Below are 72089 nucleotides of genomic sequence, written 5' to 3'. Positions count from 1 at the left end.
GGTCATCTTATGACGGTGCCACATTGAAAGTAACTGAGCTCTTCAGTAAGGCCATTCTACTGGCAATATTTGTCTATGGAGATTGCTGTGTGCTGGATTTTATACAACTGTCAGCAACGGGTGTGGCTGAAATAGCCGTCATCAGAAAGTGCTTCAAGAGGCTAGTCAAAGACCACATCACCTCCTCCCTCCCTGATACACTCAACCCTCTCCAATTCACATACTGCCCCGACATCCACGGATGACACATTTGCCATTGCACTGCACACTGCCCTAACCTACCTGGTCAAAAGGAATGCATATGTGAGAATTCTGTTCAATGACAACAGGTCTGCCTTCAATATCATAGTGCCGTCTAAGCTCACCACAAATCTCTTGGCCCTGGGACTGAACTGCTCCAAGGGGGTGATGGTAGGCAACATCACCTCTTCCACACTGATCCTCAACAGAGGGGCCCCACAAGGGTGCAGCCTCAGGCCCCTCCTGTACTCCCTGTATACCTACGACTCTGCGGCCTCACGCAGTTCCAACTCCATCATCAGGTTTGCTGACGACACGACAGTAGTAAGCCTGATTACCAAAAACGACAAGACGACCTACAGAGAGGAGGTAGGCACTCTGATGGTGTGATGCCAAGTAAACAGCCACTCCCTCAACAACAGCAAAACAAAGGAGCACATTGCGGACTTCAGGAGGAACCAGGATGGGCATGGCCCATCTTCATCATTCTCAGGAGGCTGAATATATTTGTCCTGTCCCCAAGGGCTCTCACAGTGTTCTACAGGAGCACACTGTTGGGCATCACAGCCTCGTACAGCAACTCCACCACAAGGTTCTACAGGACGCACCACCGGGTGCACACTACCTGTCTTCCAGGACACCTACGACACCAGGTGTCGCAGGAAGGTCAAAAACATCATCAAGGACCTCAGCCACCCAATCCACGGCCTGTTCTCTGTGCTTTCATGACTCAGACGCTGGCAGTATAGGGGCCTCATGGCAAAAACTGACAGACTGGGGAATAGCTTCTACCCCCAGACCATCAGGCTGCTGAATAGCAACAACTTGGCAGCTACCTGCTCCCCTGTCTCCCTCCTGCCCCCGGACCTCCTATCCCTACCACCCTCTGCCCCCCCACTGATATGGTCATGTTGCTAGGGTGGTACTATGCAAAACACAGCAACATTACATTTTACACACCAGCCCCCCCCAAAATACCATCTGCGATACTGAAATAGTAATGCTACTCCATCATCATTTTGCAGGAAAGAAACTGGGGAAGGTTCCTGTCTCTCTCTTCTATCTGTTTATCTCTCTGCCTCTCTCGCGCTCCTGTTGATAACTAACCCCTGCTGATGCCTCCTCCTTACGTCACTGCTTCTTCATTCAGCAGAAAAAAATGTCATTTAACTCACAGAAACACTATCTTTCTGACTTAACCCTTCTGAAAGAGAATGAGGAAAGGTAGGTATGAAAACGTTAATGAAATATGCAAAACAAATGTTACTGAACAGGTGGAGTTGGATATTGATTTCATCAGCTTTTCTCTCAATTAAACTTATGGTTTTACTTCCCCTGGGAATAGCTCCCATCCCATAGATGAAGTTTTACATACTTAATCAGAATTTCATACCAATACTAGACTTAATGTTTGTGTGTGTGTGTGTCAGTCATATGTTACACAGCATGTTATGTGAAAACACATAGGCTACTGTGTATGAAACACATCCTATTGGAGACCCAAAATTGCATTTACACCCTGTCTGTTAACGTGTTATGTTCCTGTAGACAAAACTAGTAGGATCAGCACTTTCTGCCTCCCTACATAGTTTCTCTTCAACTCTGTCACATCAAGGCATTGTGTTTTAACCTGTTGAGTGTAGGGGGCAGTATTTCAATTTTTGGATGAAAAACGTACCCAAATTGAACTGCCTATTTCTCAAGCCCAGAATCTAGAATATGCATATAATTGTCGAATTGGGATAGAAAACACTCTTAAGTTTTAAAAACTGTCAAAATATTGTCTGTAAGTATAACATAACTGATATTGCACGCGAAAACCTGAAGAAAATTCAACCAGGAAGTGGCCTCTATTTTGGAAGCTCCATGTTCCATTGAATGCCTTCCCTCCATTTAACCATACGTTTGTCCCTGGTCACCATGCCGTGTTCACAAGCAGCATCTTTCTACTACAGTTAGCCGATAAGGCTGTGGTCAGTCCACTTTTTTTTTTATTCAGGCACATTTTGTGAGTCACCATTGGTATCACATCTATGCATTTTTTTATGAAATCGGTAACTGAGTCAGCGTTTTCATTTATGTTGTTCCCAAAGCAGACCCGGAACATATTCCAGTCAAAGTGATCAAAACAGTCTTGAAGCATGGATTCTGATTGGTAAGACCTGACCACTTGAATATCCCTCGAGTCTTTGTTAGTAAGCGGGAGAAGAAAAATGGAGTTGTGTATGATTTGTTAAAGGAGGATGAGAGAGGGTCTTATACCCGTGTCGGAAAGGCTTGTAGCAGTGGTCAAAAGTGTAATTTCCGCAGATTGGACAGTCATTCTGGAGCACGGCCCTAAATTACTTTTCTGAAAGTCCCCGCAACAATGAATGCTGCCTCCGGGTACGCGGTATCCAGTTTGTTCAGGGTCCAAGGAAGATCCATAAGAGCATTTTTGGTACCGGCTTCGGGTGGGATGTACACAGCTGTGGCGATAATCCCCGAGTACTCGCTCGGAAGGTAAAAAGGTGACATTTAATGGCCAAGTATTCCAAGTCGGGAAAGTTCCTTTACATTAACCCCATCTAGTTATTGTTCATAAAACAGACCCCACCACATTTGTTCTTGCCAGAGAGAGCCTGCTTCCTGTTCGCTCAATGAACTGTAAAACCTTCTGTAATCCATTTGGATGTCGGAGGAAAGCCAAGTTTCAGAAAAACAGAGTTTGTTGAAGAATCTGACATCCCCCTGCAAGGAGATCCTCGCTCTGAATTTGTCAAGTTTATTCACTCATGACTGAACATTGGCGAGTAGTATGCTCAGTAATGGAGGATAGTCACCCGGAGTCACAATCTTGCTAAGACCCCTGCATGTCTGCCTCTTCATCTGCATCTTAATTTCCTTCTCTCCGGTAGGTCTCACATGCTTCCCGGTGCCTTACCAAAGAGGCTAGACCAGGGGTGTCAAACTTATTACATGGAGGGCCTAGTGTCTGCAGGTTTTTGTTTTTTCCTTTCAATTAAAACCTAGACAACCAAGTGAGGGGAGTTCTTTACTAATTAGTGATCTTATTTAATTTATCAAGTATAAATGAGGAGCGAAAACCCAAAGAAACCACTCTGTGGAATAAGTTTGACACATTGGCTAGATCAATGTTACGCCGTCTCTGGCAATTTGGGAATTTCGGGTGGACTGCGAGTACACAGCAATTCATATTCCAGCCTCTCTGTACCAGCTTTGACGCCCCTGCACTGACCTCGCCCTCCGGATGACAGCGGGGTGAACAGGCAGTCGCTCGGGTGGTTATTGTATGTGATGATGTCACGTTCTGACCTTTATTTCCTTTGTTTTGTCGTTATTTAGTATGGTCAGGGCGTAAGTTGGGGTGGGCAGTCTATGTTTGTGTTTCTATGATTTTGGGATTTCTATGTTTCGGCCTAGTATGGTTCTCAATCAGAAGCAGGTGTTATTAGTTGTCTCTGATTGAGAATCATACTTAGGTAGCCTGGGTTTCATTGTTTGTTTGTGGGTGATTGTCTCTGTTAGTTGCTTGTGTCAGCACACTTCTCATTATAGCTTCACGGTCGTTATTAATTTATTGTTTTGTATAGTTTGTATTCAGTGTTCAGTGCTTTCTTTAATTAAAAAATCACCATGAACACATACCACGCTGCATTTTGGTCCACTCCTTACGACATGATGGGGCAGCAGGTAGCCTACAGGTTAGAGCGTTGTGCCAATAACCGAAAGGTTGCTGGATCTAATCCCCAAGCTGACAAGGTAAAAATCTGTCATTCTGTCCCTGAACAAGGCAGTTAATCCACTGTTTCCTGTTAGGCTGTCATTGTAAATAATAATTTGTTCTTAACTGACTTGTCTAGTTTAAAAAATGTAAATTATATTTTTGGCCTTCCTGTGGCATCGGGTGCTGTAGGTGTCCTGTTAAATGTTTTATTAATCAAATGTTTTGTGTTAAAATATCTCAAATATATCACATTACAACTGCATTGCAGACACACATTACAAACAGATACTTTTAGTAATGACAGAATGCATTTTAAACTTCAAGCAATGTAACACTTTCAAAAAAAATATTTATAGGAGTGGAAAAGGATTGCTAGTGCATTGATAAGCAGACCAAAGACGGCATTAACGATAAGTTAAACCATTATAAAAGGCACTTATAAAAGCCTATTTCACACTAGCATGCTGAATTTACAAGATACATTTCTTTCAAATATTTCAGCGTTGTCTCATTTAAGTGTTTGGCGGTGCACACAGTTATATTCCTGCTACAGTTAGCGTCAAGTGGAGGAGCAATATCTAAATCGTAGTACAGATGAAGCCAGAGCTGGAATGTGAAGCTGACTGAAGCTGGTTAGCTTTAGAAAACCCTGAGAAGATCTAGCTTGCTTCGTAGAATACCCCTCAGCAGGTGTCGAGAGAGAGAGAGAGAGAGAGAGAGACTTTCCCCTCTTTCTTTCCTGCATAATGATGGAGTACTATTTCAGGAACCTTAGGTGTTGTGTTTGGGGGGCTGGTGTGCCCCAACAACACGAGCACTGAGAATACAACATGAATATGATACAAGTCTAATTCAAAGTTTCAAATCAGAGCTTGTTTGTGATATGAGTCTTCTCATTTAACATTACATTTAAGTCATTTAGCAGACGCTCTTATCCAGAGCGACTTACAAATTGGTGCATTCACCTTATGACATCCAGTGGAACAGCCACTTTACAATAGTGCATCTAAATCTTTTAAGGGGGGGGGGGTGAGAAGGATTACTTTATCCTATCCTAGGTATTCCTTAAAGAGGTGGGGTTTCAGGTGTCTCCGGAAGGTGGTGATTGACTCCGCTGTCCTGGCGTCGTGAGGGAGTTTGTTCCACCATTGGGGGCCAGAGCAGCGAACAGTTTTGACTGGGCTGAGCGGGAACTGTACTTCCTCAGTGGTAGGGAGGCGAGCAGGCCAGAGGTGGATGAACGCAGTGCCCTTGTTTGGGTGTAGGGCCTGATCAGAGCCTGGAGGTACTGAGGTGCCGTTCCCCTCACAGCTCCGTAGGCAAGCACCATGGTCTTGTAGCGGATGCGAGCTTCAACTGGAAGCCAGTGGAGAGAGCGGAGGAGCGGGGTGACGTGAGAGAACTTGGGAAGGTTGAACACCAGACGGGCTGCGGCGTTCTGGATGAGTTGTAGGGTTTAATGGCACAGGCAGGGAGCCCAGCCAACAGCGAGTTGCAGTAATCCAGACGGGAGATGACAAGTGCCTGGATTAGGACCTGCGCCGCTTCCTGTGTGAGGCAGGGTCGTACTCTGCGGATGTTGTAGAGCATGAACCTACAGGAACGGGCCACCGCCTTGATGTTAGTTGAGAACGACAGGGTGTTGTCCAGGATCACGCCAAGGTTCTTAGCGCTCTGGGAGGAGGACACAATGGAGTTGTCAACCGTGATGGCGAGATCATGGAACGGGCAGTCCTTCCCCGGGAGGAAGAGCAGCTCCGTCTTGCCGAGGTTCAGCTTGAGGTGGTGATCCGTCATCCACACTGATATGTCTGCCAGACATGCAGAGATGCGATTCGCCACCTGGTCATCAGAAGGGGGAAAGGAGAAGATTAATTGTGTGTCGTCTGCATAGCAATGATAGGAGAGACCATGTGAGGTTATGACAGAGCCAAGTGACTTGGTGTATAGCGAGAATAGGAGAGGGCCTAGAACAGAGCCCTGGGGGACACCAGTGGTGAGAGCGCGTGGTGAGGAGACAGATTCTCGCCACGCCACCTGGTAGGAGCGACCTGTCAGGTAGGACGCAATCCAAGCGTGGGCCGCGCCGGAGATGCCCAACTCGGAGAGGGTGGAGAGGAGGATCTGATGGTTCACAGTATCGAAGGCAGCCGATAGGTCTAGAAGGATGAGAGCAGAGGAGAGAGAGTTAGCTTTAGCAGTGCGGAAGAGAGAAGAGAGAGCAGTAGGAGTAGCAGTGTTATCTGTGGTGATCCATGTTTCCGTCAGTGCCAAGAAGTCGAGGGACTGGAGGGAGGCATAGGCTGAGATGAACTCTGCCTTGTTGGCCGCAGATCGGCAGTTCCAGAGGCTACCGGAGACCTGGAACTCCACGTGGGTCGTGCACTCTGGGACCACAAATGATACAGTACTGCTGAAGTAGGCTAGCTGGCAGTGGCTGTGTTGTTGACTTTGTAGGCTAGCTGGCAGTGGCTGCGTTGTTGACACTACACTAATCAAGTCGTTCCGTTGAGTGTAATAGTTTCTACAGTGCTGCTATTCGGGGGCTAGCTGGCTAGCTAGCAGTGTTGATTACGTTACGTTGCGTTAAAAGAACGACAATAGCTGGCTAGCTAACCTAGAAAATCGCTCTAGACTACACAATTATCTTTGATACACAGACGGCTATGTTGCTAGCTATGTAGCTAGCTACGATCAAACAAATCAAACCGTTGTGCTGTAATGAAATGAAATGAAAATGTGATACTACCTGTGGAGCGAAGCGAAATGCGACCGGGTTGTTGAGTGCGGAAGTTCTATTCAGTAGACGTTGGCTAGCTGTTGGCTAGCTAGCAGTGTCTCCTACGTTAAGGACGACAAATAGCTGGCTAGCTAACCTCGGTAAATTAAGATAATCACTCTAAGACTACACGCTCTAAACTACACAATTATCTTGGATACGAAGACAGCAAAGACAACTATGTAGCTAGCTAACACTACACTAATCAAGTCGTTCAGTTGAGTGTAATAGTTTCTACAATGCTGCTATTCGGTAGACGGTGGACGTTTGCTAGCTGGCTAGCTGCTGGGCAGATAGCAGTGTATACTACGTTAGGACGACGAAATACGAAGTTGCAATAGAAGTGCTGACTGTTTCACTTTGTTGTCCTCTTTCTTTTCCTTTTTCTTCTGTCCTTCTTTTGTCCTTATTTTGTCTTCCTTTCTTCTGTTAACTAGATATTTTTTGTTGTTATTCTTTGTAAACTAGCTAGCTTCTTCTCAACTGCATTGCTGACACACACATTGCAAACACACACACTATAATAGCGAGGATCCACAGCTGCATAAGATTTGTTGAAGGAGAAAAGTCAAAGTCAAAACAAATGCCTTTTCTATCACTAGGTTACTGCCAGACTGCCAGTAAAGCAAGTGAAATAGCTTTGTGCCCGGGGACATTTTAACTCTGAAAGAATACGGAGGCAATATCCTCAGGAGGTTCTAAAACAGAGCTGGAGGGGAGGAAGGTCTTGTTGACAGGGTGTTATAGGGCTCTACTGTGATTCAGTGTGTTTCAGAGAATACCTCTTCTGCCTCGTTTCTCTCTCTTTCACAGCACATGCTGGCAAACCCTAGATCTCCCCAAATAAATACCATAATTGTAACTTGTTTTAGGAAACTAGGCATATGTCGCGCGTCACTACTTCACAAAAGCTCTATTTAAAAAAAAAAGTTAAATCAAAATGTGTTTTTTTGTCAGAAATGCCTTCTGGAACATGTGAACTTTCATATGCCTTAATAACAAATGTTTATGCCCTCTGTAAATAAAAATGTAATTGTAATTTTAGGAGCCTAGTTGGTTTAGCCACAGATGAAGTAGCAACCATCCCGCCAGCCATGATTGGCTGAGATAATGAGTGGGCTGGACATGCCAAGAGATGAGTTCAGATTGGTCTTCTATATGTAGCCGCTTCTGTCTATAACATGAGCTGGTCAGCAGCTTTTTTGAAAGCTATCATATAGTAGAACTGCATAAGTGTGGCTCTCCACTTTCTGGAGGTCCGAGTTTTGAAATCAGTGGAATTAGATAGATAGTGGAATTAGATATGATAGCTAAGGAGATGGAGAAAATTCTGCCATTTGATTGCAAATATGCAGATAGAATCAAAAAGAGAACAGACATAAGGGTGTTTAAAACACCTGTCTCCGGATTACATCTTCAAACTAAGGGCAACCATGGCATCCGTGACAGAGGGAGAAGCTTCCATCCATGTATACGGGTAATATAGTGTAGCTAGCTACATTTTCAAATATCACACGTTTCTACTTTTGTCAGAATGTCATTTTCATTTCAAGTTAAAGTGTACTGTCAGCTAGCTAGCTAATGTTACCTGGCTTGCTAGCTAGTTAACATTACGTCTATGATCTGTGTAGTAATATTATTCATATCTCAGAGCCATTTCCATTGCTAGTTAAAGCCTAATATTAGCTAGCTAAAATTGAACCTGGTTGGTTTGCTACCTGCAGATTCATGCAGGGTAGTACCGTTATGAGTTGGGATTATGGTTAATTGTTTTGCTAGCTAGCTAGCTACATGTCTAAACAAATGTCTCCATTATGCAAGTAACTATTTCAATAGAATGTTTATGATGTATGTCACTGTGACAACTGTCGATAGACTTAGCTGGTAAATTTAGCTATGGCTATCTACTCCGGCTTCAGAGCACTCTCGTTTGAGTGTGCCAGAGCGCAGAATAACTGACAAATTTACGAACACTCAACATCCATTGAATATGGCCGGTGTCAGTAAACGTTGTCAAAAACGCGTAATTAAATTGTTGCCAGCAGCACAGTTGCAGTCACCAATGCTCTGGATAACATAAAATCAGCCTAACCAGCTCTGCTAGGGTGAGTAAAATGGTCAGTGAGCTTTGCCCTCAGAGTGTCCAGTGTTCGCGCTGAAAGCTCCGAGAGCCAAGCTCTCTAAATTTACGAATGGACAACCTCACAACGCTCAATTTACAAATGCCCAGAGCATACTCTGGCACTCCAGATTAAATTTACATACACACCCATAGTATAAACCAGAGTTTAGTCTTGAAATCTTTGGTTGTTTAGTACATAGCCTCATATGTGAATCCTTAAAGAGTTGAGTGGGCCTAAAGCTTAAGAGGGTGTGAACGATGCTGTATGGGTGTAGACAAAGAATAGCTCTCCAGTAGATACCAAAAAATTCAAGGGCCATTTTCTCGAAAGTGAGGTCAGAAGTTTATCAACTTTCAAAGCATAATTACTTTCCCATTGTTCCTCAACTGTAGTGTATGATATACTATTTTCTAGCTCAGAGTCTCTATTTTATCCAATGTAAAAAACAAGTTTTCAAATTTTGCTACATAAGACCAGATCGAGCCGGTCGGTCACAATTGTGCTGTTCTCTTGTTTGTATCGATTTGGATAATTCTTTTTTTATGCACCATTCAAATACATTCAACCGAGAATACTGAATATGATGATGCTATTTCTTTGGAGGGACCTTGGGTTTGAATGAATCTGACATTTATGAAATATTTAATTACTTGAGTTGTGCTCAAGTTTTTGTATGCACAAATGTTTCGCAAGAACTGTCTACTTCAGTCTCAGCTGACCTTCCTCAAAGCTCCCACAATGAACTGCATTCCTTCCTATATGACAAACAGTCCATTGAAAACCACAGGGACAACTCTTCATCTCTCTTTACAAATCTTTTAATTCCTTAAATATCCTTTAAGGTATCACAGTCGGTACATTTCAGAACGTGATCATATGTGACCCGATTTCAAGAAACTAGGTATTTGTCACAAGTCACGGCTTCACAGGAGAGACATTTGAACGTAAAAAATATATTTTTATCAAAATGCATTTTTTGGATTGGTCTGCCATAAACAAGGCTTCTGTCTATTTGAGCTCGTCAATCTGGTTTCATAATCCTGCTGAATGCGGCATTTTTTAAATGCATTGTGTAGTGGAGCTGCATACGTGTTGCTCTCCACTTTCTGGAGGATCAAGTTTTGAAATCAGTGGAATTACAATATGACAGCTAAAGCGATGGAGAAAACACCTGTTTTGGGATTACATCTTCAAACTAAGGGCAACAATGGTATGGCATTCCTGACAGGGAGACGCATCCATCATGCATGATGATGTATACAGGTAAGATAGTTCAGCATTAGCTAGCTACATTTTCAGATATGACACATTTATATTATTGACAAAGTGATTTCATTTCAAGCTAAAGTATACTGTTAGCTGGCTGGCTCCCTAGCTGATGTTATTATTCATTTCACAGAGCTGTTTGCTTTTCTAGTTAGAGCCTAATGTTATCTAGCTAACATTGAACCTGGTTGGTTAGCTCCCAGAACTGTCGCATTGTTGGCACTGTTCATTGCTGTTTAACTAGCTAACGTTAGCTGGCTGGCTCGTTGGATAACATTACGTGACGTGTGTACAACACCCGTTGAATATGGCCAGTGTCAGTAAACGTCTGCAAAAAAGCATAATGAAATTGTTGCCAGCCGAGCTGGTTAGGCTGTTTTCATGTCATCAAGAGGTAAACAAATCATCGGTCAGAGCGTCAAGTGTGCACTCCGAGAGCGAAACGAGATGGGTGTGGCTAAAGCTTAAGAGGCTGTGAACGATGCTGAATGGGTGTACACAAAGAATATCCAATGTAAAAAAACACAATTTCAAATGTTGCTACATAAGACCGAATCCAGGTGGTGGGTCACATATAATAAATTGATGTATTTCTTTGAGAGAGAAATCAATCTCAACCAATCTTTGCTCGATCCACCAATGATTTACCTTTGTCCACCACTAGTGTGAATTAATTAGAAGTTACACTTGTTCATTAAATTAATTACACATTGGTTTAACTTTACAGTAATGTACTGTTAGTGTCACGATCGTTTTTAGCGCAGTGAATGTGAATGTTGAGTTCCACATAATTTATTAATAGTGAAACTTAGCAAAAACAATAAACAAACAATGAACTGTGACTACAGAGGTGCTACATACACTTACTCAAATTACAATATCCCACAAACACAGGTGGGAACAAACACTACTTAAATATGACCCCCAATTAGAGACAACGATTACCAGCTGCCTGCCTCCAATTGGGAATCATACAAATCACCAACATAGAAACATGAAAACTAGAACACCCACATATAAATAATAAACTAGACAAACCCGACAGTCACGCCCTGACCTACTCCACAATAGAAAATAAGGACTCTCTATGGTCAGGACGTGACAGTTAGCCTAAAGTTTATTTGGAATTTACAGTAACATGACACTGTACCTCTTATTACACTGAGGGCAGAGTGTCTGCAGGTTTTCGCTCCACCCTCGTAATTGATTAAATAAGGTTGCTAACTAGTAAGGAACCCCCCTTACCTGGTTGTCTCGGTCTTAATTGAAAGGAAAAAACAAAAACCTGCAGACACTCAGCCCTCCATGGAATGACTCTTTTCTCTGTATATATCAATGATGTCGCTCTTGCTGCGGGTGATTCCTTGATGCACATCTACACAGACGACACCATTCTGTAAACTCCTGGCCCTTCTTTGGACACTGTATTAACAAACCTTCAAACGAGCTTCAATGCCATACAACACTCCTTCCGTGGCCTCCAACTGCTCTTAAACGCTAGTAAAATTTAATGCATGCTTTTCAACCGATCGCTGCCCGCACCCACACGCCCGACTAGCATCACTACTCTGGACGGTTCTGAATGTGGACAACTACAAATACCTAGGTGTCTGGCTGGACTGTAAACTCTCCTTCCAGACTCATATTAAACATCTCCAATCCAAAATTAAATCTACAATCGGCTTCCTATTTCGCAACAAAACCTCCTTCACTCACGCCGCCAAACACATCCTCGTAAAACTGACTATCCTATCGATCCACGACTTCGGCAATGTCATTCACAAAATAGCCTCCAACACTCTACTCAGCAAACTAGATGCAGTCATCACAGTGCCATCCGTTTTGTCACCAAAGACCTATACACCACCCACCACTGTGACCTGTATGCTCTCGTCAGCTGGCCCTCGCTACATATTCGTTGTCAGACCCACTGGCTCCAGGTCATCTATAAGTCTTTGCTAGGTAAAGCTCCACCTTATCTCAGCTCACTGGTCACGATAACAACACCCGCCCGTAGCATGCGCTTTTTGGCCTCCTTTCCTTCCAGTTCTCTGCTGCCAATGACTGGAAAGAATTGTAAAAATCGCTGAAGTTGGAGACGTATATCTCCCTCACTAACTTTAAACATCAGCTATCTGAGCAGCTAACCGATCCCAGCAGGTGTACACAGCCCATCTGTAAATAGCCCATCCAATCTACCCACATCCCCATACTGTTTTTATTAACTTTTTGCTCTTTTGCACACCAGTATTTCTTTTTGCACATCATCTGCAAATCTATCTAACCAGTGTTCATTTTCTAAATTGTAATTACTTCGCTACTATGGCCTATTTATTGCCTTACCTCTTCACACCATTTGCACACACTGTATATAGACTTTTTGCTATTGTGATATTGACTGTACATTTGTTTATTTCATGTGTAACTGTGTGTTTGTATCGCACTGCTTTGCTTTATCTTGGCCAGGTCGCAGTTGTAAATGACAACTAGCTCTCAACTGGCCTACCTGGTTAAATAAAGGTGAATTTAAATTTACAAAAATAAAATAAAATAATGACGCTGGCACTGGAGGGTGGTGGCTGCAGTTTTACGGGCTCCTAACCAACTGCTATTTTGTTAGTTTTTTTTTGCATTTTCGCAAAGATTTTTCTTTAACGAGTCCAATGAGGATACACTACTTTGTCAAGAAAATGCCCATGGGAGGAGGGTGGGGTACCTTGTAAGAATTTCCTACGAGTAGGTAAACCAACTCTGCCCTCCGTATTATTGGCCAACGTGCAATCATTGAAAAACAAACTGGACGATCAAGACTCCTACCAACGGGACATTTAAAACTGTAACCTGTAACCTGTAATCTTATGTTTCACCGGAACGTGGCTAAACGACGACACAGATAATATAGAGCTGGCTGACTTCTCTGTGCATCGGCAGGATAGAGCAGCTATGTCTGTGTGTGTCTATTTGTCAATAACTGCTGGTGCGCAATGTCTATTAATCAAGTCTCGAGGTATTGCTCGCCTGAGGTTCATGATAAGCTGTAGACCACACCACCTACCAAGAGTTCTCATCTATATTATTCATAGCCATCAATTTACCACCACAAACCGATGCTGGCACTAAGATCGCACTCAACGAGCTGTATAAGACTAAAGAAAACAAGAAAATGCTCATCCAGATTTGGAGCTCCTAGTGGCCAGGAACTTTAATGCAGGCAAACTTAAACCCATTTTACGTAATTTCTAGCAGCATGTCACATGTGCAACCAGAGAAGGAAAAAAAACTCTAGAGCACCTTTACTCCATACACAGAGATGCATACAAAGCTAAAAAAAAAAACTAAAGCAGAAAGTACCAGCGACTCGCTCAATATGGAAGTCTCGCTCAATATGGAAGTGGTCAGATGATGTGAATGCTACGCTACAGGACTGTTTTGCTAGCGCAGACTGGAATATGTTCTGGGATTCATCCAATTGCATTGAGGAGTATACAACCTCAGTCACCAGCTTCATCAATAAGTGCATCGACGACGTGGTCCCCACTGTGAACGTACGTACATATTCCAACCAGAACCCATGGATTACAGGCAACATCCGCACCAAGCTAAAGGTTAGAGCTGCTGCTTTCAAGGAGTGGGACACTAAAACAGACGCTTATAAGAAATCCCGCTATTCCCTCAGACCATCAAACAGGCAAAGCGTCAAAACAGGACTAAGATTGAATCCTACTACACCGGGCTCTGACGCTCGTCCCAGCCGTGAGCTGCCCAGTGATACGAGCCTACCAGACGAGCTAAATGTCTTTTTATGCTCACTTCGAGGCAAGCAATACTGAAGCATGCATGAGAGCACCAGCTGTTCTGGACAACTGTGTGATCACACAATCCGTAGCCAATGTGAGCAAGACAGGTCAACATTTACAAAGCCGCGGGGCCAGACGGATTACCAGGACGTTTACTCAAAGCATGAGCGGACCAGCTGGCAAGTGTCTTCACTGACATTTTCAACCTATCCCTGACCGAGTCTGTAATACCTACATATTTCAAACAGACCACCATAGTCTCTTTGCCCAAGAAAGTGAAGGTAACCTGCCTAGATGATTACCGCCCCGTAGCACTCACGTCAGTAGCCATGAAGTGCATTGAAAGGCTAGTCATGGCTCACATTAACACCATAATGCTGGAAACCCTAGACCCACTCCAATTCGCATACCGCCCCAACAGATCCACAGATGACGCAATCTCAATCGGAACACCTATGTGAGAATGCTGATCTTTGAATACAACACCATAGTGCCCACATAGCTCATCACTAAGCTAAGCTAGGACTAAACACCTCTCTCTTCAACTGGATCCTGGACTTCTGAAGGGTCGCCCATAGGTCATTAAATGGCTACCCGGACAATTTACTTTGCCCTCCCTCCCCCTTGTTTTTACACTGCTGCTACTCGCTGTTTATTATCTATGCATATTCAACTTTACAAATTACTTCCACTTACCTCTACCCCCGCACATTGACTCGGTACCGTTAACCCCTGTATATAGCCTCGTTATTGTTATGTAATTTTTTTGTTACTTTTTTAATTTTTACTTTAGTTTATTTTGTAAATATTTTCTTAACTCTATTTCTTGAACTGCATTGTTGGTTAAGAGCTTGTAAGTAAGCATTTCATGATATGGTCTACACCGGTTGTATTCAGCGCATGTGACATAACATTTTATTTGATTTAAATGAGTTTGACACCTATGGTTTAGGCAATGATTTGCCTGCCATTTATACTGCTGAGAACTGAGGCCCTGGCCTCTACTCTCATGTCTTCTCCTCCCCTCCCTTCCTCTCCACCATCCTTTCCTATCCCCCTCTCCTTAGACCAACCACTCCTCTCCTCCATCCAGCCCTCTCCTCTCAGACAGACCCACCACTCCCCTCTCTTCATGTGAGAATGTGTGACACATTCTCTCACCCTCTCCAGTAATCGGTCTGGTAAATGGGTTGGGTCCCAGCCACTGTCATCAGCCCAGAGATTGATGCACGCTGGCTGTCTGCAGGGAGCTGATAGGAGGAGCCAGGCATCGGGCCCCAGGTCGTGACAAAACCACTCCTAGGCAGGAAGGATCCTGGATTGAAGCACAGTGTGTGTGGGTGGGGGCGTGCGTGCGTTTGTGTGGATAGGACCACAGACAGGGGCAGAATACAAAATGGTTGGCCTGGAGAATCTGATTTAACTCTCTCTCCCTCCCGATTGCTCCCTCCCTACCATTCAAAGGACTCCAATATCTTCGCCTCCCTTTGGAGTCCATTCCAGGCACTCTCTCGCCCTCCTATGCTGCTGGCCATTTCGCCAAGGACACAGGTTCAGAGTCCAGAATCTGTTGGCGTGAATATGGTAGAGCAGAGCAGACACACAAGGTACTCTACAGGAAGGGTCCATCACACAGGGTTATACAGAGTGGAGCCATAGTGGAGGAAAAAAATCAGAGGATGGACTCATTGTTGCCCAGCCTTTAAAATAATTCCATCCTCTGATTAAAAGTGCCTTATAGAGGCAGCATGCTGACCTAAAGCACCACAGGAGATAGCATTACTCTGACAATGATGCACCTTAGTGAGGGAGAACTTTGTCATTTGAAAGCTAATGTCATTTTGACACCGAAAACATTTTGTGAATATTAGTGGGGAGTGCAAATGAGCATTATATACATGTCTTTTCTAAAGAAATGAGTCAAGGAGGAGCTAAATGGAAATAAATTACCAAAGCACACTAGCACCTAGATGTTGGAAACATTTAATGGATAATAAATTCAGCTTCCATGCAGCTCGTAAATGAAAATAAGTGACTGACAAATGTAACAAATATTAGCACACATATGCAAAGAATATTATTTTTGATTGCTACTCTTTTCTTTATGAACTGGTTTTGAGTTTGCATGCAAAGGATATTCTCAAGTGTGTTCTTTCATAATTTTCTCTGAAATGTGCATGTTCTCTTTTCACGCAAAGATTATGGATATTATTACTTGCCAAGAGAGTAACATACTGAACCACTACATGTAGAGGTACAGCTATGTTAAACGACATCGAACATCTGAAACTGCAAATTCTATGTTGATATCACATGAAAATCAAAACCTAATCATGTCAGGCTTGTTAACACTTTATTAATATTTTCTCTCTTGAGGGTTGTCCACATGAACACAGAGGCTCCAGGAGACCTCCATTCATTAATTAGCATTTGACACTAACCAGGTGGTTCTTCTGCAAAGGGCCTTGGATCACATTAAAGGGCCTATGCTGGTGTAGAGAACACAACCCCAGAGGACACCCTGCTGGGCTGCCCACTGAGTACAGCTATAGACACTTTATTTAGAGCTATTCACAAAAAGATGTATTCACAAAGGCCTGAGGTGTTTTCAGAGAGTGAGAGAGAGCGGCAGATGGTTATAAAACCTTCATAATAGAACCGTATTGTGTAGGATATTATTCTCAGTTACAAACATATCGAGTCAGCTCTATATTGCATTTACACCACACTGACAAATACAACACTAGAACATGTCACAAATGTTGCTAGGCAGATTAAATCATAAGTGACATGTAAAAGGTAAACACATACAGGGAAGTAGGGGTGATGGAGGGAGTGCGAGAGATAGTAGAGAGAAAAAGAAAGAGCAGAGAGAGGACTTCAGGCAGGACCAGGCCATTATTCTGCATCCCTTAGTAATTTGTAGGGATTTCCCATCCCTCCATCCCTTTGTTCTCCAATCAATAGTCTCCTCTCAGAGAGGAGTGAGGCAACAGTGTTTATTCAACATTAATCATTTAACACTTTAGGCTGGTGGGAACTACAGCTTATTAAAACACTATCACTTCAAATACTCAGAAGCAACATGCAGGGAAATAAAGCATCTGACAGCAGCATTTAGGTTTTAGTACATTCCGGTCTAGAGACCTTCTAGCTAACAAAGGGATAGAAATGTGAGAAGGAGGAAGGGAGGGAAAGAGAGTGGGGAGGAGACTACTAATTATAGTTATTTCATCAGCTAGGTTATTGAGAGAGGAGAACACATTCTCTTTTATGGTAACAACCTGCCTATAACACAGAAGCAGACATTATCCTCTCTCTCGGCAGCTAGGGAAAGCAGCTCCTAAAATGATTTTGTTTTTAGTGAACATTATTGTTGTTTTAAAACCTGTTGCCAATCTAGGGGCAGTATTTTCATTTTTGGAAAAAAAACGTTCCCGTTTTAAATGGGATATTTTGTCAGGACAAGATGCTAGAATATGCATATAATTGACAGCTTAGGATAGAAAACACACCGTTTCTGAAACGGTAAAGATATTGTCTGTGAGTATAACAGAACTGATGTTGCAGGCAAAAACCTGAGAAAAATCCAATCAGGAAGTGCCCCATATTTTGAAAGCGCTGCGTTCCAATGAGTCCCTATTGAGCTGTGAATGTGCCATCAACCAGCTTACACTTTCTACGTATTCCCCAAGGTGTCTACAGCATTGTGATGTAGTTTTACGCATTTATGTTGAAGAATAGCCGTAGGCGGCTACATTGCGCAAGTGGTCACCTGATGCCCCCAGAGAAATTATTGCGTAAAATACAGAGGTAGCCATTACTCCAATCTGTCCTACTGAAAAACGAATTGTCCCGGTGGATATATTATCAAATAGATATTTGAAAAACACCTTGAGGATTGCTTATAAACAACTTTTGCCATGTTTCTGTCGATATTATGGAGCTAATTCTGAATATTTTTCACCGTTTTCGTGACTGCAATTTCCGTGCGATTTCTCAGCCAAACGTGAAGAACAAACGGAGCTATTTCGCCTACAAAAATATATATTTTTGGAAAAAAGGGACATTTGCTATCTAACTGGGAGTCTCGTGAGTGAAAACATCCGAAGCTCATCAAAGGTAAACGATTTCATTTGATTGCTGTTCTGATTTCCGTGACCAAGTTACCTGTTGCTAGCTGGACAAAATGCTATGCTAGGCTATCGATAAACTTACACAAATGCTTGTCTAGCTTTGGCTGTAAAGCATATTTTGAAAATCTGAGATGACAGGGTGATTAACAAAAGGCTAAGCTGTGTCTCAATATATTTCATTTGTGATTTTCATGAATAGGAGTATTTTCTAGGGATATTTATGTCCGTTGCATTATGCTAATTAGTGTCAGGCGATGATTACGTTCCCGCATGCGGGATGGGGAGTCAGTAGAGGTTTTTAATGCAGTTCATGTTTTCTCCACATTTGGAGGGACTAGGACATGTTTAAAAAGTTGTCTGCATCAATGCTCAAATTCAAAAAATTACAACGTTAACAGTAGCATGAGCATTCCATTTGATTTACCAGCATCACATACAAAAGCTGCAGAGGTGAAATGTTTTGCTGACAATAATAATAATAATAAATTGAACATGTATAGCGCTTTTCATTACAGAAAATAATCTCAAAACACATGAAAAGTAAAACAAACAAGAGATGGTGGAGATTGAATGTCACAAATGTCCAAATCACCTGTCTTTTCAATGTGATCTTTGTATACTGATAGCAGAAGTCGCATGTCAAGTGTAAACACTGCCAAAGACAGTCTGAAAAAACAGACCTGGCGCGCTACATCAGTGCACCACATCTGCTTCTCCCACGGTCAGTTACTCCATAGGAATTGGTCCTCCACTGCTGAAAATTTAGCACCTACAGTTGAAGTCGGAAGTTTACATACACCTTAGGCAAATACATTTAAACTGAGATTCAATCCTAGCAAAAATTCCCTGTCTTAGGATTGATAAAGGTCAGGCTTTATGATGGCCACTCCAATACCTTGACTTTGTTGTCCTTAAGCCATTTTGCCACAACTTTGGAAGTATGCTTGGGGTAATTGTCTATTTGGAAGACCCATTTGCAACCAAACTTTAACTTCCTGACTGATGTCTTGAGATGTTGCTTCAATATATGCACATAATTTTCCAGCCTCATGATGACCTCTATTTTGTGAAATGTACTCCTGCAGCAAAGCACCCCCACAACATGATGCCGACAACCCCCTTGCTTCATGGTTAGAATGGTGTTCTTCGGCTTACAAGACTCACCCTTTTTCCTCCAAACATAACGATGGTCATTATGGCCAAACAGTTCTATTTTTGTTTCATCAGACCAGTGGACATTTCTCCAAAAGTATGATCTTTGTCCCCATGTGCAGTTACAAACTGTAGTCTGGCTTTTTTTATGGCAGTTTTGGAGCAGTGGGTTCTTCCTTGCTGAGCAGCCATTCAGGTTATGTCGATATAGGACTCGTTTTAATGTGGATATAGATACTTTTGTACCTGTTTCCTTCAGCATCTTCACAAGGTCCTTTGCTGCTGTTCTAGGGTTGATTTGCACTTTTCACATCAAAGTACGTTCATCTCTAGGAGACAGAACACGTCTCCTTCCTGAGCGTTATGATGGCTACGTGGTCCCATGTGTTTATACTTGAGTACTATTGTTTGTACAGATGAACATGGTACCTTCAGGCATTTTGAAATTACTCCCAAGAATGAACCAAACTTGTGGAGGTCTACAATTATTTTTCTGAAGTCTTGACTGATTTCTTTTGGTTTTTCCCATGATGTCAAGCAAAGAGGCACTGACTTTGAAGGTAGGCCTTGAAATACATTCACAGGTACACCTCCAATTGACTTAAATGATGTCAATTAGCCTTTCAGAAGCTTCTAAACCATGACGTACTTTTCTGGAATTTTCCAAGCTTTTGAAAGGTGCAGTCAACTTAGTGTGTGTAAACTTCTGACCCACTGGAATTGTGATACAGTGAATTATAAGTGAAATAATCTGTCTGTAAACAATTGTTGGAAAAATGACTTGTGTCATGCACAAAGTAGCTGTCCTAACCGACTTGCCAAAACTATAGTTTGTTATCAAGACATTTGTGGAGTGGTTGAAAACTTTCGACTTCAACTGTACCTGGGTGATGCCACGCTGCTGAAATGCGCACAAAAAAGAAGAGTCCCTGAGCCACCTCTGAAGAGCATCTCTGGAAAGCATGCAGTACTTGTGATTCTTCGACAGAAGAAACAATAAAAATGGAGTTGCATTATTTGAATCCAAAACAGGCCTATTAAGCCTATTCCAGAGCAACAAAAAACACAATTATAAAATGATGTAAAATAAAAACATTATGTTCAATATGTACAAGAATACAATCTCTGACATGCTCTTCTATACAAAGCATACCGCTGCTTCGCATTCTGCTGCATGCAGGCACTTTGTCCATGCCAGACAGAGAGGAATCACTAATGGTCGACAGATCTTTGTATTTGATGAACAGGAGCCTGATAATGGACCCTTAACCATTAACACCTAAAACAATGGCACCGTAATGATTCATGGCATATAAGTTGCACTTATCCTCTATATACATGAGTTTACTGAAAGAGCTAGCAGACACCTTGAAAGAGAATGAAGTGTAACAGAGTGCCAATCAGAAGATTGACCTGATATGAAATCAGTTAATTTCAAAAGTCCCCCCACCCTCATATCCAACCAAGCCACCATAGCAGACATGGAGTGACAACCTGCACCAGCTGTCCCAGGCCTTTGGCATCATCTCCCTACTGGAGGTAAAGGTGAATGAGTTTCGTGGTGAGGTGACTGTTCTGAGGCAGGATAAGGAAGAGCTCAGAGAGGACTATCATTAGTAAAGAGATAGCTGACATCAGGGTGGAGCTACAAAGAGAGTTACCTACAACAACCCTCACTACCACATCCCCTCATCGGCAGGACCACTGCCGGCGGAGCCATGCTGGGACCCTCACGAGAGAGGAAGACAACAAAAAGCCACCTGTGGTCCCCAGCCCACTCCATCCAAAGAACATAACTTAGGACACCACAACCCACAACTGAAGCACACAGGCAAAGCACACCATGTTCTTCATTTGATAGGACTCCAATGGGACATTTCTCAGAGAGAAACTGCTAAACAGCATGTCAGTCAGAAAGCTATTATGCCCAACAACAGCAAGTGCCTTAAATTCTGTCAAGCAAAGAATTAAATGGACCAACCATATCATAATTCACAAATCTGGCATACATCATCCAAGATCACAACCACTAGCCCCCAACCAAAGTGACCAGCACCATCGGGCCCCATCCAGAACAGCCAAAACCACCCTTCACCATCGGGCCCCTTCCAGAGAGGCCAGTACTTGGTCCCATTCTGTTAGCTTGTGTGGCCTACCACTTTGCAGCTGAGACCTTTCCACTTCACAATAACAGCACTTACAATTGACTGGGGAAGCTCTACTAGGGAAGACATTTTACAAACTGACTTGTTGGAAAGGTGGTATTCTATGACGGTGCTATGTTGAAAGTCACTGAGCTCTTCAGTAAGGCCATTCTACTGCCAATGATTGTCTTTGCCGTGCAATGTTCAATGTGCTCAATTGTCTACACCTGTGGCTGAAATAGTCTAATCCACTCATTTGAAGGGGTGTCCAGAAATGATTTTTGATATAAAGTGTATATTGGTGATCTGAACATTGACTGATTATAATCTAGTTGTCCTCTCAAGAGGAAGGTTTTTACTTTGACTAATTCCTGCAACATGACCCAGGTTATCACTCAAACAACTAGAGTATATACCAATAGTGTTGGATCTGTGACTTGTGTTGATCATATCTTCACTAATGCTGCAGAGCTTTGCTCCTACGCAATATCAGTTCCCATTGGCTGTAGTGACCATAACATTATGGCAATAACAAGGAAATCCAAAGTACCACAGTACTATAGTTGATTATGCTTTCTCATCAATCTTTTTTAAAATGTTACCCCCTTTTCTCCCCAATTTTGTGGTATCCAATTGTTAGTAGTTACTATCTTGTCTCATCGCTACAACTCCCGTACGGGCTCGGGAGAGAAGGTCGAAAGCCATGCATCCTCCGAAACACAACCCAACCAAGCCACACTGCTTCTTAACACAGTGCGCATCCAACCCAGAAGCCAGCCGCACCAATGTGTCAAAGGAAACACCATGCACCTGGCGACCTTGTTAGCGTGCACTGCGCCTGGCCCGCCACAGGAGTCACTAGTGCGCGATGAGACAAAAATATCTCTACCGGCCAAACCCTCCCTAACCCGGACGATGCTAGGCAAATTGTGCATCGCCCCACAGACCTCCCTTGCGGCCATCTGCGACAGAGCCTAGACCACTGCGCCACCCGGGAGGCTCTAAGACTTAAAATTGTTAATGTTGGTCGGTGAAGGAGGAGGAGAATCCAGATGCAGCAGTTGGAGTATTTGTATAATAATTGTGAGAACTGTTAGAGCCCCCTGGATCGCTGATGAATTGAAAAATTGTATGGTTCAAAGAAATGATTGGCTGACATACTGTTAATTGAGAAATGGTGACTAAACGTAACAAAATAAAATAAGAAATTGCATTACAAAAACAAGAAAAATGACAAGCTATGGAAAAAGACTTGAGCCCTTTAAATGATATTATAACCCAATTAATCTCCTTCGCTCATTGAAGTTGATGGGTAATCGATAACAAAACCTTTTGATATAGCTATTAATTTCAATGACAGCTAAAGTAAACAAATTGACAAGTGAAATGACAACATTTGTTTATTGAAGATCTAATAATGAAAGAGAAGGCTGTATGAATTTTTTTGTTTGTGTGGAAGAAGTGGAAAAACAATTGTTATCCATCAATAATGATAAGCCACCTGCTATAAACCTAGATGGGGAAACTATTGAGAATGGTAGCAGACTGTATTGCCACCACTATTTGCCATGTCTTTAACCAAAGCCTAAAGGATTGTTTGTGTCCACAGGCATAGAAGGAAGCTTAAGTAATTCCACTACCTAAAAATAGTAAAGCACCATTTGCTCGCTCAAACAGCTGCCCAATCAGTTTGCTGCCAGTTCTTAGTAAACTAATTGTTTTAACAAATACAATGCTATTTTTCGAAGAACCAGTTAACTACTGACTTTCAGCATGCATATAGGGAAGGGCACTCAACTTTTACTGCACTGACTCAGATGACTGATGATTGTCTAAAATAAATGGATAATAATATGATAATTGCAGCTGTATCGTTAGATTTCAGTGCAGCCTTTGATGGAATTGATAATGCTCTGTTATTGAAAAAACTCCACATCACCTGCTATCACATGGTTTGAGAGTTACTTATCCAATAGCACTCAAATTATTCTTCAATGGAAGATTCTCTAAAATCAGATAAGTACACTGCGGTATCCCTTACGGCAGTTGCCTTGGGCCATTACTCTTCTCTATTTTTACAAGAAGCTAAAATTACTATGTATGCTGATGATTGCACACTGTACGCATCATCACCAACAGCCAGTGAGCTCTCGAAGACTCTAAACAAGGAGTTAGTCAGTGTCAGAGTGGATAATTAACAATAAAATGTCCTTAAAAACATCTAAAACCAAAATAATTGTTTTTGGTTCGAAGAATTATCTTAGACCTAAACCTCAACTGGGGATGTGCATAAATGTGCACCAATTGTGAATAATGATGTAAATTAGATTGTTACGGTTGTCTTCCATCGAAGGAGAGGAGGACCAAAATGCAGCATGGTTAATTCGATACATCTTTAATGAAGATGAAACACAAACGATACAAAAACAATAAACGTAACATGAAAACCGAAACAGCCTATGCTGGTGCAAACTAACACCGAGACAGGAACAATCACCCACGAAACACTCAAAGAATATGGCTGCCTAAATATGGTTCCCAATCAGAGACAACGATAAACACCTGCCTCTGATTGGGAACCACTTCAGGCAACCATAGACTTTTCTAGAAAACCCCACTATACCACAATCCCAATACCTAAAAAAAAACAAGACTAAACACACCACACAATAAACCCATGTCACACCCTGGCCTGACCAAAATAATAAAGAAAACACAAAATACTTAGACCAGGGTGTGACATAGATACAGTTGAAGTCGGAAGTTTACATACACTTAGGTTGGAGTCATTAAAACTTGTTTTTAAACCACTCCACAAATTTCTTTAAAAAACTATAGTTTTGGCAAGTCGGTCAGGACATCTACTTTGTGCATGACACAAGTAATTTTTCCAACAATTGTTTACAGACAGATTATTTCACTTATAATTCACTGTATCACAATTCCAGTTGGTCAGAAGTTTACATACACTAAGTTGACTGTGCCTTTAAACAGCTTGTAAAATTCCAGAAAATTATGTAATGGGTTCAGAAGCTTCTGATAGGGTAATTGACATCATTTGAGTCAATTGGAGGTGTACCTGTGGATGTATTTCAAGGCCTACCTTCAAACTCAGTGCCTCTTTACTTGACATCATGGGAAAATGAAAAGAAATCAGCCAAGACCTCAGAAAAAGAATTGTAGACCTCCAGAAGTTTGGTTCATCCTTGGGAGCAATTTCCAAATGCCTGAAGGTACCATGTTCATCTGTACAAACAATAGTACGCAAGTATAAACCCCATGGGACCACACAGCCGTCATACCGCTCAGGAAGGAGACGTGTTCTGTCTCCTAGAGATGAATGCACATTGGTGTGAAAAGTGCAAATCAATCCCAGAACAACAACAAAGGACCTTGTGTAGATGCTGGAGGAAACAGTTACAAAAGTATCTATATGCACAGTAAAACGAGTCCAATATCGACATATCCTGAAAGGCTACTGCTCCAAAGAAACCACTGCTCCAAACCACCATAAAAATGACAGACTATGGTTTGCAACTGCACATGGGGACAAAGATCATACTTCTTGGAGAAATGTCCTCTGGTCTGATGAAACAAAAATAAAACTGTTTGGCCATAATGACCATCGTTATGTTTGGAGGAAAAAGGGGGAGGCTTCAAAGCCGAAGAACACGATCCCAACCATGAAGCACGGAGGTGGCAGCATCACATTGTGGGGGTGCTTTGCTACAGGGGGGACTTGTGCACTTCACAAAATAGATGGCATCATGAGGTAGGAAAATTCTGTGGATTTATTGAAGAAATATCTCAAGACATCAGTCAGGAATTTAAAGCTTGGTCGCAAATGGGTCTTCCAAATGGACAATGACCCCCAAGCATACCCTTCCAAAGTGGCAAAATGGCTTAAGGACAACAAAAAAATGGCTTAAGGACAACAAAGTCAAGGTATTGGAGTGGCCATCACAAAGCCCTCACCTCAATCCGATAGAAAATCTTTGGGCAGAACTGAAAAAGTGTGTGCGAGCAAGGAGGCCAACAAACTTTGGCTGTATTTTAAAATATCTACATTGGTCAGTCCAACACTGTTTTTTAATTATGTAATGGAAATAAATGTATTTCCTATTACCAAGTAATTTATGTTTTCTATGCCTTTTATTTTTTCCATGTGGAACAATAAAAAAATTGGGGAATTCTGAAAAGCTATCCAAAGATTTGTTCCATAGGGTTGTGTTTTTAGGGAGTGATATTGGTTCTTGTAGAATACGTTTAATGTTGTTCCATATTGTTATAGTGTTCTTAACTATTAAGTTGTTCATGGTCTTAGCTTTATCATTTGAAAATAGACATGTGAAAAGATTTTGGGGATGAGCATTGCTTCAGGGTTGTTGAGTGTAAGAAGATGTAGGATCAGTCCAACTATTGTTTAATTCTGATTTATATTATTTTCAGAGTTTTCAAAGTTTTTTAAAGAATAACATTTGGCAGCAATTACAGTGTGAGTCTTTCTGGGTATGTCTCTAAGAGCTTTGCATACCTGGATTGTACAATATTTGCCCATTTATTATTTTCAAAATTCTTTAAGCGCTGTCAAATTGGTTGTTGATCATTGCAAGACAACCATTTTCAGGTAGATTTGTCAGCCACTCAGGAACAAACACTGTTTTCTTGGTAAGCAACTCCAGTGTAGATTTGGCCTTGTGTTTTAAGATATTGTCTTGCTGAAAGGTCAATTCATCTCCCAGTGTCTGGTGGAAAGCAGACTGAACCAGGATTTCCCCTAGGATTTTGCCTGTCTGTTTATTTTTTATAATGAAACTCACCAGTCCTTGGCGATTGCAAGCATACCCATAACGTGATGCAGCCCCCACTATGCTTGAAAATATGGAGACTGTTACTCAGTCATGTGTTTTATTGGATTTGCCCCCAAAATAACACTGTATTCAGGACAAAAAGGTAATTGTTTTGCCACATTTTTTGCAGTATTATTTTAGTGCATTGTTGCAAACAGGATGCATGTTTTGGAATATTATTCTGTACTGGAGTACTTGTAAATGTTATGTGGACCCCAAGAAGAGTATCTGCTGCATGTGCAGTAGCTAATGGGGGACCCTAATAAACTAAACTGTCTCGCTCTCCACCTCCCTCATTCCTTTTCTCCTGTCCTTCCTTCCTTCCTTCCTTCCTTCCTTCCTTCCTTCCTTCTCCACTCTCTCCCCCTGCCCTCTCTCTGTTAAAAATGGGAGCAGTGTGAGTTTTAGTGCCACTACAGCAATGAGTGATGGGGATACAAAAGCACAGGGAGGCAATAGTGACCAGCCATGCAATATAAACCTGGAAAGAGGCTCAGTGTATATACAGTGCATTCGGAAAGTGCCAGACTTCATCCAGACGTGACGCTTAGCATTCAGGCCAAAGAGGTCAATCTTGGTTTTATCAAATCAAATCAAATGTATTTGTCACATACAAATGGTTAGCAGATGTTAATGCGAGTGTAGCGAAATGCTTGTGCTTCTAGTTCCGACAATGCAGTAATAACCAACGAGTAATCTAACCTAACAATTCCAAAACTACTACCTTATACACACAAGTGTAAAGGGATAAAGAACATGTGCATAAAGATATATGAATGAGTGATGGTACAGAACGGCATAGGCAAGATGCAGGAGATGGTATCGAGTACAGTATATACATATGAGATGAGTAATGTATGGTATGTAAACATTATATTAAGTAGCATTATTTAAAGTGGCTAGTGATATATTTGACATCAATTTCCATCAATTCCCATTATTAAAGTGGCTGGAGTTGAGTCAGTGTGTTGGCAGCAGCCACTCAATGTTAGTGATGTCTGTTTAACAGTCTGATGGCCTTGAGATAGAAGCTGTTTTTCAGTCTCTCGGTCCCTGCTTTGATGCACCTGTACTGACCTCGCCTTCTGGATGATAGCGGAGTGAACAGGCAGTGGCTTGGGTGGTTGTTGTCCTTGATGATCTTTATGGCCTTCCTGTGATATCGGGTGGTGTAGGTGTCCTGGAGGGCAGGTAGTTTGCCCCCGGTGATGTGTTGTGTAGACCTCACTACCCTCTGGAGAGCCTTACGATTGTGGGCTGAGCAGTTGCCGTACCAGGCAGTGATACAGCCCGACAGGATGCTCTCAATTGTGCATCTGTAGAAGTTTGAGTGATTTTGGTGACAAGCCAAATTTATTCAGCCTCCTGAGGTTAAAGAGGCGCTGCTGCGCCTTCTTCACAATGCTGTCTATGTGGTTGGACATATTCAGTTTGTCTGTGATGTGTACGCCGAGGAACTTAAAACGTACTACCCTCTCCACTACTGTCCCATCGATGTGAATAGGTGGGTGCTCCCTCTGCAGTTTCCTGAAGTCCACAATCTTCTCCTTAGTTTTGTTGACGTGGAAAGTGAGGTTATTTTCCTGACACCACACTCCGAAGGCCCTCACCTCCTCGCTGTAGGCCATCTCGTCATTGTTGGTAATCAAGCCTACCACTGTAGTGTCATCCGCAAACTTGATGATTGAGTTGGAGGCGTACATGGCCACGCAGTCGTGGGTGAAAAGGGAGTACAGGAGAGGGCTCAGAACGCACCCTTGTGGGGACCCAGTGTTGAGGATCAGCGGGGTGGAGATGTTGCTACCCACCCTCACCACCTGGGGGCGGCCCGTCAGGAAGTCCAGTACCCAGTTGCACAGGGTGGGGTCGAGACCCAGCTTGATGATGAGTTTGGAGGGTACTATGGTGTTGAATGCTGAGCTGTAGTCGATGAACAGCATTCTCTCATAGGTATTCCTCTTGTCCAGATGGGTTGGGGCAGTGTGCAGTGTGGTTGAGATTGCATCGTCTGTGGACCTATTTGGGCGGTAAGCAAGTTGGAGTGGGTCTGGGGTGTCAGGTAGGGTGGAGGTGATATGGTCCTTGACTAGTCTCTCAAAGCACTTCATGATGACGGAAGTGAGTGCTACGGGGGGCGGTAGTCGTTTAGCTCAGTTACCTTAGCTTTCTTAGGAACAGGGACAATGGTGGCCCTCTTGAAGCATGTGGGAACAGCAGACAGGGATAAGGATTGATTAAATGTGTCCGCAAACACACCAGCCAGCTGGTCTGCGCATGCTCTGAGGACGCGGCTGGGGATGCCGTCTGGGCCTGCAGCCTTGCGAGGGTTAACACGTTTAAATGTTTTACTCATTTCGGCTGCAGTGAAGGAGAGTCCGCATGTTTTGGTTGCGGGCTGTATCAGTGGCACTGCATTGTCCTCAAAGCAGGCAAAAAAGTTATTTAGTCTGCCTGGGAGCAAGACATCCTGGTCTGTGACGGGGCTGGTTTTCTTTTTGTAATCCGTGATTGACTGTACACTCTGCCACATACCTCTTGTGTCTGAGCCGTTGAATTGCGACTCTACTTTGTCTCTATACTGACGCTTCGCTTGTTTTATTGCATTTACATACATTTACATTTAAGTCATTTAGCAGACGCTCTTATCCAGAGCGACTTACAAATTGGTGCATTCACCTTATGACATCCAGTGGAACAGCCACTTTACAATAGTGCATCTAAATCTTTTAAGGGGGGGGGGGGTGAGAAGGATTACTTTATCCTATCCTAGGTATTCCTTAAAGAGGTGGGGTTTCAGGTGTCTCCGGAAGGTGGTGATTGACTCCGCTGTCCTGGCGTCGTGAGGGAGTTTGTTCCACCATTGGGGAGCCAGAGCAGCGAACAGTTTTGACTGGGCTGAGCGGGAACTGTACTTTCTCAGTGGTAGGGAGGCGAGCAGGCCAGAGGTGGATGAACGCAGTGCCCTTGTTTGGGTGTAGGGCCTGATCAGAGCCTGGAGGTACTGAGGTGCCGTTCCCCTCACAGCTCCGTAGGCAAGCACCATGGTCTTGTAGCGGATGCGAGCTTCAACTGGAAGCCAGTGGAGAGAGCGGAGGAGCGGGGGTGACGTGAGAGAACTTGGGAAGGTTGAAAACCAGACGGGCTGCGGCGTTCTGGATGAGTTGTAGGGGTTTAATGGCACAGGCAGGGAGCCCAGCCAACAGCGAGTTGCAGTAATCCAGACGGGAGATGACAAGTGCCTGGATTAGGACCTGCGCGCTTCCTGTGTGAGGCAGGGTCGTACTCTGCGGATGTTGTAGAGCATGAACCTACAGGAACGGGCCACCGCCTTGATGTTAGTTGAGAACGACAGGGTGTTGTCCAGGATCACGCCAAGGTTCTTAGCGCTCTGGGAGGAGGACACAATGGAGTTGTCAACCGTGATGGCGAGATCATGGAACGGGCAGTCCTTCCCGGGAGGAAGAGCAGCTCCGTCTTGCCGAGGTTCAGCTTGAGGTGGTGATCCGTCATCCACACTGATATGTCTGCCAGACATGCAGAGATGCGATTCGCCACCTGGTCATCAGAAGGGGAAAGAGAAGATTAATTGTGTGTCGTCTGCATAGCAATGATAGGAGAGACCATGTGAGGTTATGACAGAGCCAAGTGACTTGGTGTATAGCGAGAATAGGAGAGGGCCTAGAACAGAGCCCTGGGGGACACCAGTGGTGAGAGCGCGTGGTGAGGAGACAGATTCTCGCCACGCCACCTGGTAGGAGCGACCTGTCAGGTAGGACCCAATCCAAGCGTGGGCCGCGCCGGAGATGCCCAACTCGGAGAGGGTGGAGAGGAGGATCTGATGGTTCACAGTATCGAAGATTGCCTTGCGGAGGGAATAGCTACACTGTTTGTATTCGGTCATGTTTCCGGTCACCTTGCCCTGGTTAAAAGCAGTGGTTTGCGCTTTCAGTTTCACGCGAATGCTGCCATCAATCCACGGTTTCTGGTTTGGGAATGTTTTAATCGTTGTTATGGGAACGACATCTTCAATGACTTTCTAATGAACTCGCTCACCGAATCAGTGTATTCGTCAATGTTGTTGTTGGACGCAGTGCGGAACAAATCCCAGTCCACGTGATGGAAGCAGTCTTGGAGCGTGGAATCAGATTGGTCGAACCAGCGTTGAACAGACCTGAGTGCGGGAGCTTCTTGTTTTAGCTCCAGACCAGAGAATCTTGTTTCTCATGGTCTGAGAGTCCTTTAGGTGCCTTTTGGCAAACTCCAAGCGGGCTACCATGTGCCTTTCACTGAGGAGTGGCTTCTGTCTGGCCACTATCCAATAAAGGCCTGAATGGTGGAATGATGCAGTAATGGGAGAACCTTCCAGAAGGACAATCATCTACACAGAGGAACTCTAGAGCTCTGTCAGAGTGACCAAGAACCTCCCTGACCAAGGCCCTTCTCCCCCGATTGCTTAGTTTGGCCGGGCAGCCAGCTCTCCACCAATCAGGCCTTTATGGTAGAGTGGCAAGATGAAAGCCACTCCTCTGTAAAAGGCACAACAACTCGCTTGGAGTTTGCCAAAAGACACCTAAAGGACTCTCGGACCATGAGAAACAAGATTATCTGGTCTGATGAAACCAAGATTGAACTCTTTGGTTTGAATCCCAAATATCACTGTCAGGACCCGGTTACGAACCCAGGTCTCCGGAGTGAGAAACAGTCACTTAACCAACTGAGCCACGAATAGTTGGCAGAACCCAGAAGATGAGGCAGACACAGCAGTACTTGAGACGGTGTATTTAAGTAAAAAGTGAAGTTCTTCAGGAAAACATGTAACTCCACAACCTCAAAAGGAATTCCACAAGAACAAAGGTAATCCTCCAAGACAAAAAGGTAAATCCACAAGGTGGAAGGTATAGCACAAAAAGCCTAAAAAAATACTCAAAAACAAACAAACAAGAACAAAAAACAGAATTCCACAAGAGAGACCACCGGGATCACCAAGAGTTCACAGAGTACTAGGGCTGGGTGCTAACATACAAACACAGAGCAAAGGACTGAGGAAAACAAAGGGTTTAAATACAATCAGGGGAAACGAGGCACAGGTGCAAATAATAATGGGGATCAAGGGAAAATAAAAGGTCAAAAGGCACAGTGGGGGCATCTAGTGACCAAAAACCGGAACAACCCTGGCCAAATCCTGACAGAATCCCCCCCCCCCCTAGGAACGTCTCCTGACGTTCCTACCAGCTCTCTCAGGGTGGAGGGCCCTGAACTGACGAATGAGGTCAGGGTCCAATTATGTCTTTGGCAGGAACCCAGGAGCGCTCCTCGGGACCGTAGCCTTCCCAGTCCACCAGATACTACCAGGACTGCTGCACCCGGCGGGAATCCAGTATCTGATGGACGGTATAAGCCGGCTGGCCTCCAATGACACGAGGCGGAGGTCTGTCTGCCGGGACAAGGGGAGAAAAAACAACAGGTTTTAATAAGGAAATGTGAAATGTGGGATTAATCTTAAGGGATCTGGGTAAGTGTAGGCGATAAGAAACTGGGTTAACTCTCCTGGCAACCTTAAAGGGACCGATGTATTTTTGGGACAGCTTGCGAGACTCCACCCGTAGTGGTAAGTCTCTTGTGGAGAGCCAGACTCTCTGGCTGGGGCGCAGGGTAGGCCCGGGACGGCCTGTTGGCTTGTTGTTGGTACCTCTGTGAGGAACGCATAAGATTAAGACGGGTCTTCCTCCACATAAGCCGACAGCGTCTGACGAACTTCAAGGCTGAAGGCACTCTGACTTCTGCCTCCTGGTCCGGGAACAATGGAGGGCATAGCCAAACTGACACTCGTTGCAAGGTGTTGTGCGCGTATTCGGCCCAAACAATGAAGGACGACCATGTGGACGGGTTGTTACGAGTCATACATCGGAGAGTGGTTTCCAGCTCTTGATTCATCCTCTCTGTTTGGCCGTTGGACTCCGGATGGTACCCTGAAGATAGACTGGCAGAAGCCCCCATGAGTTGGCAGAAGGCCTTCCAAAACCTAGAGGCGAATTGGGGACCTCTGTCGGAAACCATATCTTGAGGAATGCCGAAGACTCGGAACACATGATTAATTACCAACTCAGCCGTTTCCTTGGCAGAAGGTAACTTAGTCAGAGGGACGAACTGGCCGCCTTTGAAAACCTGTTGATTATGACTAGGATAGTAGTATTGCCATGGGATGGAGGAAGGCCAGTAATAAAGTCCAACGAGATATGGGACCAGGGTCTGTGGGGAACAGGTAAAGGGTGAAGGAGTCCTTGCGGGCGGAGGTGAGAAGATTTGCCCTGGCAGCACACGGGGCAGGCATTGACGAAAGTGGCAACGTCTTCTCTTATGGTAGGCCACCAGAACTTGGATGAACTCCATGGTGCGACCTACGCCCGGGTGACAGGTGAGGCGAGAGGAGTGCCCCCACAGAAGGACCTGAGTCCTCACTGCCTTGGGGACAAACAACCGATTGGCAGGACCTCCTTTCGGGTCCGGTTCAATAGGTCAAAAGGCACAATGGGGGCATCTAGTGACCAAAACCCGGAACAACCCTGGCCAAATCCTGACAGTCACTTCGGGGGAGAACCTGCCACCATCCCTACGGTGAAGCATGGTGGTGGCAGTATCATACTGTGGGGATGTTTTTCAGCGGCAGGCACTGGGAGACTAGTCAGGTTCGAGGGAAAGATGAACAGAGCAAAGTACAGAGCGATCCTTGATGAAAACCTGCTCCAGAGCGCTCAGACTGGGGCCAAGGTTCACCTTCCAACAGGACAACAACCCTAAGCACACAGCTAAGACAACGCAGGAGTGACTTCGGGACAAGTCTCTGAATGTCGTTGAGTGGGCCAGCCAGAGCCCGGACTTGAACCTGATCGAACATCTCTGGTGAGACCTGAAAATAGCTGTGCAGCGACTCTCCCCATCCAACCTGATAGGGCTTGAGTGGATCTGCAGAGAAGAATGGGAGAAACTCCCCAAATACAGGTGTGCCATGCTTGTAGCGTCATACCCAAAAAGACTCAAGGCTTTAAATCGCTGGCAAAGGTGCTGCAACAAAGTACTGAGTAAAAGGGTCTGAATACTTATGCAAATGTAATAGTTACACATTTCCAAAAATCTGTTTTGCTTTTTCATTATGGGATATTGTGTGTAGATTGAGGGGGAAAAAATATTTAATCAATTTTAGAATAAGACTGATGTAACAAAATGTGAAAAAAATCAAGGGGTCTTAATACTTTCCGAATGCATTGTATATTGACATGATCCCATATGAAAAGGTGATTGTAGAGATGGTTGGTGCCTTCATATTGGACTTCAATCAAACCCACCATAGCAATGTTTATGCAGTGTCTTTGTTTACAAACTTCACCCTGCACTTCAGAGTATGATTGAATAGATAGAATTGTGCTCTTAGAAAAGTTTTGAATAAACTCATGCTTTAGTTTACCACCAGGGAACAGAGTGTGATTGGGTTCCGTGACAAGCCTGCCACATATCAACGTTTCATTTCATATGTTCAGTCCTTTTTAAGGAAGAAACAGTGGAGAAACCAGACTACTCTGGAAAAACAAGCAGTGATGATGAAAATGATGATGACTCTGTGACTGCAGGTGCATCACTGTCTATAATCACCTCTGCTCTGCATCCACGGGTATGAACAGGCAAGCAATGCCACACACACGGATACACACAGGTATAGACACACACGGCAACTGGTAGTGCACACAAAACACACACATGGCATATATTATGTATTATTTTCACACAGGAATGTACATGCGCATAAGCACATGAATACACACCCTTACTCATACTTACACATAATCCCCAATTTGTCCCTACACTGCCTGTCTATCCACACATGCAAAGACTTACGCAGCTTTCCACACCTCACACTATGACACAGATCCAGAGAGAGACGCCCTACACTATTCATGCTCTCAGATAGGTAATTCTGTTTCTGTTTGTTAGAAAGAGAAGAGGGGGGGTTGAAAAGAAAGAGTGTAAATGTAATAATTCTTACAGAGCAGGGCTTATGGTGAAGCCCTATAGGATCAAATCCAATTGTGGCTAGATGCACATTAAGCCCTGTCAATCAGTAGCAGCACAACACTGGCTGCCCTTCGAATCGAGAGAGGAATGTTGATGAGACTACTGGTGGTGGTGGAGGGGGAATTTCTCTCTTAGGAGCAAGAAATGAGTGTAAACTCACGCATGCACACATGTGCATGTAAGGACAAACACACACACACATGAAAACAAATGTGCACACACGCAAGGGATGAAGTATGTAGAAACGCAAGTACACACACATCTGACCCATCATCTACGCTCCAACACCAGGCACTGTACCACAGCCAATCAAACACTGAAAACAAGATTACGCCACACTGGGAACACTACTTTGTGCCAAATCCAACACATTGGTGGACACACTACAAATACACAGATACATGACACACACCCACCCAAAAGCAATGACGAGTCACTGTTTGATTAGGTTACCTTTCACAGCGAAAAGCTGTAGTAACGTACAGCCAAAAAGCATTAACGAGTCTATTTACTTTAGTGCTGGACTTTAGCTAACTGCAGAAGTAATTATCCTTCACTTCAAAGGCTCTGTCTGCATCCCAAACAACACTCTATCCCAGTTTACGTAGTGTACTATATAAGGAATAGGTTGCCATTTGGGACGCATTCCGGTCCCACAACTTCCTGTGCAGACTGAAGCATGACAGATAATTGGCTGACCACTATGCTGCTGATGTGTTTGATGAAAGGACATCTGAGAAAAGCCCCTACAGGTTGGGTACTAAACACATACTCGCACATGAGCATTTGCACTCACACACACACACACGGAAATGCACACACTCGCACACAAACACGCTTGTAATTTGAGAGATAAGGGGGATGCTACACATAGTCATTCAGTGGTTGAAGGTGTTAATGCCTGTTAATAAAGGTGCTATAGACATATCTGTCTTTCGGGGCAAAGCCCTGCAGAACGCGAGTAAAATCAACTTCACCCCAAATTCCATCCTCTGGCTTCAGGTACAGCCAGTCAAAACTAAAAGCCAACAGCGCCAGAAATTATTTTATTCCAAGTGCAATACTTCAGATGTACAACATCTTATATACACTTTAAGCACTAAGCACTTTGACATGAAAATATAGGCCCAGCTTGACTCAGACATTTTTTGATTTTTGCACTACCTTACTGACTTGTTTGTAAATATTCCGTTTTTTTTCTGTTGTGTTTTACATTTTAATATGTGATCTTGTCTGTATGTACTTTGACTGCTGCAAAATTAATTGACTCGAGGACATTAACATATATTCTGAACAACCACACAGTTTGTCAGGGCGACATCCAAGCCGTTACACCAGAGGTCCAAACCTCTCAACGAAGTATCTTCTGTTCGGATGCAGACTATGGATCGCTACAATATGACGAAAAGAGAGTGTAATGGAATAATGCCCATTGGATCAATATATTAAATGTATGGGAAGTCCATTACACCATAATCTGCCTTGATTCAAGACAGTTTACTCCTTTCACCTCATGACATTAATAGAATAATATCTAATCACAGTTGATTCAAATGGACACATAATGCAGTTGTTTGACTGAAGCATGTGGCTCCATAGTGGGCATGATATCATGCCAACAGCATTGTGTTTGAATTTATTTAGTCACCTGTCAATAATTCTCTGCTGTTCTCTGACATTCAGAGATTGAGGCAGCATTCCAAATGGCACTCTATTCCCTATAAAGTCCACTACTAACCTATGGCTACCGGTCAAAGGTAGCACACTATAAAGGGAATAGGGCTCCATTTGGAACACACTCAGAGACAGACTATAAACGCAGCAAAAAAAGAAACGGCCCTTTTTCAGGACCCTGTCATTCAAAGATAATTCGTAAAAATCCAAATTACAATGAAGATCTGTGAAGATAAGGGTTTAAACACTGTTTCCATGCTTGTTCAATGAACCATAAACAATCAATGAACATGCACTTGTGGAACGATCGTTAAGACACTAACAACTTACAGACGGTAGACAATTAAGGTCACAGTTATGAAAACCTAAGACACTAAAAAGGCCTTTCTACTGATTATGAAAAACACCAAAAGATAAATGCCCAGGGTCCCTGCTCATCTGCGTGAATGTGCCTTAGGCATGCTGCAAGGAAGCATGAGGACTGCAGATGTGGCCAGGGCAATAAATTGCAATCGCAGTGACAGACCACGTGTAACAACACCTGCACAGGATCGGTACATCCGAACATCACACCAGCGGAACAGGTACAGGATGTCAACAACAACTGTCTGAGTTACACCAGGAATGCACAATCCCTCCATCAGTGCTCAGAATGTCCGCAATAGGCTGAGAGAGGCTGGACTGAGGGCTTGCAGGCTTGTTGTAAAGACAGGTCCTCACCAGACATCACCGGCAACAACGTCGCCTATGGGTACAAATCCACCGTCGCTGGACCAGACAGGACTGGCAAAAAGTACTCTTCACTGACGAGTCGCGGTTTTGTCTCATCAGGGGTGATGGTCGGATTCATGTTTATCGTCAAAGGAATGAGCGTTAGACCGAGGCCTGAACTCTGGAGCGGGATTGATTTGGAGGTGGAGGTTCCATCATGGTCTGGGGCGGTGTGTCACAGCATCATCGGACTGAGCTTGTTGCCATTGCAGGTAATCTTAACACTGTGCGTTACAGGGAAGACATCCTCCTCCTTCATGTGGTACCCTTCCTGCAGGCTCATCCTGACATGACCCTCCAGCATGGCAATGCCACCAGCCATACTGCTCATTCTGTGCGTGATTTCCTGCAAGACAGGAATGTCATTGAGCACATCTGGGACCTGTTGGATCGGAGGGTGAGGGCTAGGGCCATTCCCCCCAGAAATGTCCGTGAACTTGCAGGTGCCTTGGTGGAAGAGTGGGGATACACGGCAAGAACTGGCAAATCTGGTGTAGTCCATGAGGAGGAGATGCACCGCTGTACTTAATGCAGCTGGTGGCCACACCAGATACTGACTTACTTTTGATTTTAACACCCCACCCCCCCTTTGTTCAGGGACACATTATTCAATTTCTGTTAGTCACATGTCTGTGGAAGTTGTTCAGTTTGTTGAATCTTGTTATGTTCATAGAAATGTTTACACGTTAAGTTTGCTGAAAATAAACGCAGTTGACAGTGAGAGGACGTTTCTTTTTTTGCTGAGTTTAGTAATCAGGTTATCAAGTACAGTTATTAAATGTTCATTAGCTAGCTATTAGCAGCAGCCAATTCCAACATGCATGGCTGCATAGAAATGTAATGTACGACAGACTGAAATTATAACACTTGCATTTATATTCTTTTGAAGTTACCTTGGAAACACTCAATTCCTATTTCCCCTCTGTGTGATGTTTTTGCGGTTTGCATTAATATTTATATAAATGTACATTGGGCCCCTATCCAGCACAGCTAGTGTTTCCACCATAGCTACTGGAAAGCAGGCCTATTGGGGGGAGAAGGTGGGATAATGCTGAATATTTGCCAGTTTGGATGTTCCTCAGTTGAAAGTTAGACTGTTTGTGTGTTGTTTATGGAAGACATGCAGTTTTTAAATAAACATTCATTTAAATGTGCTACAATACACCTCATACCCTTTTCTTCTGGTCACATATGTCCCTAAAGAGATTCCTCTCATCAATTTGAATGTCTTTCGGCTGCAGAATTTTGACTAACCCAAAAAGTGTGTGTGCTTCATATGCGTGCGTGCACTCACGTGCACCAATGTGAAATGCTTTAAACCACTGACATTTCCTATTCCTCCCTAAGCCAGGTTGGTGACACATCTGTATGTTGGTGAGATTACGCATTCATCCCCTCCCCTCCTCTTTCTCTCTAGTTGTCACTATGGTTTCACCTGTTGGCTGCCTCCATGCCATCCTATCAACATATCAGGCAGGGTGATGTCACGCACGTCGAGCCTCAGGCCCTGCCATGCTCTGCAGCCTGCGGCATGGTGTGTGTGTATGTGAAAGAGAGCTTCTCTCGCTGTGAGTGTGTATGCGGCGCCACATGCCACTAGGCTAATTAGAGGGCTCTTAATTCTGTCAAAGTCATTTGATGACACTGATGTGACAGATTAATATTCACACTTAACTCTCCCGTCCTCTCTCTACCTGAGTGCTTGCTGTTGTGTTGTTTACTTCCCTACACAATTAGTATCGGATTGTTGATGGTTGGGGACTGAGTGAAGAGGTCTCACTGTGCAACCTGATGATTAGGAGATTGGAGGAATATGCCTATGTCACCGGCAACATTTTTCGAATCGCATAAAAAGACCATAAAACTATAGGTTAACCCTTGTGTTTTGTGGTATGGGTCAGATTGACCCGCACAATTTAAACACACAAGACAGTCCAAGAATCAAGTACAAACAGCCCAAACATTATTTTGTCATGTCACACCTTTCGAAAAGAAGAAATACAAGAACATTTGATTTCAAAAACTCGATATTTAAAAAACATTTGTTAAACATATATTTCCTTTCTCACAAACAAGCATTTTCTGCCTGGAGCTAATTTGAGTGTGTGTCAGAGATCTGCTACTCTCACACAGAGAAGGACAAAGCTTGGGAAAGCTCCTTTTCACCCAAACATAACTATAAAAGTGCAACCAGAACCAGTCAAAATAAAATACATCAAAGACACTTGTTAATTTTGGACCTGTGCAAATATCTGTACAGATGAAAGCCTCCGGGTCAAAATGCCCCACATGTTTTTATTCAAAATAAGATATAAACAGATATTCCACAACACATCAGTGTGTCAACATTTTGAAGTTAGGTTCATGACCCTTAATGAGGAAAAGTAATTTAATTCCATGGATAAAACGAGAGGTCAAGTAGTATTTTAGAAAAATTGAGGTCAAATTGACCTGCAACATAATATGAGGGTTGCTCTTTCATTCAGTGGTAAAAAAACAACTATATTTTCTCTGAACATGTGGGCCTCAGTTGGTAGAGCATAATTATTGTAAGGTCAGGGTAGTGGGTTTGATTCCCGGTACCAAAAAAAATGCATGTATGCATGCATGACTACATGTTGCTTTGGATAAAAGCATCTGCTAAATGGCATATATTGTATTATGTGAAATCCATGCACGCTGTTGGAGTGTCTTCATGAAAATATACATATCATAAAGCTATATAATGGTTTCTATATAATACTCTATGATTACACCTGGCTTCATCTGTGTCGTATGATGTGAGAGTAGAGTAAGCCTCAGTCTGCATTCTAATGGCACCCTATAGTCTATGTCGCCCTGTTGTATCCTGTACACGTGACAAATACATTTTGACTTGATGTAGGGAATAGGGTGCTATTTGGGACGAAACCTCAGTTATAGTTTTGTTTTGATTAATTATTTTGCACCAAAGAAAACAAGTGACAGATAACAATACAGATAAAAACAAATTAAAATAGGGATAATTAATTAACAGTTATTTGTAATGGGTGTTTTTACCATATGTTGACATGACACCTGGTATGTGTACAAGCTGCATGTTAACCAAGCTGATTCTCTAGCACACCTAACATAGCTGATTGAGGAATCTAGTTATGCCAGGGATCATGCCTTCTCATTTTCTATAGAGTCACAGCGCCCCTATGTGAACAGCCATAGAATGACATCCCATATGAATCAAATGATCGATCCTTAAATGTCCAATATCCCATTCTTCCACAAATCCAATGCTTTTAGATTTGTGGAAGTATTGAACGAGTGCACACTTCAGGAGATGTAGGTGCTTCTACACCTGCATTGCTTGCTGTTTGGGGTTTTAGGCTTGGTTTCTTTACAGCACTTTGTGACATCAGCTGATGTAAGAAGGGCTTCATAAATACATTTGAATTATATTATTGGGACGGACCGTCTGTTTGAATGAGCATCCTTCCTCCCTTCTCCCTTGAAGTTATCACTGATGTCAAAATAATTGGTTCTGTGAAAGCTAGTACAGCAATTGCCTCCACCTACTTACTATATGTACTCACCTGCATGCACTCACCTGACAAAGACTTCTTTGAAGTCGAAACAATGTTGATTTGGGTGCAAGAATAAAGCACTGGGGAGCTGAAATATTCTGCATAAAGGCCGCTCATTGCTTTTACTCCCCCTACTGTATTAGATTGAGGGAATCACTGATCCAGCACTATGAAGATAGAAATTAGGGAATTTGAACAGTATTAATTTCAGATGCAATCTTATCCTTCTTCAGTTTGATGTCGCTCCTGAGCTGTTCCATATGTGATCTCTGAGCGTCAATACTGCTGAAAGAGGCATGGCATGAGTAATAGATTGTATCTTAATAAGAGATGACATTGCCCAGTGATTTTATATCCTTGTCTTTTTATTATCTGTGTTTTGATAATTAAAAAAGGAAACAGTCCCAGCAAGACACAATAAAACAAATCTACTAAGTATAAAAGTATCAAAAACTACCCAGAAAAATAACATACAAAAAATAATGTTGTGAAGTCTACAGCTAAACCGTCAAAATTACCCAGAAGTAACAAAGAAAAAAAACAACCCGAGGATTCACCACAAAATTTTCCAATAACCACAAAGTCTTACATGATTCTTGAAATATAAAGCAATGTAAATACTTAAATACAATAAATAACAAGCACATCTTCCTACGTCTACAAAAAAGATCCTAGAAGTACTGTCAAATTACAGTCAAATTCATGATGTAAAAAATAAACTTTTCACAATTGTTTGCAATAAACTTTCACACCACAGGCACAAACAAATCAAAGTATAAAATTATCTTGGCAGCAAGTTTTTTGGTTTCTTGAGAATGCACATTTGGTTTCCATAACAACAAAACACTTCCCAACATGTGAGCATCTGAATTATACAGATATACAGTTGAAGTCGGAAGTTTACATACACCTTAGCCAAATACATTTAAACTCAGTTTTCACAATTCCTGACATTTAATCCTAGTAAATATTCCCTGTCTTAGGTCAGTTAGGATCACCACTTTATTTTAAGACTGTGAGAATAATAGAGAGAATGATTTATTTCAGTTTTTATTTCTTTTATCACATTCCCAGTGGGTCAGGAGTTTACATACACTCAATTAGTATTTGGTAGCATTGCCTTTAAATTGTTGAACTTGGGTCAAACGTTTTGGGTAGCCTTCCACAAGCTTCCCACAATAAGTTGGGTGAATTTTGGCCCATTCCTCCTGACAGAGCTGTAACTGAGTCAGGTTTATAGGCCTCCTTGCTCGCACACGCTTTTCAGTTATGCCCACAAATGTTATGTAGGATTGAGGTCAGGGCTTTGTGATGGCCGCTCCAATACCTTGACTTTGTTGTCCATAAACCATTTTGCCACAACTTTGGAAGTATGCTTGGGGTCATTGTCCATTTGGAAGACCCATTTATACAACCAAGCTTCAACTTCCTGACTGATGTCTTGAGATGTTGCTTCAATATATCCACATAATTCATCTCTTTTGAAGTGCACCAGTCCCTCCTGCAGCAAAGCACCCAACAATATGATGCTGCCACCCCCGTGCTTCACGGTTGGGTTGGTATTCTTTGGCTTTGAAGCCTCCCCCTTTTTACTCCAAACATAATGATGGTCATTATGGCCAAACATTTATATTTTTGCTGCATCAGACCAGAAGACATTTCTCCAAAAAGTACAATCTTTGTCCAAATGTGCAGTGGCAAACTGTAGTCTGGATTTTTTATGGCAGTTTTGGAGCAGTGGCTTCTTCCTTGCCAAGTGGCCTTTCAGGTTATGTCGATATAGGATTCGTTTTAATGTGGATATAGATACTTTTGTACCTGTTTCCTCCAGGATCTTCACATGGTCCTTTGCTGTTGTTCTGGGATTGATTTGCACTTTTCACACCAAAGTACATTCCTCTCGAGGAGACAGAACCTCGTGGTATGACGGCTGGGTGGTCCCATGGTATTTATACTTTTGTACTATTGTTTGTACAGATGAACGTGGTACCTTCAGCCGTTTGGAAATTGCTCCCACGGATGAACCAGACTTGTGGAGGTCTACACATTTTTTTCTGAGGTCTTGGCTGATTTCTTTTGATTTTCCCATGATGTCAAGCAAAGAAGCACTGAGTTTGAAGGTAGGCCATGAAATACATCCACAGGTACACCTCCAATTGACTCAAATGATGTCAATTAGCCTATCAAAAGCTTCTAAAGCCATGGCATAATTTTCTGGAATTTTCCAAGCTGTTTAAAGGCTCAATCAACTTACTCTATGTAAACTTCTGACCAACTGGAATTGTGATACAGTGAATTATAAATGAAATAATCTGTCTGTAAGCAAATGTTGGAAAAATGACTTGTGTCATGCACAAAGTAGATGTCGTAACTGACTTTCCAAAACTAGAAACAAGAAATGTGTGGAGTGGTTGAAAAGCGAGTTTTAATGACTCCAACCTAGTGCATGTAAACTTCCGACTGTATATACACACAGCTCTGGAAAAAATTAAGAGACCACTTCAAAATGATCCATTTCACAAGTTTGACTATTTATAGGTATGTGTTTGGGTAACATGAACATTTTTGTTTTATTCTATAAACTACTGACATTTCTCCCATATTCCAAATAAAAAGTGTAATTTAGAGCATTTATTTGCAGAAAATTACAATTGGTCAAAATAACAAAACAAATGCAGTGCTGTCAGACCTTGAATAATGCAAAGAAAATATGTTCATATTGATTTTTAAACAACACAATAATGTTTTTGACTTGACTTCGGAAGAGTTCAGAAATCAATATTTGGTGGATTTTTATATCACAGCTTTCATGCATCTTGGCATGCCCTCCACCAGTCTTTCACATTGATGTTGGATGACTTTATGCCACTCCTGGCGCAAACATTCAAGCAGCTCAAATTTGTTTCATGGCTTGTTACCATTCATCTTCCTCTTGATCACATTCCAGATATTTTCAATAGGGTTCAGGTCTGGAGATTGGGCTGGCCCATGACAGGGTCTTGATCTGGTGGTCCTCCATCCACACCTTGATTGACCTGGCTGTGTGGCATGGAACATTGTCCTGCTGGAACAACCAATCCTCAGAGTTGGGGAACATTGTCAGGACAACCTTGATGGCTTGATTCATGCGTCCTTCACGAAGACAAATTTGCTCGAATCCAGCCTTGCTGAAGCACTCCCGATCCTCCACCAAATTTCACAGTGGGTGCGAGACCTACAAGCCACAGTGTCTCGCACCCACTGTGAAATTTGGTGGAGGATTGGTGATGATCTGGGGGTGCTTCAGAAAAGCTGCTTGAATTTTTGCGCCAGGAGTGGCATAAAGTCACCCAACATCTTTAGAAATATAGGTAAAAAAAATAAAAATCTGTGTGAAAGACTGGTGGAGAGCATGCCAAGACGCATGAAAGTTGCGATTGAAAATCAGGGTTATTCCGCCAAATATTTATTTCTGAACTCTTCCTAAGTTAAAACATTAATATTGTGTTGTTTAAAAATGTACTTACTTTCTTTGCATTATACGAGGTCTGACAACACTGCATCATTTTTGTTTTTTTGACCAGTTGTCATTTTCTGCAAATAAATGCTCTAAATGGCAATATTTTGGGGGGGAATATGGGAGAAATTGTGTCAGTAGTTTATAGAATAAAACAAAAATGTTAATTTTACCCAAACACATACCTATAAATAGTCAAACTTGTGAAATGGATCATTTTGAAGTGGTCTCTTAATTTTCTTTCCAGAGCTGTATACAGACAAAGTGCTTTCGGAAAGTATTCAGACCCCTTGACGTTTTTCACACTTTGTTACATTACAGCCTTATGTCTAAAATGGATTAAATTAAAACAAATCCTCAGCGACCTACACACAATACCCCATAATGGCCACGTGAAAAAAGGTTTTTAGAAATTTTGCAAATGTATTAAATTATTTACATAACTTTTGCTATGAGACTCGAAATTGAGCTCAGGTGCATCCTGTTTCCATTGATCATCCTTGAGATGTTTCTACAACTTGATTGGATCTACCCGTGTTAAATTCAAAAGATTGGACATGATTTGGAAAGACACACACCTGTCTATATAAGGTCCCACAGTTGAAAATGCATGTCAGAGCAAAATCCAAGCCATGATGTGGAAGGAATTATCCGTAGAGCTCAGAGACAGGATTGTGTCGAGGCACAGATCTGGGGAAAGGTACCAAAAACTGTCTGCAGCATTGAAGGTCCCCAAGAACACAGTAGCCTCCATCGTTCTTAAATGGAAGAAGTTTGGAACCACTAAGACTCTTCCTAGAGCTGGCCGCCCAGCCAAATAGGGGGAGAATAGTCTTGGTCAGGGAGGCTACCAAGAACCAAATGGTCACTCTGACAGAGCTCTGGAGTTCCTTTGTGGAAATGGGAGAACCTTCCAGAAGGACAACCAGGTGGTCCTTCTGTAGCTCAGTTGGTAGAGCATGGTGCTTGTAACGCCAGGGTAGTGGGTTCGATTCCCGGGACCACCCATACGTAGAATGTATGCACACATGACTGTAAGTCGCTTTGGATAAAAGCGTCTGCTAAATGGCATATATTATTATATATTATTATCTCTGCAGCACTCCACCAATCAGGCCTTTATGATAGAGTGACCAGACGGAAGCCACTCCTCTGTAAAAGGCACATGAAAGCCCTCTTGGAATTTGCCAAAAGGCACCTAAAGACTCTCTCAAACCATGAGAAACAAGATTCTCTGGTCTGATGAAACCAATATTGAACTCTTTGGCCTGAATGCCAAGCGTCACGTCTCGAGGAAACCTGCCACCATCCCTACGGTGAAGCATGGTGGTGGCAGCATCATGCTGCGGTGATGTCAGGATCGAGGGAAAGATGAGATCCTTGATGAAAACCTACTCCAGAGCCCTCAGACTGGGGCCAAGGTTCACATTCCAACAGAACAACAACCCTAAGCACACAACCAAACAACGCAGGAGTGGCTTTGGGACAAGTCTCTGAATGTCCTTGAGTGGCCCACCTAGAGCCCGGACTTGATCCCGATCTAACATCTCTGGAGAGACCTGAAAATAGCTGTGCAGCAATGCTCCCCATCCAACCTGATAGGGCTTGAGAGGATCTGCAGAGAAGAGCAGGAGAAACTCCAAATACAGGTGTGCCAAGCTTGTAGCATCATACCCAAGAAGACTAAAAGGCTGTAATTGCTGCAAAGAGACTTCAACAAAGTACTGGATAAAGGGTCTGAATACTTGTGTAAATGTGATATTACAAAATAAAAATTGTCTTGTCATTACAGGGTGGTGTGTGTAGATTGAGAAGGGGGAAAAAAACAATTTAAGCAATTTTAGAATAAAGGCTGTAACCTAACAAAATGTAGAGAAAGTCAGGGAGTCTGAATACTATAGACAAACAAAAATATTGTAAAACTATTGTAAAAAAAATATATATATATATTTAAACATTTGATTACAGAAGGAAGAATGCCAAAGGGAAGTTTATATTTGATAAACTTCATTAACTTAAAATACAAAAAGGATATCCCCCCCCAAAAAAAATCCCCATTTATTTTATACTGCTAAGGCTTTTTACACTTGACTTATTGTCATAGCACTTTGAATTACCACACCGCAGTGCTTACATACTTCACCAAAAAGTATAAATACTAGTAAGAAAATATATTGTACAGTACAAATTTCACTCAATCTACAAAATAAGTTAGTGTGTCAGACAAATATTGCAGTTATTTACAGAGTTAACATAAAAATGTAGTAGGTAGTTTTGAGTAGAAATAAATGTCATAAGGTGCAGTGGATTAAAGCAATTAAGTAGTACTTAAGTATTTTTACTTAAGTAGTTTTTTGGGGTATCTGTTCTTTACTATTTATATTTTTGACTACTTTTACTTCACTACATTGCTAAAGAAAATAATGTACTTTTTACTCCATACATTTTCCTTGACACCCAAAAGTACTCGTTACATTTTGATTTCTTATTAGCACGATAGGCAAATAGTGAAATTCACACACTTATCAACCGAACATCCCTGGTCATCCCTACTGCCTCTGATCTGTGGGACTCACTAAACACACATGCTTCATTTGTAAATTATGTCTGAATGTTGGAGTGTGCCCTTGGCTTTCCGTAAAAAAAATACAAATACAATTAAAAATGGTGCCATCTGGTTTGCTTAATATAAGGAATTTGATACTTAAGTATATTTTAAACCAAATACTTTTACTCGGGTAGAATTTTACTGGGTGACTTACTTGAGTCATTTTCTATTGTCTTTACTTTTACTCAAGAATGATCAGCCTTACGGATGCTGGATGTTCTGCCCTCCATCATCTTGATCTTGTCGATGGTCTTGTCGATCCCCAGAGGGACCATCTTAGACTTAGGAAGCCATTGCCTGAGAAGAGAGAATAATGAAATCAAATTCAGCTACATTTCTTCTGATACAAATCTGAAAAAATGTAGAACTTATAATACAAATTTGAGGTCTTTGTGTTGTTGTCTGTTGGTTGTGTATGAAAATTCACAGCACGTATTGAAATAACACTTAACATTGCAAATGAAGATTGCAAAATGGTATATCCATGTATGTTGCTATCAACAACAACAACAACAAATCCCTTAGCATTTAGTATTGGAGAACAGAGAAGATGTCTCACCAGCTGCGTTTGTTGTCGAAGAATAGGACGAGTAAGAGTTTTTCTTCGTTCTTGAACTGCATCCGTTCTCCGACCCGGAGGACATCGAGGGGAGGCATGGGGATAGACACCCCGTTGTGCTGGCATCCCACCCGGGGCATGTGGGGGTCAACGATCTAACGTGGTGGAAGAGGTGTACCAGGTTTACTAGGGAGTGGTGCCTGGAGTGTTATGGCACAGTATACTTGAATACACACACACATGCTCAAACACACACATGCTCAAACACACACAGCTGGTGCTTGTGTTAAAAAGACGTGCGTCCACTTAGTCCTCTTAAACTAAGGTCAAATCAGATCTGTTTATTTGACAATGGCACCATCTAGAGGACTTGGAAGATATGGACCTAGGATTTATTCTACCATGAAAGGCAAAGACAAAACTTGTAGGATGTGTGGGTGTTACACCTTTCAAACAAGAGTGTGTGAACATCACTCACTCAAGATTTGTTGAAGGGGGTAGCAAGCAGGGCCTTAAATTAACACCCACCAAATGCGGGTACATTTTGATATTGGCGCATACAAATTTCTAATTCACCAGCCACATTGGTCAAAGTCAAGTATTGGCACGTGCGAGTAGTGATTTATAGAAAAATAAATGGGGCTGTAGCTGTTTAAAGTACTTATTCCTTTTGGTTTCATATCTGGCAATGCACAAATAAATAGGAATCGTAACGATATGGCTATCTCACCTCGCAAAGCAACACTGCCTGGCTGGAGGGCTGTGTGCACTGCGAGTGAAGAGCTGAAAGGTTTGTTTTAGAAGCAATGAGAACAGGCATAAGTTGGTCTAACTACTACAGTGAGACTTTATCTTCTTGTTTCTTGTACACTTACATTGTTTTATTCACAAATAAGGTTGTTTTTCAATGTGAGTTTGCTTCCACTGTGGAAGAGGAAGAGTCGTTGTCAGCCTCTACTAGTCAGATTCTCACTGGCACACTAGAATCAATACCTCAACTCCTTGGCCGTCAATTCCCGGTGTCGACTCTCATTTCTGGGTGTCAAGCATCAACTCGTCGACTCCTAAGATTCAGTATTTTTGCAAGGGAGGAAACTAGTTGTAGTGGCTACCTCTGAGAACAAAAACTCTATCACAGCCAAGAAAGAGCGAGCTAACGAGGGAGGGAGCGAGAGAGGATGGGCACAGTCAGGCATGAGTCTGAACCGTGCATCGGTAATCAAAAGATGTACAGGCTATCACAATCAGTGATGACCCGTCATTCAGGGTATGTTATTCTGGCATTAATACAGGTCCCATATCAGTTTGCAAACAATGAAAAAATATATATGTAAAATTGAGTTAATAAGGCCGCATACAAGCGGACTTTTGTTTGCTTTCTTGAGTAATGCAGCTCCAAAATGCAGGTGTGTCAGCCTAGCTCAGTGCTTTCTGTGGTGGTGGGGTGGCCAGCAGAAAATACGGAGCATAGAGGTTGGTAATGTTCTCTAGTTGCACCGTGATTGGCTCAGTGTTCTGTCACAAAATCTACAGGGAGAGCTCAAATTCAAGCCCCTTGCATGTTGCCGTTAGAGTAACATTAGAAGTGCCCATCCAAGAAGGATCAAGGTCATTGGCCACAGATAAAATGAGGTCAAATCACATATCTACAGTAGCTTTGATTGGATTGATCATGTCAACGTCATACTTTCAAAATCTTACCTAGCAGTCATGAATCACGTCAACAATCTACTGTAAAATCCTTTTCAAATAAAGAGAAATTATAGATAAAAAGTATCGGTGCTCATCGGCAATAAACATTACACAACAAGTTGGAAATCACAAATTCAACAATGAGTGGTTTGGAAGGAATAAGTGGCTAACTGGCAAAGCAATCACTAGTTTGCTGTTCAGTGGAGTGGATGTGTGGTCCAAGTCTGGGTTTAAGGGTCTCTTTCTAAGCGTAAAAGGATAAACATTCAACATTGGCCATGCTGTCAATTCAGCATGACTTCTACCATATATCCAGAGATTGGCAGACTGATGACAATTTTCCCACAAGAAAGACCGCCACACCACCTTCCTGTTCAAGTGAGCACTGCACAACAAAGTGAGTCCAAAATGTATTGTATGCTGCTGCATAAATAATGTAATATGTCAGGGAGATATGTATAGTGTAGCTAAGAAAGTAATACTATGTGTATGTTGTGTAGTAAACTGTTAGTAGCCCAGGTGCCTCACCCTAATAATTTGGTCCATTTTCCCCCTTTAGCCTACTGTTCTGACTTGGTGGTGCACATAGCTTATAGTCTGTTTTACAAAACGTCATAATCAAATATTGTAAGAGCTTTCATTGTCTGCTTATATGCTCCCTTTATTTATCTGACTTGGTGTACAGGGAGAACACTGTAAGAACGGCCCATGTTCTGAATTCTGTTGCTGTACATTTCAAAAGTGCTGAACAAAGTTATTGACTAAGTCCGTCCTACCTCGCTCATTAATTGCCTCTTACCCGCTCGTCGTCCCCTGATGCAATAGTTTATACATCTCAATTGTCAGAAACCACATTTGTTTAAGCAAGTCAACCATATCACCTATGTTTTTTTTAAAGGCAGTAAATGAGGCTGAATGAACGGTTTTGCTACCAGACAAGGTTCGTCTGATAGCCGGGTGGAACAGTGCTGGGACTGCAATTGGGACAGCTTAATGTAGGCCCAAACAGTGTGTGGGCACCGTTTGTCACCATTATAGTCCAATTAATGTATTGTTTAGTGTTGTGTTGTGGCATGGATCTTTTTTATTTTTTAACCTTTATTTAACTAGGCAAGTCAGTTAAGAACAAATTCTTATTTTCAATGATGGCCTAGGAACAGTTGGTTAACTGCCTGTTCAGGGGCAGAACGACAGATTTGTACCTTGTCAGCTGGGGGATTTGAACTTGCAACCTTTTGGTTACTAGTCCAACGTTCTAACCACTAGGCTACCCTGCCGCTCCATCTAAAAAATGTTTTGAGTTTACCCCACCAAAATGTACATCCTAAAATGGCCACTGATCGCAATACGGTGTCCTGCAATGTCTCGCGCAAATTCACTAGTAGGGGCTATAAAAGGAGGAGACTGAGCTATTCTACACAAAAACAGACCAAAGACTAAAACACACACTTGCTTTTTTCCTAGTAAAGAGAGAGACCAGGCGAGCCAGCAAGGGAGAGAGAGGATCGAGTCAGGCAGACAAACGTGCACATAGGCTATATCCTGGTAATCTGTATCTCGCAATGTCTTGTCTTTCAAAGCCTCGCAAATTCACCAAAAGTACATTAAAGTATATAATAGGCTATCAATGGCTAAGCTATTATTCATGGTGGCAGTGAATTGAAGTTAAACATCACCAAATGCTTATTTAATGAAACCCTGTCTGGCTGTTGATATCCTAAGTCAGGGCTCTCCAATCCTGTTCCTGGAGAGCTGCCTTCCTGTAGGTTCACACCAATACCAGTTGTAAACTAACCTGAATCAGCTTATCAAGCAGCTAATTATTGAATCAGATGCAATAGATTAGGGTTGGAGTGAACACCTACAGGACAGTACCTCGCCAGGAACACAGTTGGAGAACTCTGTCCTTGGCAATCGATCATAAAGCAGGGCATCCCCACTAAACTTGGAAATGTGAAGTTCACTTTCTCATCCATAAATGCAAATACGGTTCAGCAGCTTAAATCATCAGGATGGGGGGCATTGTTATTAGAAAGGACGCCTACCATGGATCGCTAAAATAATGATTATGATCAAACTTAATCAATTTAAATATTATGGGGACACCTACAGTGCCTTCAGAAAGTATTCATACCCATTGACTTATTCCACATTGTTGTGTTAGAGCCTTAATTCAAAATGGATGAAATAGATTTCTCCTCACCCATCAACACTCCATAATGACAAAGCCAAAACATGTTTTTAGAAATGTTTTCAAATTTATTGAAAATTAAATACATAAAATCACATTTACATAATTATTCACCCCCCTTGAGTCAACACTTTGTAGAAGCACCTTTGACATTGATTACAGCTGAGTCTCTGGGTAAGTATCAAAAGAGCTTTCTCACTCCTGGATTGTACAACATTTGTCCATTAAGCTCTGTCAAATTGGTTGTTGATCATTGCTAGACAACCAATTTCAGGCCTTTCCATAGATTTCAAGTAGATTTAATCAAAACTGTAACTCTGCCTCCGGAACATTCACTGTCTTCTTGGTAAGGAGCTCCAGTGTAAAATTGGCCTTTTGTTTTAGGTTATTGTCCGGCTGAAAGGTGAATTCATCTCCCAGTGTCTGGTGGAAAGCAGACTGAAAAAGGTTTTCCTGTGCTTAGCTCCATCCAATTTATTTTTTATCCTGAAACTCCCCAGTTCTTAATGAATACAGGCATAGCCATAACATGATGCAGCAATCACCATGCTTGAAAATATGTAAAGTGGTACTCAGTCAATAGTTGTATTGGATTTGCCTCAAACATAACACTTTGTACTCAGGACAAAAAGTGAATTGCGTTGCCACATTTTTTGCAGTATTACTTCAGTGCCTTGTTGTAAACAGGATGCATGTTTTGGAATATTATTCTGTACAGGCTTCCTTGTTTTCACTCTGTCAATTAGGTCAATATTGTGGAGAAACTACAACCACCATTTTCTCCTAACACAGCCATTAACTAACTGTTTTAAAGTTGACTTCCTCTCCGGAAAATGAGTTAGGAAGGATGCCTCTGTCTTTGTAGTGACTGGGTGTACCCTATCCTATACCCTATCCAAAGTGTAATGAATAATTTCACTAAGCACAAAGGGGTATTCAATGTCAGCTTTTTTTATTTATACTCATCTACTAATAAGTGCCCTTCTTTGCAAGGCATTGGAAAACCTCCCTGGTCTTTGTGGTTGAATCTGTGTTTAGAATGCACTGCACGACCTTAAAGATAATTGTATGTGTGGGCTAAAGTGATTAGGTAGTCATTAAAAATATTATGTTAAACACACCATGCAACTTTTGTGACTTGTTCAGCAATTTTTTACTCCTGAACCTTTTTAGGCTTGCAATAACAAAGAGGTTGAATACTTATTGACTTAAGACATATTAGCTTTTCATTTGTATTAATATGTAATAAAAAATACAAATTAAAATACTAAAATACCATTTTGATATTATGGGCCAGTGACCAAATCATAATTTAAATCAATTTTAAATTCAGGCTGTAACACAACGTGAAAAAAGTCAAGGGGTGTGAATACTTTCTGAAGGTACTGCATACATTTGGCAGCCAAGCATGAATTATCAGTGTAGCCTATTATAGTCTAGACATGACTATGAAATAACTTCACGCCTAGAATAAAAACCTCCAGGCTTCCATCAAGAGTGAATTCAATTTGAGGGGGAAAAAAATAATTACAAGGGGCAGTTTGGAGTAATCCTGTGTGAATCGTCTTCTGGAATAACACACATGCTTGGATAATAATTACATAACCAACGTCTCTAGTAATACCTGTCCGAATAGCGTTATAACATGGCAAAGAATGGGCTTATCAGCGTAGAACGTGCAGCATCATCACATGGGATCGTCAAGGCTGCGTGCAGCAGAAATATCACCAAAATATTGTAGTTCCTACACATCACCTATATAAAAAATATATATATATTTAAAATGGGACTTTTATAGGCTAAGTTAATGAACAAATGGGCATCATCATGTTCATATCAGTCCTCTAGAACGCAAATGTAGTCTTCCTAATAGGACGCAGCAATAATGAGGTGCGTACCTGTGCGTTTGTCTGTTTCAGCTCCTTTTGGGAGTTGAGCAAGAGTCGACTCTTGACTAACCACAGCAGTCGGGAGTCGACTTCAAAAGTCGGGAGTCGACTTCCTGGAGTCATGCACCACTAAAGGCATCTGCATGTTTCCCAGCCAGAACAGCTTATGCATATATTATGACGATATTGTGACATTTTTGTTCATCTTTGAGGCAAGCCGAAGTTGGTAGCCGAAATCTAGTTTTTCAAGCAAATGTATTTTAAGGGAGTATGCAAGCACACTCGTTCGGTTCGCCTAGCTGAGCATGCTGAATGCCTAACGACACGTGACAACTTGAGTGGCCCCATTACCACGGTAAACTTAAAAGGGGCAGCTGAACATTTTTCTTATCTGTGATATTTTGATGAGAAGACTCAGGTCACAAAATATTAAATTGAGCAATACAACACATTACTTCTTATTAGTAATACACATTCCTTGACTTAGAAACACAACTAAGCATACTGTGGCAGGTAAACAAAAAGAAGAGAGAATGAGACAGTCAGGTGCTCACTGTCACTCACCAAGGCAGGATAGGAAGGGTATCCGCTACATTTTGCCCAAACTAGCTTTAGAGGTTCCAGAACAACTGTTGTAGCATTAGCAGGCATCCAAATATTGTTATTGCCAACTTCTATGGATGCAGGAATAACAACAATCAAGTTAGGATGGGTTCACTGTAAATATAGCAAAACACTTCCAGAGGCATGCTAAGTTACAGCCTCAACACATACAGGTTAAATACATCACAACTCACTGAAAAATTTAATATTACAAAAATACAATTTGGAATGTAAATCATGAATATAATGGCTTTAATTTATGTTTCTCTTGCTTGCATCGTAGTATACTACTGAGAAGAAAAAAAAAACTCTGGTTATATCCTAAAGCTAGAGCCAAGAGTTGGGGCACATTTTGAGGCACTGTGCTTTTTACTGGTATTTCCAGCATTGTCCACTAATGTTGATGCAGGTAGGAAATCCTTGGAAATGTTATGTAATTGACACAAGCTGTCTCCAATCAATCAAACAATGTCTGGATGTGCATGTGTGTTTGGCAGGAGGGATTACTTAAGCCAGGGGAGGAGTAGCTCTGCGAATCATAAATCACACAACCTATTATTTTGCAGAGAATACTATTTGTAGATCAGTGATTCTACATCTCACTTTGCTCAATCTGATCCTCTCCAACAGACTTGGAAGTAGTACGGTAGCTAAAACTAGATAATTTAGGGTCCGTAAAAGGGAAAGTCAATTAAACCAAACATGGAAGTATATTGTAGAAAATTTGGGGGGTAGCCCACACTGGGATTCGAACCTGGATCCAGCGACTGTCAATGGCTTAGGCGATCCGCCCACCTAACACACACGCACAACAAGACATTGACTGAGTGGAGACAGTTTGTGTCAATTAAATAACATTTCCTAGGATTTTCTAACTGCAGCAGACCTAGTGGATCATGCTGGAAATGCCAGTAAAGCAACAGTGCCTCAAAAGCTACCCCAAAACTCCTGACCCTATAGCAATAGATCTACTTCAATGACTCTAAGCCAGACCTCATATGATACAATACACAAAAACACACTTGCCTCCAGTCTCCATTTTCCTGTATGATTAACATCAATACTAACAACTTACCGGCAACAATCCTAGCAGCTCTGGCAAAGTTCCCGGTTTCTATACAGGCAATGAGCTCGTTCTTATCGTCCACAGTGTTTCTTCGGACCAGGGCCGGTTTGCCCTTACCACATGTTGGAAGACTGAGGTTGCTGCTGAAATCAGGAAAAGGCATCCACACTGAGTCAGACTGCCTTCTACATGACACACTATAGAGAAATTACAAATCAAATCAATTTATATAGCCCTTCGTACATCAGCTGATATCTCAAAGTGCTGTACAGAAACCCAGTACAGAAACCCAGCCTAAAACCCCAAACAGCAAGCAATGCTAGAAAGGCCAAAACCTAGGAAGAAACCTAGAGAGGAACCAGGCTACATAGTTGAACTACCAAGCAGTGAAAAGTGTACGAGCTAGAGATGACGTGCCTACATTGCTTAGAGCGTTTGATTGAGCCTGCCTGTGTTTCCACAGTTGGGTCTATTCTAGTGGTTCCATTGTACCAGGCGGGCTCGATCAAGCTCAGTTTAGGTCATTGAAAGACAAATTCTACTTGAACCCAGGTCTGTTGTGAGGTATATGCATGTACCTACCTGGTGCTGCCCAGCAGACTACCATTAGTTAAGATGCTGGACTCAGAGGCACACCGTCTTCTGGTTTCTAGAGGCCTGCTGGCAGTTAGCTCCCTCTCTTCATCAATAACCTCCTCCATCACAAAACCATTAAACAGGCCTGAGGCGAGTAACACAGAGCAGTACAGTAGAGTCCGTATACTACACATAAACCAACTACAGCATAGACCTACAACATTTGAACCTTTATTCATAAAGCATCTCAGTAGGGGTGCTGATCTAGGATCTGTTTAGTCTTTTAAATTATAATTAATAAGATTACATAGACAAGGGGAACCTGATCTCTTAATTCACAAGTCTGTGAATATCATTTTCTACTTCTTATTCATGCTCTATTTAAGAGTCCCTTTAAGATAAGTAATTTATTTTCTGACAAGTGAAAAGAACCCTATTTACCTGTGTCAATGTGTTTGACAGGGGACTCCCCGTCTCCACCCCCCTCGCTGACCCCCACGCTGGAACTGTGGCTCCTCTTCCTGGTCCTGGGGTGGAGGAGGGTCTCCAGCCTGGGGATCATCACCGACAGGAATGTCTTGGTGCCCAGCTGAGGGCACCCTGTCTGGGCCTCGCCTCTTCCTCTCTCCCCCTGGTTCTTCCCAGGGCGAGAGGTCTTGGATTTTCTGAAGAGCACGGCAGTGCGGCGGTTGACAGTCGTCCCCGAGGGTTGGGCCAGGGTGGAGGTGGCCACACTCACGCCCCCCTCTAAGAGAAGCAGGGGGTTCTGGGACTCAGAGTAGCCATTGAGAAGGGTCTTGTTAGTGGTTGAGAATGTGTTGTTGGGTTTCATCCGTTCAAATTTGACCTGTCCGTGGGTCTTGCTGTCCGGAGTGGGGTTGGGGTGGGGTGGATAGGTTTAAGGGTAGGGGGTTCTGAGTTACTCTCGAAGTGCAGGAAAGGAGGACAGGAGTCAGAGGGTTCCAATTTGGGAGGTAATGATTTGTCCCCTGTTGAAGTATATGAGAGAATACAGTGAGAAAACACAGAAAGCATAACATTATATAGATCACAATGTAATATGAAATGAGGGAATTGCACATCTTGAATAAAAACACCAGAACCATTCTTAAAGCACATCATCCTTATCCTTGCAGAATTACAAGACCTCAATACAAATTATCTTGCCTTCTATAATGCAAAGCTAAATAACCAATGAGACAGCAAAATATTTTAAAATCACGCAAAGTATTCTGCATTCTAGAAGGCAATCTAATAGTTACTGAGTCAGTGTAGGTTTACTGTGAATCAATTCAGGCTCCGAGGATATCAACTCCACTGTACCAATACCATGTTAAAGAGAAAGCCATGCTACCATGCAGCTATACTGTATAACTACAATAGTATCCCACTTCAACACTCATCAACCAGGCAATGGGATGTCCTGAGACAAGGGATATCATGTGACCCAGCATGACTACGTCATAGCAGGTTAGCATGGCCAAGCACACTATTATTTTACATTTATTTCACCTTTATTTAACCAGGTAGGCAACTGCGACCTGGCCTAGATAAAGCATAGCAGTGTGAACAGACAACACAGAGTTACACATGGAGTAAACAATTAACAAGTCAATAAATGTAAATAAACACAGTAGAAAAAAAAGGGGAGTCTATATACATTGTGTGCAAAAGGCATGAGGAGGTAGGCGAATAATTACAATTTTGCAGATTAACACTGGAGTGATAAATGATCAGATGGCCATGTACAGGTAGAGATATTGGTGTGCAAAAGAGCAGAAAAGTAAATAAATAAAAACAGTATGGGGATGAGGTAGGTAAAAATGGGTGGGCTATTTACCGATAGACTATGTACAGCTGCAGCGATCGGTTAGCTGCTCAGATAGCAGATGTTTGAAATTGGTGAGGGAGATAAAAGTCTCCAACTTCAGCGATTTTTGCAATTCGTTCCAGTCACAGGCAGCAGAGAACTGGAACGAAAGGCGGCCAAATGAGGTGTTGGCTTTAGGGATGATCAGTGAGATACACCTGCTGGAGCGCGTGCTACGGATGGGTGTTGCCATCGTGACCAGTGAACTGAGATAAGGCGGAGCTATACCTAGCATGGACTTGTAGATGACCTGGAGCCAGTGGGTCTGGCGACGAATATGTAGCGAGGTCCAGCCGACTAGAGCATACAAGTTGCGGTGGTGGGTGGTCTAAGGTGCTTTAGTGACAAAACGGCTGGCACTGTGATAAACTGCATCCAGTTTGCTGAGTAGTGTGTTGGAAGCAATTTTGTAGATGACATCGCCGAAGTCGAGGATCGGTAGGATAGTCAGTTTTACTAGGGTAAGTTTGGCGGCGTGAGTGAAGGAGGCTTTGTTGCGGAATAGAAAGCCGACTCTTGATTTGATTTTCGATTGGAGATGTTTGATATGAGTCTGGAAGGAGAGTTTACAGTCTAGCCAGACACCTAGGTACTTATAGATGTCCACATATTCAAAGTCGGAACCATCCAGGGTGGTGATGCTGGTCAGGCGTGTGGGTGCAGGCAGCGAACGGTTGAAAAGCATGCATTTGGTTTTACTAGCGTTTAAGAGCAGTTGGAGGCCACAGAAGGAGTGTTGTATGACATTGAAGCTCGTTTGGAGGTTAGATAGCACAGTGTCCAAGGACGGGCCGGAAGTATATAGAATGGTGTCGTCTGCGTAGAGGTGGATCAGGGAATCGCAAGAGCAACATCATTGATATATACAGAGAAAAGAGTCGGCCCGAGAATTGAACCCTGTGGCACCCCCATAGAGACTGCCAGAGGACCGGACAGCATGCCCTCCGATTTGACACACTGAACTCTGTCTGCAAAGTAATTGGTGAACCAGGCAAGGCAGTCATCCGAAAAACTGAGGCTACTGAGTCTGCCGATAAGAATATGGTGATTGACAGAGTCGAGAGCCTTGGCAAGGTCGATGAAGACGGCTGCACAGTACTGTCTTTTATCGATGGCGGTTATGAAATTGTTTAGTACCTTGAGCGTGGCTGAGGTGCACCTGTGACCGGCTCGGAAACCAGATTGCACAGCGGAGAAGGTTTCGAGATGGTCAGTGACCTGTTTGTTGACTTGGCTTTCGAAGACCTTAGATAGGCAGGGCAGGATGGATATAGGTCTGTAACAGTCTGGGTCCAGGGTGTCTCCCCCTTTGAAGAGGGGGATGACTGCGGCAGCTTTCCAATCCTTGGGGATCTCAGACGATATGAAAGAGAGGTTGAACAGGCTGGCAATAGGGGTTGCGACAATGGCGGCAGATAGTTTCATAAATAGAGGATCCAGATTGTCAAGCCCAGCTGATTTGTACGGGTCCAGGTTTTGCAGCTCTTTCAGAACATCTGCTATCTGGATTTGGGTAAAGGAGAACCTGGAGAGGCTTGGGCGAGTAGCTGCGGGTGGGGCAGAGCTGTTGGCCGAGGTTGGAGTAGCCAGGCGGAAGGCATGGCCAGCCTTTAAGAAATGCTTGTTGAGGTTTTCGATAATCATGGGTTTATCGGTGGTGACTGTGTTACCTAGCCTCAGTGCAGTGGGCAGCTGGGAGGAGGTGTTCATACTATATGGTATGATGGTGTGACTAACTAGGAGTTAGTGGTTACGGTTAATTCCTGATCTAGCTATAGTTTATATCTAGTTTCGGCCAATAAAACAATGAACTGAGAAGCACATGACATCCTGACACCAGGTCACTGGCGATATCTGAGTGCTTGGCCAAAGCCAGGTACCCCCTCTCCTGCCGCTGAAACCCTCATATATGCATTCATCTCCTCTAGTCTTGACTAATGCAACTCGCCACTCTCCAGCATCAACTCAATGTCCTTCCATAAGCTCCAAATGGTTCAAAACTCAGCAGCTTGCATTCTCACCAACACTAAGGCCCGGCAGCACATCACTAATGTTCACCGGGAACTCTACTGGCTGCCAACTAATTAATTACAAGATCTTCTTCCTTACCTACAAAGCCATTCACCACCCTGCTTTACCTCTTAAACTTTCTTCTCCTCTACCAAACCACACACGCAATCCATTCTGCCACAGAAGGCCACCTTGACATCCCAGGTCAAAACTACAGAGCTTCGGAGAGAACACCTTCTCCAGGGTTGCTCCTAGGCTCTGGAACTCTCCCGAGCCATCCGTGACGGAGTTCATCACCATCTTTCAGTCCCTCCTAAAGCCCCACCTCTTCGACAGGGCCTACCCCCCTCCTGTATGGGCAAATATTTACAGTACAAGTCAAAAGTTTGGACACACCAACTCATTCAAGGGTTTTTCTTTAGTTTGACTATTTTCTACATTGTAGAATAATAGTTGAAGACATCCAAACTATGAAATAACACATATGGAATAATTTGGTCAAGAAAAAAAAAGTGTTGAACAAATCAAGTAGCCACCCTTTGCCTTGATGACAGCTTTGTACAATCTTGGCATTCTGTCAACCAGCTTCATGAGGTAGTCACCTGGAATGCATTTCAATTAATAGGTATGTCTTGTTAAAAGTGAATTTGTGAAATGTCTTTCTTTCTTAATGCGTTTGAGCCAATCAGTTGTGTTGTGACAAGGTGGGGGGTATATAGAAGATAGCCCTATTTGACAGAAGACCAAGTCCATATTATGGCAAGAACAGCTCACATAAGAAAAGAGAAACGAGACATGACAGTCCATCATTACTTTAAGACATGAAGGTCAGTCAATACAGAAAATGTCAAGAACTTTGAAAGATCTTCAAGTGCAGCCGTAAAAACCCATCAAGCACTATGATGAAAATGGCTCTAATGAGGACTGCCCACAGGAAAGGGAGACCCAGAGTTACCTCTGCTGCAGAGGATGAGTTCATTAGAGTTACCAGCCTCAGAAATTGCAGCCCAAATAAATGCATAACAGAGTTCAGACATCTCAACATCAACTGTTCAGAGGAGACTGTGTGAATCAGGCCTTCATGGTCAAATTGCTCAAATAAATCACTACTAAAAGGACACCAATAAAAGGAAGAGAGACTTGCTTGGGCCAAGAAACACAAGCAATGGACATTAGACTGGTGGAAATCTTTCCTTTGGTCCGAGGAGTCCAAATTTGGGATTTTTGGTTCCAACCGCCATGTCTTTGTGAGACACAGAGTAGGTAAATCGTTTGGAAATTGCTCCCAAGAATGAACCAGACATGTGGAGGTCTACAATTTTTTTTTAAGTCTTGGCTGATTTCTTTTCATTGTCCCATGATGTCAAGCAAAGAGGCACTGAGTTGTAAGGTAGGCCTTGAAATACATCCACAGGTACACCTCCAATTGACTCAAATGTAGTCAATTAGCCGATCAGAAGCTTTTAAAGCCATGACATCGTTTTATGGAATTTTACAAGCTGTTTAAAGGCGCAGTCAACTTAGTTTATGTAAACTTCTGACCCACTGGAATTGTGATACAGTGAATTATAAGTGAAATAATCTGATACAGTGAATTACTTGCACCATGCACGAAGTAGATGTCCTAACAGACTTGCCAAAACTATAGTTTGTTAACAAGAAATTTGTGGAGTGGTTGAAAAAAGTTTTAAATGACTCCAACCTAAGTATGTAAACTTCCAACTTCAAGTGTATATACACACACATACACAGTATGTTCCCCAATGCAGATAACGTAACAACTTGAAAAAAAACTACCATCGTTATCAGGGCTCTGTCCATTGGTCTTCACCCCCTCTGCCTCCCCAGCTTTACTCATTTCTGGATGGGATGACCAGTGGGAGGAAGAGGAGTAAGAATGTGAGTGGTGGGAGGCTCTCCTAAGGCTGAGGCTCATCTCACTGCGCACGTTGTTGATGGTCTTCTTGAGCAGCTTGAGGCTTTTGGAGCGTGACGGACTGGACTTCATGGAGTACGTCATGTCCAGTTTCTCCAGCAGCACTTTCAGCTGCTCCTCCAGAGGCATGTGCTGCCGGTTGGCTGGGACCAATAACTGGTCCACTGGGAAAGAACAACAAGATAATACTGTCATTGGGAGACATTTGCTTGATGTTAACTAAACAATGAGTAGCCTTTGTAAGTAGAACTAAATTGAGGATCCAGATTAAGCAAACTCCTAGACTAAAATGCTCAAAGGAGCGTCTCAATTGACCAGGAATATGCATTATTAATTTGAATCTGTGCAAACACTGCTGTCTGTTCCAGTATTCTACATTGACTGATTTATCCATTATATTTCTACAAACTCTTCGTCTCGCTAGGTCTTTACCATCCTCCCAGGAAAACCGCAGAGGCGCTTCAATCTTGGGCCGTTCGGAAAGGTGCATCCTTCTCGAAGCCGATTTGTTCCACATCCCTCTGCGTCTTCCTGATCAAAGCCCCACCCTGGTCTCGGAGACGGGCGGCCGCACGGTGGAAGAAGGTGTCCTTACAGTTGTACTTCATGCAGTTGAAGATGATGAGGTTGAAGTCGGACTCAAAGTCATTCAGGTTGCTGTAGGCCTGGTCGTCAATGCGTTTCCTCATAGTGGCGAAGTCCATGGGGTTCCTGATGTGGTCAAGGTAGTCAGGCACCTAAAGGTTTAAAGATAGACAGATATATAGAGACATCTGATAGTCGGCACATACAGAGCATTGAGATGTAAATGTAAAATCCACAGTGTGATATTTTTGGAAATACTTTTTGAAGATGTTATAATCAGTCCAAATGAGATGGGCCAGATGCTATGCTAGGAGGAGAATGAAGAATTTAGATATAAATCTAGTATAAAAAAAAACTAAAAACCATGAAAGTTAACAAAACGTGAAAGGACAAAAGCAGCATCTCAACTCTAGTCTGGCTGACACCAAACTCCTGACTTCACAGTCTGGAGAGGCTGTTTGATGTTAGGGTTAATGAAGTTGATTAAGAAGGGGGCTGTGTGTCTTTCTTCCTAGAACACCCACATGTACAGCCACACACAGTCCCCGAGCACCGCTCCCTTCCATTATAACTGTTGGATTTTTTTTATCCAAAATACACAAGAGGTTTAAACTCTCCAGGGAGGAAAAAAAAAACATTTCAGAACACCAATAATAACTTGATGAATTTCTGGCCGAATATTACATTATTATACGGACTCCTGTCCAAACCAGTGGCTCTCCCTCGCTGTGTACCAAGCCAGTCACGTCAGCAAGGCTATCTCAGGCCGTGTGTACATGTTATAGTAAGAGCTGCTCTCCTAGCCATGGTAAGTAAGCGTTACCTCTTTGATGTCGACAGGATGGGCAAAGATATTGGACTGGTCTCTCTCCTGTAGCTGTTCCAGCACAGACCTGAGCAGGATACTGAAGGGAGTCAGCTGGACCTCCAACAGGCTCTGCTGCATCTTCATCTGAGGACACACAGGGGACCATTAGCATCATGGTGTACTGTACATGGAACCATGGAGGGAGAGAGACAGGCAGAGACAGAGGGGGGCAGCTCCAATTGATACTATACTACTAATTGTCTTATAGTTGGCTTGTGAGCTATATTTATGTAATGTTGGCTTGCAGGGACAGCTACAGTTATCTAACCTACATCTTCTCTCTTGAGTTTCTCTCTCTTGCGTATGAGCTCCAGCAATAGCCTGGCACTCTCCAGGTCATGTCTTAGACGATGCCACTCCTTGAGCTGCTCCTTCAGAGCCCGGCTCTCCTCCTCACTCTCCTTCTGTGGTGGGAATCACGCAAATCAGATTTAGAAAACATCACAGACAAGTACAGTTAAAAAAACAATATCACCAACATTAGGGTTAGAAAACAGAGGAATTGTAATCCAACAAGGAGAGCAGTAGAGCTCTCATTTATACAAACAATCATATGCCTCTGGGTAGTTTTGGCCTGTTCTCTTTGACATTGCTACAGTAATAAGGAGAGGGGTATGTTATAATGATAGGAGTGTGAGAAGAAATGTAGTGTACCAGCCAGGGGACGTGAATTGTGTAAGAAACAGGGGGGCCGTAGTGCATGACCAGCTGACTGACCGGCTGTGCAGCATGGGTCTTCTGGTGGGACTGTTGGATGGACTGTAGTCGTCTGATGAGAGGTATGCCGTTCCTCGCCTGTCTCTTTAGAGTCCAGTAGTTTAGAGCCAGCTCCACAAATACCTTCTTCTTCTGCACAGACACCCGGTTGAGGATGGTGTTTAACCTAGGAACAGATGGAGAAGATTTTAAAATTGTTACTATGTTGCTTATTGAAGGAAAATGTCCATGTCTGAAATTGAATAACATGTTTTTTCACTTTAAGTCTTGACCTCTTTTTCTATACAGTGCTGTGAACTGTCAGTTAAGAACAAATTCTTATTTACAGTGACGGCCTACACCGGCCAAACCCGGACGATGCTGGACCAATTGTGTGCCGCCCTATGGTGACTCACAATCACTGCCGGTTGTGATACAGCCTGGATTCGAATCAGGGTGTCTTGTAGTGACGCCTCAAGCCCCGAGATGCAGTGCCTTACACCATGCCCAAACCAGGCGTGCACCATCGTGTGCAAATTGATTTTGTCCCCTCACACCAAATGCAATCATGGCATGCAGGTTGAAATATTTAAAAAAAATAATTTGGGGACAGGTCGAAAAGCATTAAACATATTTAGCTAGCTAGCTAGCTTGCAGTTGTTAGCTAAATTGTCCTATTTAGCCAGCTTGCTGTTGCTAGCTAATTTGTACAGGGATATAAACGTTGAGTTGTTATTTTACCTGAAATGCACAAGGTCCTCTACTCTGACAATTAATCCACACAGAAAACGGTCAACCAAATCATTTCTAGTCATCTCTCCTCCTTCCAGGCTTTTTCTTCTTTGGACTTTGTATGGAGATTGGCATCTAACTTTCATAATAAGGTGTATTATACCACGACCGACCGACCTCAGTTCGTCTTTCAGTCACCCACGTGGGTATAACCAATGAGATGGCACGTGGGTATATGCTTCTATAAACCAATGAGGAGATGGGAGAGGCAGGATTTGCACCACGTTCAGTGTCACAAATAGAACTGACTCCTATTTTAGCGCTTGGTAACGCAGATGCTCGTTGGCGCGTGCGAGCAGTGTGGGTGCAATGATTGAAAAACATGCATGTGTAAATATATTTTGCGATGCGAGCAGTGTAGTCAACATGTTAGACCGCTGTGCCACTCTGGTGCCCAGATGAGCATGCTTTGTAATGTTTGTAAAACAATAAATGTCTTACTAGTAAGAAGTGATGTGGTATATTGCGCTGTTATTTCATTATTTGTGACCGGAGTCTTTTAACCAAAATATCCCAGATAAGACAAACATTTTCAGCTGTCCCTTTAAGGGTGGGATGTTAGCATGGCAACAAGGACAAGGCTCGAGTCCAGTCTGCCTGTGAGATCGAGAATCTGACTAGTAGACAATGTGTCTTCGCTAGCAGTTGAAACAAACTCAAACATTGAAAAACTTAACTTGTGAACAAAACAATGTAACCATGTGTATGTGACAAATTACATTTGATTTGATTTGATTTAAAAAGCCAAGACACACAAGTCTCAATTTATTAGACTTGAGTAAATTACACCACCTTTTATGCCTGTGCTTAGCGCATCTAAAAACGTATCTTACTGCCGCACTTCAATCACAGTGAGCACAGCTCCCCAGTCAGGCAGTGTTGCTGCACATGAGGTTGGATATTATAGGATTTGTAGTTCTTTGTGCAAGTAGCATTCAGCTATGATACAAAACAACATAAATGCTTTGAAAACAGCATTTATTTTACTTCTAACAAAATGTTTATTCAAAAACACAAGTGAAATGCAGAGCCCATAGAAGGGCAGGGACTCTGCTGTCCTAGCTTCAGGGGGAAGCTGGTTCCACCATTGGGGTACCAGGACAAAGAAGAGCTTGGACTGGGCTGAGCGGGAGCTGGGGTGACATGAAAGAACTTGAAAAGGTTGAAAACCAGGCAGGCTGCTGCATTTTGGATAAGTTGCATGGGTTTGATGGCAGAAGCGAGTTTGCCCCATTTCAGATTCTCTATTTTTGCATATTTTTTTACACTGAAAGTTATCAGATCTTCAACCGAAACCTAATATTACATTTCAACAGCTACATGAAGTGTTTGGTTGCAGTCATTACAGCTGAAGGTGGCACAACCAATTATTGAGTGTAAGATGGCAAAAGAAAATTCACACAGGGACATTGGGTATTGCATAATTATGTTAAATAAATGAAATAATTATCAACATTTTGTGTTATATTAATATTAATGTTTTGTTTGAAAATCTGACAATAGATCAAATCAGAAAGGGGACAAATACTTTTTCACGGAACTGTATGTTGTCTATTGTCACATTTACTGATACGTCTGGTCATCTGCAAATTATGCAAATTATTCTTAGATGAATGGTGAGTGAATCTACCTTTGGGGAGGAAAGCTAGGCACAGCCACGGGTGGGACCTCTTTTTCTGTCTCCACCTTCTTGCTCTTCATCTTCCTGCCTTCCATCAGTGCACTGACGCCCCTCGACTTCTCCCCTTTCAGAGGGGAACACAATCCATTTTGGGTTTTGGTGTCCTCGTAGATGGTGAGGGGTCTCTTGACTGAGCTGTTGGGGGTGTGGGGCCCGCAGTAAAGTAGTCTTCTTCACCGAAAACGTTGGTTCACCCGTCTCCTTAACCTCCTTGATAGGTTCCATCTTCATAAAGAGTCCGGCTTTCTGAGCATAGCTGACATGGAAGGCGGTGTAGCAGTTCGCCTTGTGACACTGGATACAGGCCCCCACCCCCTTCTCCTTACAGAGGTAGCAGGCGAGCTTCCAGCGGGCGGACGGAATGTTGCTCACTCCGTCGATGGGCTCGATGAAGACCGTGTTGGAAAGCCCTACCTCCGGCACCCACAGGGCGCACACCACATGACCCCAGCGGTCATAGTCAGTCTTTTTCACTGCTCCGCCTTTATGAGGACACAGTATGCAGCCTGCGGGCTGGGTGGGCAACTGGAGGCAGTGCCGGCACAGCCACTGTCCCTCTGGGATGTAAGGGACACCGTAACACTCTTGGTGCACGGCCAGGTTGCACATGTCACAGAAGAGGATGACGTTGCTGTCCTGGCCATCTCCATCCATGCTGATGCAGCAGACAGCGTCCTCGTCTATGGTCAGCTTGTCCTGGCCCTCCTCCATCTGGGTCTCCTTCTCAAAGCGGTCCACCAGGAACTCAAACACATTGTGGGACACCTGGTCGTGAGAGGGAGAACAGTAAACAGTTGCACATTAATTGTGGTACTAATTAAATATTGTTGACTATTGTTATATTGTATTATTTTCTTAGCCTGTGATTCATTTGTTTTTGTTTCTTTAGTAGGGGGATCTCGCCTGACTGCCAGTCTGTTTCTGCTCTCTTGTCTAGTTGACAAAAGAGTAGAAACAGAATTAAATCAAATCCAAGTTTATTAGTCGCGTACACAGTTTAGCAGATGTTATGGCAGCTGCAGCGAAACGCTTATGTTATTAGCTCCTAACAATGCAGTATAATGTCAAAGTTTACAATCAAAAATAAACAACCAAAATACCACTGTAACAACAATCCAAATGCAATCTATGCGTATATACAGTCGTGGCCAATAGTTATGGGAATGACACAAATATAAATGTTCTGCTGCCTCAGTTTGTATGATGGCAATTTGCTTATACTCCAAGATGTTATGAAGAGTGATCAGATGAATTGCAATTAATTGCAACGTCCCTCTTTGTCATGCAAATTAACTGAATCCCCCCCAAAAAATTCCACTGTATTTCAGGCCTGCCACAAAAGGACCAGCTGACATCATGTCAGTAATTCATTAACACAGGTGTGAGTGTTCACGAGGACAAGGCTGGAGATCACTCTGTCATGCTGATTGAGTTTGAATAACAGACTGGAAGCTTCAAAGGGAGGGTGGTGCTTGGAATCATTGTTCTTCCTCTGTGCATGGTTACCTGCAAGGAAACACGTGCAGTCATCATTGCTTTGCACAAAAAGGGCTTCACAGGCAAGGATATTGCTGCCAGTAAGATTGCATCTAAATCAACCATTTATCAGATCATCAAGAACTTCAAGGAGAGCGGTTCAATTGTTGTGAAGAAGGCTTCAGGGTGCCCAAGAAAGTCCAGCAAACGTCAGGACCATCTCCTAAAGTTGATTCCGCTGCGGGATCGGGGCACCACCAGTACAGAGCTTGCTTAGGAATGGCAGCAGGCAGGTGTGGGTGCATCTGCACGCACAGCGAGGTGAAGACTTTTGGAGGATGGCCTGGTGTCAAGAAGGGCAGCAAAGAAGCCACTTCTCTCCAGGAAAAACATCAGGGAAAGACTGATATTCTGCAAAAGGCACAGGGATTGGACTGCTGAGGACTGGGGTAAAGTAATTTTCTCTGATGAATCCCTTTTCCGATTGTTTGGGGCATCCGGAAAAAAAGCTTGTCCGGGAAAGACGATGTGAGCACTACCATCAGTCCTGTGTCATGCCAACAGTAAAGCATCCTGAGACCATTCATGTGTGGGGTTGCATCTCGGCCAAGGGAGTGGGCTCACTCACAATTTTGCCCAAGAACACAGCCATGAATGAAGATCATTACCAACACATCCTCCGAGAGCAACTTCTCCCAACCATCCAGGAACAGTTTGGTGACGAACAATGCCTTTTCCAGCATGATGGAGCACCTTGCCATAAGGCAAAAGTGATAACTAAGTGGGCCGGGGAACAAAACATCGATATTTTGGGTCCAAGGCCAGGAAACTCCCCAGACCTTAATCCCATTGAGAACTTGTGGTCAATCCTCAAGAGGCGGGTGGACAAACAAAAATCCACAAATTCTGACAAACTCCAACCATTGATTATGCTAGAATGGGTTGCCATCAGTCAGGATGTGGCCCAGAAGTTAATTGACATCAGGCCAGGGCAGATTGCAGAGGTCTTGAAACAGAAGGGTCAGCACTACAAATATTGACTCTTTGCATCAACTTCATGTAATTGTCAATAAAAATCTTTGACACTTATAAAATGCTTGTAATTATACTTCAGTATTCCATAGTCAAATCTGACACAAATATCTAAAGACACTGAAGCAGCAAACTTAGTGAAATTAATATTTGTGTCTTTCTCAAAACTTTTGGCCATGACTGTATGCCAGATGAAATTTACTCAAGATAGTCCTCTTAGTACTTGTACAGCAGTAGCTATACACTGAGTGTACAAAGCATTAGGAACACATTTATAATATTGAGCTGCATCTCTTTTTGCCCTCAGAACATCCTCAATTTGTTGTGGCATGGACTTTACAACTTTACTTCCACAGGGATGCTGGCCGATGTCTCCCATGCTTCCCATAGTTGTGTCAAGTTGGCTGGATGTCCTTTGGGTGGTGGACCATTCTTGAAACACACGGGAAACTGTTGATCGTAAAAAAACAGCAGCGTAGCACTTCTTCTCACACTCAAACCGGTGCGTCTGGCACTTACTATCATTCCCCATTCAAAGGCACTAAAATCTTGTCTTGCCCATTCACCCTCTGAATGGCACACATACACAATGTCCCAATTGACTCAAGGCTTAAAAATCCTTCTTTAACCTGTCTCCTCCCCTTCAACTACACTGATTTGAAGTGGATTTAACAGGTGACATCAATAAGGTATCATAGCTTTCACCTGGATTTACGTGGTCATTCTATGTCATGGAAAGAGCAGGTGTTCCTAATGTTTTGTGCACTGAGTGTATCAGAGCAAGTTACAGTTGAAGTGGGAAGTTTACATACACCTTAGCCAAATACATTAAAACTCAGTTTTCACAATTCCTGACATTTAATCCTAGTAAAAATGCTCTGTCTTAGGTCAGTTAGGATCACCACTTTATTTTAAGAATGTGAAATGTTAGAATAATAGTAGAGAGAATGGTTTATTTCAGCTTTTATTTCTTTCATCACATTCCCAATGGGTCAGACGTGTACATATACTAATTTAGTATTTGGTAGCATTGCCTTTAAATTATTTAACTTGGGTCAAACGTTTCAGGTAGCCTTTCAAGGGTTCCCACAATAAGTTGGGTGAATTTTGTCCCATTCCTCCTGACAGAGCTGGTGTAACTGAGTCAGGTATGTAGGCCTCCCTGTTCACACACGCCTTTTCAGTTCTTCCCACACATTTTCTATAGGATTGGGGTCAGGGCTTTGTTATGGACACTCCAATACCTTGACTTTGTTGTCCTTAAGCCATTTTGCCACAACTTTGGAAGTATGCTTGGGGTCATTGTCCATTTGGAAGACCCATTTGCGACCAAGCTTTAACTTCCTGGCTGATGTCTTGAGATGTTGCTTCAATATATCCACATAATTGTCCTACCTCATGATGCCATCTATTTTGTGAAGTGCACAAGTCCCTCCTGCAGCAAAGCACCCTCACAACATGATGCTGCCACCACCATGCTTCAAGGTTGGGATGATGTTCTTCGGCTTGCAAGTCTCCCCCTTTTTCCTCCAAACATAATGATGGTCATTATGGCCAAACAGTTCTAGTTTTGTTTCATCAGGCCAGAGGATATTCATCCAAAAAGTACGATCTTTGTCACCATGTGCAGTGGCAAACTGTAGTCTGGTTTTAGAGCAGTGGCTTCTTCCTTGCTGAGCGGCCTTTCAGGTTATATTGATGTAGGACTCTTTTTACTGTGAATATAGATACTTTTGTACTTGTTTCCTCCAGCACCTTCACAAGGTCCTTTGCTGTCGTTCTGGGATTCATTTGCACTTTTCGCACCAAAGTACTTTCATCTCTAGGAGACAGAACGTGTCTCCATCCTGAGCAGTATGACGGCTACATGATCCCATGGTGTTTATACTTGTATACTATTGTTTGTACAGATAAATGTGGTACCTTCAGGCGTTTGGAAATTGTTCCCAAGGATGAACCAGACTTGTTGAGGTCTAGAATTTTTTTCTGAGGTCTTGGCTGATTTCTTTTCATTTTCCCATGATGTCAAGCAAATAGGCACCGAGTGTGAAGGTAGGCCTTGAAATACATCCACAGGGACACCTCCAATTGACTCAAATTATGTCAATTAGCCGATCAGAAGCTTCTAAAGTCATGACATTATTTTCTGGAATTTTACAAGCTGTTTAAAGGCACAGTCAACTTAGTATATGTCAACTTCTGACCCACTGGAATTGTGATACAGTGAATTATAAGTGGAATAATCTGTCTGTAAACAATGGTTGGAAAAATTACTTGTGTCATGTACAAAGTAGACATCCTAACAGACTTGCCAAAACTATAGTTTGTTATTAACAAGAAATTTGTGGAGTGGTAAAAAACTAATTTTAATGACTCCAACCTAAGTGTATGTAAACTTCCGACTTCAACTGTATGTCAAGAATCTATTATATAAATAAATATGCACTGTATAACGAGTAACTCAACTGCAAAGTACAGTAGTAGAAAGATAAGAATAAGCTGTCGAGAATACAGTATTTAAATACGCAGCACAAAACCCCACGGCAAAAAGGATTGACTGGCAACCAGGCTACGGGGGAGCAGCCTCACCATTAAGTTTTGTAAATTTGAAAAGGCGTAATTTAAAAAGAAAAAGCCTACCTGACTGACGCCCTCACTCCTCCTCTTATCATTAACTACTTCCAGCCAGGTGTTGTAGTCCTCATCCATATCATACTCCACCTCCTCATCCAGCTCCTCTGACGTCTTCTCCACATACTTATAATACACTGGGGGCCTCCTGGGGACAGCTGGAAGGTTATAAGGTTGTAAGTCGCTCTGGATAAGAGCGTCTGCTAAATGACTTAAATGTAAATGTAATGTTATACTCCACAGTCCAGACCTTGGCCTCTGGAAGTGTCTGTGCTGGTGCTGCCTGTGCTGCTGTAGCTCCATGTGTTGTAGGGTTCTGTGCGACCGCAGCTGCACTCCTCTTCTCCTGGCTGTTTTTTAACCGGCATCAGTGTTTGCCGGCATCAGTGTTTGCTGAGGCTTCTCCATGTTCTCCTTGTTGCTGGTGCACTCCATAATCTCCGGCGCCATAGGGTCATCATCCGAGATCACATCCAGCTTGTCGTAGATGCTGATCCGATGCACCCGGACGTCAATCTCCATGTCCACCATGCGCTGGGCCTGGGCATAGGTCAGAGTCTATTTGTTGGGGGACGGCCGGATCGGGGAGGGTGGCCGCTGGGGCACGGGGACCCTGTGGTGCCGAACCTTCTTCCTCATCCTCAACACCTGAACAGCTGCAAGGAGAAGAGAAACAGGTAAGATGTGTCTATATTGCAACAAAGTAAACAAGTATGAGGGCGACAACAGAGGCAGACAGAAATTACCATCACAATACAATGTCATTAAGTTAAAAAGACTGTGTAAACAAAGATTATTTTGATTGATTTTACCTCCTAAGGGTGTGGTAACAGAGACAAACACCAGGACAATCTAGACAAGCATCAACTGGTGAAGAAATTTGAATGGGCCAACATCTATCTGTTGATCGACAATATGTGATATCAGTTTGAGGATTTAAAATTAAACGATGCTATGGAAATGTATTTACATAAGAAACTATAATGTATAATAGCGAGTGGGACTGGGTGAGCATCTGCTGGGACATAAGAATAAAAAAGTGCGTCGCTAAAATCAATGGCGGACAAGAGGATAGTAGTAATAGTAGAGGGGAAAGGCATGGCTTGTGTTCAAAATAAACTCAGGTTTCCCATGACAGCAAAAGTATGAGACAACTGCTAACGTTATTACCACTGTTGCAGTGCAGACAGCTACTAACAAGGTCAGAGTTGAATTCGAAGTTCCAACAAGATAAATCTCTGCATTGGTTATTATTATGGAGCTTTCAAGATTTGAAAGTGCTAGATCACGCAGTGAATAACAGAGCCTAAACATTACAACACAGACACAGAAAATGTTTTGGGTTGCTAGAGACAATCTAAATGTCGAATCAGTAACGTGTGCTATGCCAGAGAGGACATATTGTTCACACAGTCTGCGTAAAGCAAGGGGAGTGTTTACTTTAGGCTTTTAAAATTGTACCAACTTTGTTACACCAAGGAGTGGCAGCCAACTGAGCCAAGCACCCCACCCACCGAACTACACACTGCACCATTTAATTTACAATTTG

The 72089-nt window shown here is 42.8% G+C and overlaps 1 pseudogene; it reads right to left on the bottom strand.

The window, feature by feature from the left end:
- Positions 1-40636: 40636 nt before the first annotated feature.
- Positions 40637-71179, bottom strand: LOC118392769 (bromodomain-containing protein 1-like; annotated as a pseudogene).
- Positions 71180-72089: the final 910 nt, after the last annotated feature.

Source organism: Oncorhynchus keta, chromosome 13, assembly GCF_023373465.1.
Source record: "Oncorhynchus keta strain PuntledgeMale-10-30-2019 chromosome 13, Oket_V2, whole genome shotgun sequence".
Taxonomy (NCBI): Eukaryota; Metazoa; Chordata; class Actinopteri; order Salmoniformes; family Salmonidae; genus Oncorhynchus; species Oncorhynchus keta.
Note: the sequence above shows the minus strand (reverse complement) of the source record. Positions and strands in the feature narration are given on the sequence as shown.